Source organism: Musca vetustissima, unplaced genomic scaffold (assembly GCF_032173495.1).
Source record: "Musca vetustissima isolate MV318-11 ecotype Yass unplaced genomic scaffold, APGP_CSIRO_Mvet_v1 utg9944, whole genome shotgun sequence".
Taxonomy (NCBI): Eukaryota; Metazoa; Arthropoda; class Insecta; order Diptera; family Muscidae; genus Musca; species Musca vetustissima.
Window position 1 is genome coordinate 291,207 of NW_026883372.1, and position 72,089 is coordinate 363,295.

The 72,089-nt window shown below is 33.4% G+C and overlaps 2 protein-coding genes across 2 annotated transcripts; one reads left to right on the plus strand and one right to left on the minus strand.

Annotated features, from left to right (window-relative positions):
- Nucleotides 1-333: 333 nt before the first annotated feature.
- On the minus strand, nucleotides 334-47,619 carry LOC133330234 (adipose-secreted signaling protein-like). Its single transcript, XM_061538697.1, has 2 exons — nucleotides 47,586-47,619; nucleotides 334-841 (listed from the first exon to the last, which is right to left on the minus strand). The coding sequence occupies exons 1-2, from the start codon at nucleotides 47,617-47,619 to the stop codon at nucleotides 345-347; spliced, it is 531 nt and encodes a 176-aa protein (XP_061394681.1). The 3' UTR covers nucleotides 334-344.
- LOC133330240 (cyclin-dependent kinases regulatory subunit-like) lies at nucleotides 10,348-10,604 on the plus strand. Its single transcript, XM_061538704.1, has one exon. The coding sequence runs from the start codon at nucleotides 10,365-10,367 to the stop codon at nucleotides 10,587-10,589; it is 225 nt and encodes a 74-aa protein (XP_061394688.1). The 5' UTR covers nucleotides 10,348-10,364; the 3' UTR covers nucleotides 10,590-10,604.
- Nucleotides 47,620-72,089: the final 24,470 nt, after the last annotated feature.

Here is a 72,089-nt window from a genome sequence, read left to right on the forward strand (position 1 = left end):
CAATGGGAGTTAATAACAATACATTTGATAGAATACTAATTATATGGTTTCGTTTTGCGATTTGTTTCAGTAAAATGTTACAATAAACGTTTATGGGATTTTATTCGTTTTTTTTTTTTTGGGTTTTAGAACATAGGCACAATCGAGTTTAGTCAAAGAAATGCCACTCTTAAAAAGGATTACTTACAAACTAGGCAAAGAAAACAAAAATTAGTTATATGTATATATTTAAAAATTCAAATATTATTCAATAAAAATTAATTAATCAAAGCTTTTGCATTGTCTATGAATGCATCGGCAGACAAAAAATGGCCTCCTTCATCGTCTTCACAACACTTTGGCATTTATGAACCCTTGCTGAAACCTGGAAAATCAGAAGCCTCCGATTCTTCATCTTTCTCCACACCTATGCAGTGTATCCCAGTACGCAGCATCGGTGTTCCCTTCCCCTTGCCCAGTACCCGGGCGGCAATAACCAACTTCAGCACCTCCTTGTCATCATTGGAATTGACAATGTGCAGTGTTTCACGCATTAATTTCTCCTTGTACGCGAAGAATTCAATTTTCATTTCATAGAAGTCGTGTTCATCATGCTTGACGCCGGAAAATTCTGTTATCCGGCAATGTAGATTAGGAACTGTTGAAACATCCGGTTTAAATTGTGTACTGCTCACATCGCCAAATAAGTTGCAGGGTAATTTCAAGTCGATTGTATAGCGGTGATTGATCTGTAGAAAGCCCAGGCTGACAACAATTGTATCGCCGGCACGCTGATATGTAACACAGCTGTCATTTTCGAAATCATCTTTGAGATTTGTGACATCAAAGTGCACGTGATGATCTGAAAAGAGGAGAGAGGAGAAGTAAATTGATTTGTTGTTTGAAAAGAAGGGGACATATTACATTTTAAATACATATCATCCATGAATATTCTATCAAAATAAGTAAGAAGAAGTTCATATGCAACAACTCTTGAAGATATTGCAGACATTCCCACTGAGAACCAAAAAATATTTTTTCTCGCGTTATCCTACACCATCGTTACCTATTGAATAGTTCTACGACTTTTAAGGATACGAGGTACCGTTACATGAGAGCTACCATTTGGTAGAGAGATTCTCCGCCCATAAAAACCGCCCCCCCCCCCCCCCCCCCAAAAAAAAAAAACAGTAAGGAAAGTAGTAAAGTCGGACTGGGCCGACTATATGATACCCTTCACCACTATGGGTATATTCTACATATGTTTGTAATATATCTATATCTGAACCGATTTCAGGGAAACTTGCCAGAGACTAATTTATATTATTTCAGTACGTTGTTTCAATCGGCCTAGCTATGGATCTTTTCACGAAACTTAGCAACATCAATCTGGACTTAATTCAGTAACCTATACCAATTCGTAACCAAGTACCTAAAATCGGGCGAAAATATATACATGGGAGCTTTATCTAAATCTGAACCGATTTTTATGAAATTGAGGACAGAGTATTATAGACGCAATTCAGTAGGCTATGCAAAATTTCGTGCAAATTGAAAGATATATAGGGACTTTGGTACACAATTTACCTTAAATCGGACAAAGATATATACGGGGCTATATCTAAATCTGAACCGATTTTCACGAAACTTTGTACACATCATTCTAGTCTTATTTCAGTACACTATGCCAAATTTCGTGCAAATTGAAAGTTATATGGGGACTTTGGTACAATATTTACCTTAAATCTGACAGAATGACGGACATGCATAAATCGACTGATTCTATGCATATTCTCAAAAGGAACCATGCGTCTATCTCGATTATCTTTGCATGTGCACAAAGACATAATACCCTGTACCACAGTGTGGTGAAGGGTACAATTACAGCAAAATTGGTTAAAAGACTTGCCCATAATTTCCAAAATACTGAAATTTTTATTGTACCGTTTTTTGGGGGCTACACTGAAAAGTGGTTCAATATTGATAATTTTTGATACAGACATTTAATACGTAATGAGAACCCAAAATATCAACAGCCAATTCGGTTCAAAATGGAGAAAATTGGAGGTACCGTTATATGGCCTACACGTAGACTGATATAGCTCTGGCAGTTCTGGGCAAATTTTTCTGCAGATGCTGGAGTGATTACAACAGACTGATGGACATGGCTAATTCGTCTCAGAATCTTACACTGATCAAGAATAAATATACTTCTTGGGATCAGAAGCAATTGTTTTGAAAAAAGAAACATACAACGATGGAGGGTGTAAATATGGGTAAAAATATGCTGAAGCCAACAATTTTTTGGTCTATTGCTAATTTATGACTAAAATACACCATTTAGAGACTTGTGCTCAACGACTGAATTGAAGAACACCATATTGGCAATATAGTTGTAATGTATTTTTCGATATTGCCACCGCATTCAACTAAACCGGACATTTTGAAGCCGAAATGTCCCTGTTTTCGGACGAGCTAGTTGAAGCCCTGAATATTCTGCAAAGAAAATAGATTCTATAGCCAAAAGGCTTTGTAGAAATCATGTACGAATGTCTGTAGATAAATATCTGAAGGAGGTCAGTTAAACATGAAGTACCGAATTAAAAGTATAATATATCTTGATTTATGTATAGAAAATGTATCCTCTATAAAATCGTTGACAAAAAAATTCTCTATTTATTCCAAATTACCATCATGATAAAAGGCTTTGTAGAAATCATGTACGAATGTCTGTAGATAAATATCTGAAGGAGGTCAGTTAAACATGAATTTCCGAATTAAAAGTATAATATATCCCGATGATTTTTGTATAGATTTATGAATAGAAAATGTATCCTCTAGAAAATCGTTGGCTATAAAATTGACAAAAAAAATTATCCATTTATTCCATAATAATTACCATAATGATAACTTTTATGTGGTCTATTAGAAATCTTTTATAAACCATTCGATAGGTCTCATTTGGATATTGTCTTCAGAAAAAAAAAACATTTTATATTTTGAAGATTTTCAATTGATCTTCTTCATGAGATATTTTAGCGGTAATCTTTAGGTAGTCTTTAAGAGATAGAAGACCTTTCTTATGATTTCCAAGAGTTTTTTATATAGATTTTCTGATAATAATAGTTATGAGGCATACTAGTATATATAGATTTTATATAGAGGAAGACCACTGGATAGCCTTCCATAGACCATCGAGAAGTATCCAGTGCAAGGAAGATCTTCTAGAGGTCTCCTTAGTATTTAACTTTAGTATATTCATCATATTAAGGTATTGGAGTAGAAAAATGATATGGTGAATGGCTTCTTAATAGCCTTCCTTGGACCACTAAAATCTCTCAAAAATATGGAAGATACCCAAGAGGCCCTTTAATCAGAAGATCATCAGGTATATTAAATTGATTCGATTGCAACCCCATCGGAGTAAAAACATTATATATAGTGGAAGACCTCTAAATTGTCTTTCAGAGAATCAAAATGTCTCCAGGTACATTTCTAACCGATATTGACATATGTCTTCAGAATATCCGCCGACAACTATTCACAATGTAAGCAATCATTTGTACATATTAATATCATCAAACAATTCGATATGTAATATCAAACCAATTGCTTTGGACAATTTGATTCTTAATCAATTTTAATATACAATTCATATGCCCAATTGATGGAACCATACCATTCGGCACTTGCCTCCCCATAGCGTCTATAGTTCATCGACAATATGTTTGTATTTTATTTGCATTCATATTGATTAAATAAATGGCAATATTTCCATGTGAATTGTATCGCAGTAATGACAGACAGTCAGGGGAAGGGGGAGGCGGAGAGAAAGAGAGAGAGAGAGGTAAACAATTCCGACAACATTCTGTTTATTTGTGAAAATATTTCAATTCAATTTGTATCGGAAAATGAAAATGACCCACTTCCCTGCTGTTATGAATGAATTTAATCGCTCGGCGGTGGTAATTGTTGTTTACAACCTTAATGTAAATAAACAATGGAATAAAATAAACACATGAGAAGACAACAAATTGGAAGAGTACGGAAGTATGTACTTTTGAATGTTTTAAAAAGTTCTATTAAATCATTAAATGTAATGGTCTTCTGTGTGTAAAGAAAGTCATTCAATCGATTTCACGTAGGGGTATGTATAATAATTTTTTTTGTATATAATATTATGTATGCTATTTGGGTAATAGAAAAACTGTTTAAAGAGTTCTACAGAAGGGCCATAAAAGGTCACCACCGAGACCTTGGTATAAAGAGCTGCCAAAGACCCTTTTTATATAAAATACCCTTAAATAAATATAGCAATGGGAAGAGTTTGTTTTGGACCAGACTCGACATGTATATGGCCAATATTGTCAATTTTTTAATATTCCATTTTCAAAAAATCAGCTTTTTTGTTTTTGTGGTACATCAATGATTTTTGGTACACATATAGAGAATGTTCTGACTCCGAAACCGTTCGCGATCTAATTTTTGGTTGATGCTCGCAAAAGTTATCGAGGTTTTAATTTTGGGCATAAGAAAAAAATCTTAAAATTACGCCGTTTATCATATTGAACAAAATCTTTGATATATATATATATATCTTCCTTCGTAAAATATGAATATATTATAATAATCGCGAAAAAGTAGCACATATTCGCGAAATATGAGAAAAATAATAAAAATATAGGATTTTACGTCAATATTTTCATTATACTAATGACATGCATCCACCTAAAAATTAATTTAAAAAATTAAAAAAAAAAAAAAATAAAAAAAGCAAATGATATCGAAATCACACAAGTCTAAATTACAGCGACAACAAAACAAGATATTGAGGAAAAATATTTGTTTTGGGATCGAAAAAATAATGTCATTATATTTATTTTTTTTTAATTTTATACAAGAAATTTCAGAAAAAAATGTTGGGGTTATTCTGTTATTTTACACGAATTTCGCCGAAAATTTTTACATATATAAAAATAATCACTTTTTGTGTATATACCCATGCCCATCCGATAAATGTTGGAGTTCTATAAATAGGAATAAATCTTGAAATAAAATAATATTATGAAATATACTTTTTTAATTGCGTCTAAATCGCGTAATTCCCAAAATCATTTTAAGCGCATGCGGTTTTCAGGAAGCACTGAAGTTTATCTTCCAATCCATATATACTTTGCGAAATTTCATTTGACGGCCAGGATGTACTACATATTGCATTGATGTACCCAAAAACGCGTAAAACGCGAATAATTTCCTAAAACTCCATATGCCATTAACGCGCATCCGATTTCGGTGTGCACCCTAAAAAAATACATCGATCTATACCGATTTATTAAAAACCATGGATAACCCAGCACAATCTTTCGGCTCAAGATTTTAATGCTCTCTTTTCGCAAAAGTACAAAATCCGTAACAGGTCATTTATTGAAACGGAAATTATCCACAGAAAACGCAAATAAATCTGCCATATTTTGGAAGGCCAGTTCCCGTCGTTCTAGTAGATAGATTTTCACGAGGAAGATTTTATATCATCCGAAACGTAAAAAAACTTACTGATCGCGGGTACACATATCATTCAGTTGACAGATCTAAAAATTTGGCCCGAAAAATAGTTTTTTTAGAAATTTGATCGCACAAAATTTCCACCTTCGGATGAGTATTACACTGAAGCTGTGCATAATTCCCGAGTTATTAAGGGGAGAACCTCTGCTTCAGTTATGTTGAAAAATTGTCAATATTGCCCATATATAGGTCATTACCGAAGGTTATATATCTGACATCAACGCCGATTAGTTTAATTTAATATTGTAATACCAGCCTATTTTTCCAAAAAAAGTCATCAAAATGATTAAAACTACAAAGTAAAATTATGAAAACATGTGATATCACATAACAACATGTCATTAATATGAATTAATTAACTATGAAATGGTTTATTCTTGAAATAAAAAAGAAACGAGAGCTGAACTTAGCTTGAGCATCATTTGGTAATAAAGCCCCATTATAAATTCATATTGTGTATTCTACTTCCTCAAAAAGAAGACACAAGAAATCTCCTTCAGCTATATTAATTGAAGTGTGTGCACAATGGGTAAAAAATAATGTGTGTAGGAAAATAAAAAAAATTATTTAAATAAATATTTTAATATAATTGTTATATCGATCAGTATAACATAATTCGTTGAATATAAAATACTAATCCCTTTCGGACATTTATATTTATACCCTACACAACTATGTTGTCAGGGTATTATAGCTTTGTGCAGCCCCAAAAGTTTGTAACGCCGCGAAATATTGGTCCTAGACCCATCTTTAAGTATACCGATCGTCATATACGACTAGCTGAGTCGATCTAGACATGTGAGTCCGTCCGTCTGTCCATTATAATTTGTAAACACGATACAGGCCACAGTTATGGACCAATCTTCACGAAATTTTGCATGTAGGATGGGTCCTGGCCAATGAATAACCCTATTGTTTTTGAGAAAGATCGCTTAATATTTAGGGGATGAACTGGACCAAAAAATTTATTTTTGTCCGATTTTCTGGTCGCTCCAGAGGCCGCAATAATGGCCCGAACATCGTGAAATGTTGCATAGAAAAGGGGATCGGGCCAAAGAATAAACATGCCTGTTTTGATAAAGATCGGTCAATATTTAGCGGGTCAAAAGGACCCTGACATTTGTGTGAAAAATTACAAAATTTGTATTCTATAGCATATATATTTACCACTGAAGGACATAGACCCGAGAAGTTGATATTATATCCAAGAGGAGTGGTTGACCTTTAAATTAAGACCAATTATATTGTTGTATGTGCTCGGATGTGGGAGTTACACATAAATATTTACAGGTATCTCCGTTTTCGTATATTATGTATTATCACTCTATAGAGCGGAACTATAGCGCTGATCGCTTTGAAATGTTCCATGAGGTTGCAGGTATGGTCAAGGACAACGTCTATAATATTCGGTGATGATCAGATAATAATTTTGGAATAAAGTGGACCGAAAACTTAATTTTTTGTGTTATTTTCGAGTCGATCTATAGACCACAAATGAAAGCCTAACATCACAACACAACCCACGGTGAACGGAATCTGGACAATAGCTGTATTGAATACTCGTAATATTCGGAAAATATGTCAGTGTGAGGAAGAGGTGCTTTTTACCTCTAATCGGGCAAGAGGGTGCAAATATCACGAAATATTGCCCAAGCTCGGAATAAACATCCGCAGAAAATTTAAGTTCCGTGGTAGTTGTGTAGGGTATCGTATGGTCGGCCCGTCCGACTATACTGCTCCGCTCACTGGTTTTTCTGATTAATTTGCGAAAAAATTGAAAAAAAAGATTCACTTGTTCGATTTGTTCCCAGTTAATTTTTTAAATTAACAGAACCAAACGCATGTTTATACTACTTTCTCCTAAAAATTATGAGATATCTTATGCAATTTTCGTGAAGTACTCCCCATGACCTTTTCAATTGGATTTTCTATATCGCTCATAATTTTTTTTTTGAAGATCTCTAAATTTTGAATCAAAAAATGGTAACATAATTTCTTATAAAATAATTATCCCAATTTTTAAGCTTACACATTCCAAGCCATTGTGTTGATATGAAAATCCCATTAAGAAAATATTACATACTATAATGGCACGCTTCAAAGTTCTGCTCATCATACGCGAATATATTTACACAGACACACACGCACACACTCATCGTACATAATTTGTTGTACCGGTTAGCAGAATGTAGTATAGCGCTGCTGTTTATCACGTGTAAAAAAGTTCGCAACCAACTACAACAACTACGAACAACAGCACTCCAACAGATGTTCATTTTTCCGTACTGGCTTAGGAATGGATGGGTTGCTGATTTGTTCAACACACCATTCGTGTTAATTAATTTCGGTATTATTTATGTTTATACAGTCGCTTGAGAGGGAAAAAATGAAACATTCATTTGTTCAATTACACAAACTCAGATGAGCGTGTGTGTGTGTGTATGTAAAATAAATCAGAATTTGAGCGCCACGTACCATTGAAGAATGTTGTTGTTCGGTTGAAACAATTTGTAATGTAATATGGGGGACCAGAGGAATGTTTGTGTGAACAACAACGATCTTATATCGGATATAATAATTAACAGTGGAATAAAAAAAACACACACGCACGCAGATAACAGCAACAATAATTGCTGTTTACAATTTCAATAATCACAATTAAACATGTAAATAATAAATAATCTTGTTAATTTGTCAGAATCTTATTATTTGAGATATTTAAGTGGGCATAAAAATACAAATTTCAACAATAGCTGTGTTCCCTTATAAAGCATATAAATACAATATATTTACATATTGGAAATTATTTTATTATTTTTAGTTAAAATTAAATATTGCACGAGAATCAGTGTTGACATGACCCTCGGCAGATATTTTCGAATAATAAGAATATCAATATAATTGGGCCATTGGAAGAGTAAAAAATCTTGATCTAATTTTGTCAATGAAAACCAGTAAGGAAAGTAGACATCATTCTATACATAATTTTGTACGCTGTTCCAAACTTCGTGCAAATCGAAAGATATATAGGGACTTTGGTACACAATTAACCTTAAATCGGACGAAGATATATATGGGAGCTATATCTAAATCTGAACCTATTTTCACGAAACTTGGCAAACACCATTCTAGACCTTATTTATTACGCTGTGCCAAATTTCATGCAAGTCAAAAGATTTCCAAGGACTTTAGTTGACTATTTACCTAAAATCGGGCGAAGCTATATATGGGAGCTATATCTAAATCTGAACCGATTTTCACGAAACTTTGCACATATAATTCTAGACTTAATTTAGTACGTTGTGCCAAATTTCGTGCAAATCGAAAGATATATAGGGACTTTGGTGCACCATTTACCATAAATCGGACGAAGATATATATGGGAGCTATATCTAAATCTGAACCGATTTTCGCGCACACATCATTCGTGACCTCATTCATTACGCTGTGCCAAATTTCGTATAAATCGAAAGGTATATAGGGACTTTGCTGCACCATTTACCTTAAATCGGACGAAAATATATATGGGAGCTATATCTAAATCTGAACCGATTTTCTCCAATTTCAATAGGGTTCGTCCTTGGGGCAAACAAATGAGCTGTGCCAAATTTCATCCAATTGGGATCAAAAATGCGACCTGTACTTTGTTTACAATTTAACATGGACAGACAGACAGACGGACATGCATAAATCGACTTAGAAAATTATTCTATGCATATTCTCAAAATGAACCATGGGTCTATCTCGATTATTTTTGCCTGTTACAAACATATGCACTAAGACATAATACCCTGTACCACAGTGTGGTATAAAAAGTGTTAAAAATTAAAAATGAAATCTCATGTTACTTTCATACAATTTATATGAAAAAGTACTAAGAAATTTCTATGCACAAAACTTTAGATTTTTGTTTTAATTTGACGTCTACATATTTCAGTAACATAACTAAAATTTGTGGGAGAATATTTTTGTCTATAGTATCATGGTTTTAAAACGACATCTAGTAGGAAAATTTGTTACAAACGCAGAATAATATCGGTTTCCAACCTAAAATGAGGTTTTATATATTTAGAATTTCTGACTGTTTTTTGAGTTTAGGTATATTCCGAGACTTATAATCAGGGATGGTCCGTTAGCAACAGTGACATAAACCCACCCAAAACCATTAGGTTTTTGACAAAATAGCTATTACTATATTTGGAAATTACGTATACTTTATTCAAATCCATATTTAAAATTTTCTTCTCCAAAAAGTTTCGAAGTTTTTATTTGTTCTAGTAAGGAATAGTCAGATATATATATATATATTCTTGAAAATAACTGAATATGGTAATTATATTTAAATAAATGACGTTTAATACATTTATTAGTATCGTTTACACGTTTTCACCGTTTACAAAGAGTTTGTTATCATTTCTAGAAAAGTGGGTCGAAAATACCCCTTCAGAGAATCGATTGAGGGTTAACATATTACACGAAAATAATCCTCATATTTATGGCAAAAACCAGTAAAGAAAGTTCAAAAGTCGGACGGGGCCGACTTTATGATATCCTTCACCACTTTGGGTACCATTCTGAAATTTATGAACAATTTGAAATTTATGAACAATTTGTATTTTTCCTGTGAATTGATTTTGTTCCGTAGTTTTCGGAGTATTTGTGTTCTTAAGCAAAAGGAAACAATCTATTGCTGATTATAACAAGATTTGCTGGAATCAAAACTTAATAATCGCAGAGATTGAATTTCAGAGAATCTACACCCGTTTGGTATTCGCGTTACTGAAGCCGCAAACAAAAGAATCCTTTGTTTCTCATCTACAAACATGAGCAAGGAAATCTACTATTCCGATAAATATTACGATGAAAAGTACGAGTACAGGCATGTGGTGCTACCAAAGGAGCTGGTCAAATTGGTGCCCAAGACACACTTAATGTCGGAAGCGGAATGGCGTTCGATTGGAGTACAGCAGTCTCGTGGCTGGATACATTACATGATCCACAAACCTGAGCCGCATATTCTTTTGTTCCGACGACTTATACAGCAGTGAACATTCCAACGCATCACAAAGTCTTCGTATTGTATACAGCCTGCTCCATATATCGAATATAATTTGCCATTTGAGATTATCCTACCTGGAGGGACATCGAAATACATTTGTGCCATTGTGTACTCATCGTCTACCGATCGATATAATTTGTTACGCAAAAAATTGTCTTTGTAATTCAATCGTGTCATGACCATTCAATTACTACAGACCATTCAATAACTACAGTACTACAACAATTTGGAAAAATAAATTTGGACCTACTTCAGTACGCTGTGCAAAATTATGTGCCGATCGGCTTAAATTTGATTCTATGGTGCTCCATTTACATAAAATAGGACGAAACTGTATATAAATCTGAACCGTCTTCAACAAAACTTGGCATGTATCAATCTAGACCTAATTCAGTACTCTGTGCAAAATTTGGTCTCAATCGGACAAATATTGGGGGTTTTTGGTCCACCATTTACCTAAAATCTTATGAAACTATATATGGGAGCTATATCTAAATCTGAACCGATTTTCCCCAATTTCAATATGGTTCGTCATTTGGCCTAATAAGTGACATGTGCCTAGTTTCATTGAAATCTGATCATACATACGACCTCTATTTTGTTCACAAAAATACATGGAACTGACGGACATGCGTAAATCGACTCTGAAAATGGTTCTATGCATCGATTCCTTTTGCCTAATACAAACATATGCACAAAGACAAAATACCCTGTACCACAGTGTGGTGAAGGGTATAAATATTGCGAATGACACCAAATACCAAAAATGCAAGGATTTTGAGAAATCCTAATCCGAATATTTTCAAATGTTTTTAAAAGGGAGAATATTTTCCTCCTTTTTTGGTTGTTATGTTTATTTCCCCTTTAATTATCAAAAAAGTTGGAATTTGTTGTGCAGTGTAATTTAAATTGTAATTTAAAATGGGTTCGCAAATAAGGAGAATAGTCCATTTTAGAGTGAAAATGGACCATGAGGTTTATGAGGCATTATTGAATCGTACTACTTCTAAGTTTTGAATGGTGAGTATTGGAAGTGATTTAAGTGACTGCCAATATTGGACTAACGGGATGGACCATTTGAGGTGTAGTCGCGGTCAAAATTTGCAAGTTTGAATGGTGAGTATTGGAACTCTTAAGTCCGTTCCAATACTCACCATTCAAACTTGCAAATTTTGACCGCCAAAATTGGACTAACGGGATGGACCATTTGAGGTGTAGTCGTAATTCATGCATTTTTATTTTATTGAAAAAAAAAAACTCCCTATGACTCATACAAATCTCTCTTTATTAGCAATTTTATTTTTATGCCATAAACATATAGAGTAGCCCTCGTATATGTACTGAAGTAGATTGTATAAGATAATGTAGTCTAACGACAAATCCCCTATAAACATATAAAGCATGCTAATGGCAAAGAAAGTTATTGTTATTAAATTGATTTATTTGAAGAGCTTTCATGCCAATATCAGAAAAATAAAACCAATAGAAACTTTGAAAATCGCGTGACATTTTAATAAAACATAATTTGCCATTGTTGCGTGACATGTTCATAAAAGTTTTTTTTTTTTTGAAATTTAAATCGATTTTCAAAGGCCCTCCGTCACGCAAGCTGGCGGAGAGAACAACTGTTTGTGACAGTTTTGTTTCGAAAATGCCATTGGCTTTTATTGACCCATTCATTGAATTGAATTTGGTTTGTTGTCATGGATCTTGGTTTTTGTCGTGAGCCCTAATAGTGGTCGATTGTATTCAAAACTGTTTTATTTAATTGTTGCTTAAATTAGATAATAGACCATTTCAATTTCCATTTCACAGATAATAAACCAATAGCAAGGGAAGATTTGCAAAACAAATAAATAAATAACCTTGTTCAACATGTGGCTGTGGAATTTTGCAAAGAAAATGAAAACAAAACGAAAACATATCCGACCAAATTCATCAGTGTCAAAATTGATTTATTTATATAGAACAGACGGACACAGACGATGAGATATGTTTGAAGTGCTTTAGTTGAATTGGATTGTTGCCAAAAATAAAAAAAACAGTTTTGAACGCTTTAACAGCTGTTTATCACAACGTATTTTAACAAATCATTAAAGATATGGCAAAACAAAATACAATAACGTGGGAACAACAGGTTTTCTTTCTATAGGAAACCCTTTAAAGAGATACCTTAAGTATCGACGGGCTTTTCCATAGGTATACAATGTAGAAGAAAAATCTATCTACAGAGTTTCTCTTCATAGCACTATGCTACAAAATCGAGCTCATAAGGAGGATAAAAAAGACAGATTTTTGAATAATGGCGTGATGAATTTTTTGCAGGAAATTTTAAATTTCACGAGGAATATATATATATATATTATACTATTATACCCTCCATCACATATTGGAGTGTATATCAAATTATACACCTGAGACCCCATGAAGTGTATCTCGTTTCAGAAAAAACCAGAAAAAATTCTACTTCGATTTAGCAATGTCCGTTAGTCTGACGAAATCACCACAAAGTTCGCAATATTTAAGATAGCACATACATGAATACCACTCCAATAATGTTTGGAATTGAACATGGAATATACTGGTCCAGTTTTCACGGTATCCATCACGGTATCGGCATTTTGAAGCAACTTAATCAGGTGTAATTCGCTATTGTGGATTCTCAATGGGTAGAATATATTCCTACTAAGAATTATAGTATAAACCAGTGAGCGAAGCAGTATAGTCGGACGGGGCCGACCATACGATATCCTAAACAACTACCACGGAACTCTTACTTTCTGCGGTTGTTTATTTGAAGCCTGGGCAATATTTCATGATAGTTGCACCCTCTTGCCCGATTAGAGGTCAACAGCACCTATTCCTTACATTGATATATTTCCGAATATTCCCAATATTCATTACAACCCTGCTAATTACTTATCGAGATTCCATTTACCATTAAGTTTTCGGTCACTGAAAATTATAGGCATTGTTCTTGACCATAAGTGGAACCTCATGGAACATTTCAAAGCGACCAGTGCTATATGTCCTTCAGGAGTAAATATAAACGCTATTGAATACAAATTTTGTCATTTTTCACACAAAAGTCAGGGTCTATTTGACCCGCTAAATATTCACCGATCTTTATCAAAACCAGTGAGCGGATACCCTACACAACAACCACGAAAAGTAAACTTTCTGCGGTTCTGTATTCTGAGCCTGGGCAATATTTCGTGATATTTGCACACTTTTTGCCGATTATAGATCTTGAATATTGACCGACCATCATCTAAACAGCCGCTCTAAGTATTTGGTGAGATCCCCTTCACCGTGTAAACTATGTGATGTTCTGCATATAATAATTGCCTCTAGAGCGACTAGAAAATCTGACAAAAATTACAGTTTTCGGTTCATTGCACCCCCTGAATGAAATCTCAACTTTACCGCAAACTATAGGCGTCGTCCTTGACCATTATCGGAACTTTATGTACAATTTCAAAGCGATCAGTGCGGCAATTCCGTTCTCTAATGGGGTAATATTAATACTATGCACATAGTCACCTTGACCTAAATACGTATAACTTCCACATCAGAGTATATACAACCATATAATTGGTATCAATTTAAAGGTCAACAACTCCTCTTGGACATACGATCAACTTTTCAGGTATATGTTCTTCAGGAGCAAGTATATACGACCCAGAATAATTACAAATTATAATGGACAGACGGACGGACGGACACACATGTCTAGATCGACTCAGCTAGTCGAGATATGACAATATTTCGCGCCGTTTCAAACTCTTGGGCTGCACAAAGCTATAATACCCTGACAACATAGTTGTGTAGGGTATAAAAACTGGTTCTAACTCCTCTACAGGGAGAAAACACATTTAAGACAATCCTTATCGACATATTACTTCTTACAGTTCTTTTCTTGGTTGAACCACACGTTATCTAGAAATTTGTTTTTTTCTTTCTTTTCCTAGTCCTGCTTACAAAATTTTCGTTCAATTCCAATTAATATTGCAAACGAATGTTAATTTCCTCAAATGTGGTTTTCCCTTTTTGCAAAAGTTTCGCAACAAATTGCCTTACCTCTATCTTAGCTTTCGTACCGATATACTCTTATGACGGCCGCATAGGCATTTTTGACATTATACAAGGAAAGTAGGTTTTGTAATCATCATCGTTTTGTGGTGTAAAGAAACCAAAAAAGGTGTGCAATAGATATCTTTAAGGTGTTGTAGCGGCCAAGGTCACATCCATTTTCAAGGGGTCTACCAACCTTCACTTTTGGATTTGTATTTTTCAATTAAGTTTTTTTTTTTGTGGTTTTTCTGGCAACTAGATGTTAAAAGGCTTTAATTGCTTTCGTAACTAATAAAAGTGAAGAATTTTAATTTGGTATCTATGTGTGAGTGTGTTTGTTTACATTGCGGTTAGACAAATAATGCGGAATCGAGAAAATCCAAAGCCAATTAATTAAGGTTTTCTAATATTCTGTAAACAATAAACAATATTGCGGAAATAAGTATATACATGGAATTAGGTATGAAGAGGTGTTTAGAGGTGAAATTAAACATTTCGATAGTATTCTATGAATACAAGACTTTTTTTGTAGCTGAGAGGTTTCTACGTTTACAACACCTTCTACAAGTTTTCTATAGATAGAATAATGTCTTCTACAGGTTTTGAATGGATACATTATTATATATTAAACAATACCTGTAGTATTGTTTAATATATAGGACATATACTTTCTATAACTTTTCTATAGATAGATGGAAGATCTACATAGACCTTCTACAGGTAGAAAAAAGTTCTTCTATTGTGCTCAAAACCGCAAATATAATTATCCATTTCGTGATTTAAAATGCAATGTATATTTTTTCTATACAAATGCTGTCGTCAACGACAACATCGCATACCCTGTCGCCCAAGTTGTCTTGCATGAATACTGCGACACTTGTGTGAAAATTTCATCAAGGATCTTCAAGGAATTGCCTTGCACGATTCGTTTATGTTGTCTGCAAGACACTTTCTACTGGGTTGTTTCCATTACATATCTACATATCAATATTATTACATATCTACATACAATACTTCATTTATAAAACCTCCAGACTTGGAATGACAGTTAATTAAATCGTATGGACTGGTGAGTATAATGGTAGTGAAAATTATAAGTACAGTCGACTCCGCTTTACTGAAACGAAAAAAAAATCTGGATCTTTTTTCAGTTATCCGATGTTTTCTCTTAAGCGGAGTTCGGTTAACTGACAATTATTTCAGTTATCCGAACTTCTCATAAGGGAAAAATTTTCAAGTTTCAATAATTCATATTTTATATCGAATTCGTAGGTCTCGAATTTTATGAAAATATACGATAGAAATTGAAACTGGTTGACATGTTCACTGCTTAAAGGATTTTTATTATGAACAATATTTTTATGGTTAAGGTTTCATACTAGCCGATTTAAGTTTTTAAAATCTCAATTGCCTGTAAATAGGGTTGTAATAGTACGATTACATTTAACCAGATTTCGTTAACCCTGTGGGTTTCAATTGTCAATTCCTTGGCATATATGTCAAATAAATCCTCATAAAGTAGGTTAACCCGGTAAAAAGTTATAATGTACAAGCTGTTTAAATGAGTAACATTCTTCCTTGCAAATTTTAAATTTTCCAAATGGTTTTAAAAGTTTGGGCGAACGAACTTAACGTTCTTCGACGTCAAATTTATATATACTTGACACACACGTTCCATATGAAATCATTAATTGCAGAAAAATATAGGTTAGGGTGGGCTTTGAAGATGTATATTCCTCAATGCAAAATATTCTGTCATTATCCTTCATTCTCACAATTTTCAGTAATACGGAGTGATTTGAAAGGAAATTGGAATATTTGAATCCAAAAGCTATTTCAGTTATCCGATATTTTCAGTTATGCGAAGTTTCACCTATGCGGAGTAAATTTTGGGCGATTACCCTAAAATGTAATGGTGCAGGAAATCAATTTCACTTATCCGATATTTTTCAGTTATGCGGCTTACAGTAAAGCGTATTCGACTGTAATTATGAGATATAATCAAAAAACTTCGCTTATAAAACTTATAAATGTAATTTTTTCCAAAAAATTTCAGTTTCAGAACCTAGTGCCAGAGAATATTTTAATGGTTATAGCACCAATCGATGCCTTGATATGTTTTCTGTTCAGAATTTTGCGATGTCTACGACCGTTCATATATTGTCGATAATATAAAAATAATCGTTGAAATTTGCCTTTGAAACCTTAATAAGTTCGCTTCAGTAGCACGTATTCTTACCAAAAATTATCATTTTTGCTCCACTATCAGTGCTATATTTCAGCCCTCTAGTATGTTAATGGGTTACTAAATAATATCTGAATACGTAAGCACCTGTAAATATTTAAGTGTAACTCCCACATCCGAGTACATACGACAATATAGTTGGTATCAATTTAAAGGTCAACCACTTCTCTTGGATATACTATCAATTTCTCGGTTCTATGTCCTTCAGGAGTAAATATATACGGCATATAATACAAATTTTGTCATTTTTTTAAACAAAGGTCACGGTACATTTGACCCGCTAAATATTGACCGATCTTTATAAAAACAGGCATGAGTATTCTTTGGACCATCCCCTAAATATAACCCAATTTTTACCAAAAACAATAGGGGTCTTCATTGGTCAGAACCCATCCTACATGCAAAATTTCGTGAAGATTGGTCAATAACTGTGGCCTGTATCGTGTTTACAAATTATAATGGATAGACGGACGGACACACATGTCTAGATCGACTCAGCTAGTCGAGATATGACGATCGGCATACTTAAAGGTGGGTCTAGGACTAATATTTCGCGGCGTTACATACTCTTGGGGCTGCACAAAGCTATAATACCCTGGCAACATAGATGTGAAGGGTATATAAATCAAGGCCTTTTGTGTTTAAAAAAATGTTTTTAAATAAAATCTACGCCTATGATAGTCTTTAAAAACCCACGCCTTTTGTAAACTTTAAAAATCCACGCCTTTTGTAAACTTTAAAAATCCACGCCTTTTGCGAACTTTAAAAATCCACGCCTTTTGTGGACTTTTTTTAAATCCACTTTAAAAATCCGCGCCTTTTGTGGACTTTTTTTTAAATCCACGCCTTCTGTGGACATTTTTTAAAACTTCACGCCTTTTGTGGACTTTAAAAATCCACAACATTTGACAAACGGACACACATGTCTAGATCGACTCAGCTAGTCGATGTATGATGATCGGTATACTTAAACGTTACAAACTTTTGGGGCTGCACAAAGCTATAATACCCTGACAACATAGTTGTGTAGGGTATAAAAATGTTATTCCATGCTATTCGAATGTTAAACACTCCATTATATGTTGACGTTTTCTAGCAGAATCGTAATCAGCGTTCTCAAAACCCATATATGTGATATTAATTTATTTCATAAACCCAATGTTGCAATTATGACCAAAAATGGGATTTTTTAATTTAATTTAACCCTATAAGAATTCTTGAAGATATAGTCTATTTATTCTGTTAGCATCAAGGGATGCACTTACTTTTATGGCCCTTCGAAAGATAAAAGTCATATAGCTCTTCTAAATCTAACCTCTAATAAGTGATGAGAATCAAGAGCCGCCTTCCAGAAGTGTTTCGAGGATTGAAGGAAACGCTGGCATAAGTGTCCTAAATAACGGTTATTTTATCAGACTTTGTTTTGTCCAAATGCAATATCAAAAATATTTAAATATTTGTTGCAAGTGAATTCTACACAAAATTAAATTCCATTGAATGCATTCCAGATGGCCTTTAAATTGATGTCATAAAATAATGAATGACTACGTAGCGCCCGCATGACTTCAAAAAAATTATAGTCTCTCGACGCAAACGCTACTGAAGGTAGCAATAAAATAAAAAGAAATAAACGCTTGTATAATTAATTTGCAACAACTAACAAACAATTAAAAACATATTTAATTTAAATATTTTATTTAAAAAGGGACTAAAAGGGGGAGCGTATAAGTGGAAGGTGTAGATGTGGATAACAATTGTATGTCACGCTTTTGAATTCATTTATTTGCATTCGTGTGGTGTAGTTGATGGTATATTGACGTCGCCAACGAATAGATGGAATACTTGAATGAAGTGTATATAGAAAATAAACAAAAAAAACAAGAAACAACATTGCAATGTTTTAACAACACGTTTTTATTGTTTGCTGCATTCATACTTATTGTTCGTTTGCCTTTACTTTGGGCATCGTGCCGATCAATGTCTGATAAGGTAAATGGCAAGGGTATGCGCTTATTTTAAAATATAAAACAAATTCATTTGTTGTTTTTTTTTTTTTAAATTGTATTAATAGAATCTTCGAAATGTGCTGACAATAAAATGAATAATGGAATTGTTTTATCACCGAAGGATAGATTATAATATCGAAAACACAACCAAATAGTATAAGAAGCATCAGATATACCAATTGCAAAATATTTTTATTATATTATATTAACACTAGATTGCCGAAGGCAGTCATTTTGACCGTTTTTCAATTTCAAGTACAAAAACAATTGTGTAGAATATGACCCAGCTTTTTAAAATTTGGTGACTTTTTGTACCACATAGAACTACGTTTATTGATCATAGTAGCTGCTTCCTCCCCTCTTTCATTCCAAGTATTCACATGTGCTATACCTATATTGCCTAAAAGCGGTCAAAAAATTAGTTACAAAAAAGTTCTTTACACAATAAAAATTCTTTCAGAATGAGGTAATTTTGACCGATTTTAGGCAATATAGGTATATACAAAATTCCTGTCTTTCTAGTGTTAAATACATCATTCACTATTTTTTAGTTCAAAAGGCCTCAATGATTGAAAATTTCAAATCAATTTTAAATTTCAATTGTTTTTATTTATTATATGCGTGTGTGTTTTGGTGCGTATGATTAATAAGTGCATAGAATATTGTAGAGAAATCATACGCAGCCTGCATCTTAGGTGTGTTGGTACGGGCGGGCGCCATTGGTGCGTATGATACGTAATTACACAAAATATTGTGTAGGCAATTCATACGTCCCCATGAATGCATTGTGGAGAGATTTAAAATGTATTTTCGAGTAAAAACGAGTGTGGGATAGTTTTTTTATAACAGGAAATACTTCTATTGATACACTATATAAGAAAGTTTTTCATAGAAAATCTTCCTAAAATCCACTCCGGATAGAATATATTTTAAAAGTGTTATATGGGCATTTCCGGCAGAAATAAAAAATGCAAAATCAAGAATATCGCGGGAGTTACGTCGCGTGAATGACCGAGGAAAATACTTCGCAAATGAAAAATATGCTACATTTTGAAAGTGCAATAATAATGCTTGGTATCTCTTATTCATGAAAATAATATAAAAAGTTCAAAATATTCACACAATTCGCAGAGTTTTCCCATTATTAGCAATGATGTTTAAAGTCATATATATTTGAAATGGCGTGAGTGACCGCTCTTTTGTGGCTTTTATCTCGAAAAATAAAAGCCGGAGGCCCTCAATTTTTTTTTTTTTTTGCCACTGATAGTACTAATAAAGTTCTACAAAAAGCATTAAAAGAGAATTGTAAAAATTTTAATTTTTTGATTTATTTAACATTTTAAGTTTGATTTTGCCTCTAAAAGTCGTGTAAGTGACTGCGGAAGTGCCAATATATAAAATACATTCAAAAATCCTATATCAGACCTTAATCAAGTTATTAATCTAGAAATACGGGTATATACTCATAATTTTGAGAAATGAACTACAAGCGCCTTTAAAGTAGTCTACTAATACAATTCATTAGATTTTCTACTTTTTTTTTTGTAACACCCAAAAACAAACATCATCAGAATAAAATTTTATGTCGATTAGCCATGTCCGCTTGCCTATCTGTTGAAATCATAATATTTAAGATAGAGCTTTTGAAGTTCGCACATACATTGCTACTACACCTTGATTGGTTTTTTGCAAATTGACTATGTCGTTCCAAGCTCGGTATTTTGAGAGTTTTAATCCAATTTTCTGATTATAAGTTTATAAGTTTTTTTTAAGCTCCCATACAATTTTCGGTAAATTGTATTTCCAGTCGAAAAAGCTCAAATCTCGACAAAGACAGAATAGATCTAACAGTTCTTGGTATACTCCTGATAAACACTACATGCCTATAGCATCTTATTCAAGATACCTCGCGTTGCCTAGAGAAACGCATCGTACTTATTCGGAGCTGAAAAACGGAGTCCGAAAGTATTAGAAAGAAACCTACTAAATATGGTACCATTTTTATTTGGCGAACCGGAACGCGAATCAGGGATAAGAAGTAGGGTCGATATAAGGAGGTGATTTTGGAAGTGTGTACTCATGTATATGAAAAGTTCTAAAAAGTACTAAATTTGGTAGAATTTGAATTCGGAGAAGGTGGTTTTGTAAATTTGTAAATATGTGTACGAAATGGTGCAATTTGAACTTGGGTGGAGCGATATTGAAAGAATACTGAAATTTAGAAATATGATTACTACTGCATTTTAGAATTGAGATACATAGGTTGTTTGGAAATTCGTACTTATGTATACTAAATGAAACTAAATTTGGGACAATTTAAATTTTATGAGAACCGATAGAGCTGGAATTTTGAAATTTAGAGTTTTGATGACTGTAGGAAGTTTTAAAAATTTGTACTAATATTTACTAAATGTTACTAAATTTGGATTTGAATGACCGATAGGGCTGAAATCTTGAAATTAGGAATTAAGATTATTTTTGAAGTGTAGCATTAAGGTATGGATATACTTTTAGAAATTCGTACTAAATGGTAGTAAATTTGGATTTTGGTGAAAAGATCTGGCTAGAATCCTCAAATTGGGTTTTATGGTTTCTGTTGGATTGTTGAGGAAGTCATGGATAATTACATGAATGTGTACTATATGGTACTAAATTTGATACACTTTGGATTTGGATGAACCTATAGAGGTCGAATCATGAAGTTTGGAATTAGTCTTGAAAATAGGTACTACCAGAGTACAAAAGGTAATAAATGGTACCAAATATAGTATAATGCTAGATTTCTGTTGTTGACTTGTAGTGAAGTGTTAAGAAATGCTGTTTTCTATGAAAAAAATAATATGTTAAGACATGCTCTAATACTGGTATTCTATATTAATCTTAAATATAGATATTCTATAAGAAACTTTTATAGGTCTTCCTTATAATTCTATACGATTTTTTAGAAGAGAATCTTCTTAAGATAACATTTTCTAAAAAACATTCTATAAATATAATACATAATGCCTTCTACAAAAAATTTTAAAAAAGTTTTTATTTTACAAAAACAAACTGTCAATCAAAAATTACCAATATCACAGACAAAAATCGAAAATCAAGTACACGTAAAACACGAAACTGTTGACATAATGGTTATTTTTCTCAGACCCTAAGTTCTCTAATATGCCGAATTGTATAACAGAAATCGATATTAAATTGTTTGTGTAATTTTCGTTACACATTCGATTGTTTATAATGATGCTATCTTCGTTATCATTATAGCCATCATTCAATACCAATAAAATTTAATTATAATTAACCTTTTCTGTAAGTAAATAAAAACAAAATGCGAACCATTATAACAATGGCATGTATTGAACTATCATTAACATGAACCCTTATTAACTCATTGACCGATATTAACGTGCCTAAAAAAAACATTATAAAATTTCATTATGATATTTGAGATGTAGAAAAAAATTTAAAAAAATCACATACACAAAAGTAATTATTTTTATTAAATATAATAAAGTGATTAACAGACTATTATAATAAAAAATATTAAAACCAGTCGGAGGTTGAAAAAAATGAATCAACCCAATACTAAAATAAATAAAACATCCCCATACTATGTATATATATATATATATATGGATTTTGCAGTCATAGAGATTGACGTTTAATATTACAAAATTAAAAGAAACCCCTTGGCGGACAGTGTCATACGTTCCCCACTAATAAATAGTTGTTTTTATAACAACAACAAACTGGGATTATGCCTGTTTAAAAAAATAATAATAATGAATGTCCCCACAAAAATGCCCACTCAAATGTTTTTTTCAAAATGAATTTGTTGCCTTAAATGATGCTGCATCCAAGAACCCTCACATGGGAGGGTTGTCTACTTAATATTGTTTTTGTTGTCGTTGTTGCTATTATCACTTTGTAAACAGTAACGTAATAAAAATAGTAATGTAATTCGATACTGATAGTAAAAGTGACAACTTTTTTTCATTATTACATTGTAACGATGACGAACAAACGGGGCGAATAAGCGAACAAACGAAAATATCACAATTACATCAATGGGGTTGGACCATTAAATGATCCAGAGGTAAACATTGATGTACTATATCTAGTGATTACACTTTTGGAGGGTGAAAAAAAGTATTATATTCAGTAGGGATTTTGACAAGTTTGGACTGCCTATTTTATGTGATAATGAAATGAAAATATTATACACATAAAGAGAAGAATGGCGTAGAACTATCACATTCATGTGGGGTGGATGGAATTATTTTAGAGCTATATTCGCGCATTTCTAAAGAATATTTCTTCACGGGCTATCAGAATTATAAGCTTGGATTTTTAAAGAATATTTTTTCAATGACTATCAAACATATTAGCCTGGATTTCTAATGATATTTTTTCAAGGACTCTCAGACTTATAATCATGGATTTTCAGAGGATTTTTCTTCAATGACTATTAGATGTATAAAAGCGTATTTTAAATACTATTTTTTTCAAGAATTATCAAAGATATAAGCTTGGATGTGTAAAAAAGATTTCTTCAAGGATTGGATTACCGAGGATATTTCTTTAAGGACTATCAGATGCTTAAGAGTGCATTTTTAAAGAATATTTCTTCAGGGATTATCAGACATATAAGCGTAGATTAAAAAAATATTACTTAAAGAACTATCAAATCTATCAGCTCGTATTTCTAAAGATATTTCTTCAAGTACTATCAGACAATTAAGCGTAGATTTCTCATGAATAATTCTTCAAAGACTCTCAGACTTATCAGTCTGGATTTCAAAGGATATTTCTTCAAGGACTATCAGATAATTAAGCGTGGACTATACAGGAAAATTTCTAGAAGGGCTCTCAGACTTATAATCATATATTTTTAAATGATTTTTCTTCAATTACTATTACATTTATAAGCATGTATTTGTAAAGGCTATTTCTTCAATGACCTCGATTCCAAAGGATATTTCTTCAAGGATTATCAGAATATTAAGCGTAGATTTTCCAAGAATATTTATTGAAGGGCTCTCAGACTTATAATCATAGATATGCAAATAATGATCTATGAGAGTGTATTTTTAAAGACTATATTTTCAAGGACTATCGAACTTAGCAGTCTGAATTTTTATGGATATTTGTTCAGGGACTAAAGGCCTGCATTTTTAAAGAATATTTCTTTAAGGACTATTACATCTATAATTATTAATGAATATTTCTTTAATGTTCTTCAGCAAGGAATGCTCGCGAATGAATGAATCGACGACGCTTGCAGCGAAGTTTTATCATTCGGGAATTTTTCGTGCAATGCGAACATTCGCGAGAGGTTGCAAATGCTTGTTCATTCTTTGTAACTTTATCATTCGCGATAAATTGAAAACATTCGAATTCTCGTGCGTGAGCATTCGTGAGAAAGGGTGATTTTTAATCATTCTTCGCACCCTGCTCATATTTTAAAGTATATTTCTTCAAGTACTATTCGACTATTAAACGAGGATTTTTAGAGACTATTTTTTTCAAGGACTCAGCATGGATTTTTATTTGAAATCATTATATGACTATCATATTTTTGTCTCCTATGCCTGGGTGCAGAGATGCAACCATAAATTCTAACGTATATACAATAGCTGCAGACATACGATTACATATGTGTATAATTCAACAACATAAGTTCCTACACACATACACATAGATAGTAGTATGTACTGACATAACATCTGTCAATGACACACGTTATTGTTTATGCAATAAGTTTATTCTCATCACTTCAAAGGTCAGATGTTGTAACGTTGAACTCGCATGCATGGACGTGTTAGATATATAAAGCAACATTTGTTATTGGCAACAAAGGAGAATAGAATGCTGTCCTGTGGTGCAAAATAAAAGAGAAATAGTATTAAAAATTAATTTCTTTACATATTACATGTGTGTCAATTTCATTTTAATTGAAATATGTTTAAGAATTTTAAATAGGTTTTATTACAATGAATTTGAAATTTTATGTAAACATCAATGACTTCAGTGGTCAAGTATGAAGGGGTTAGATAGAATTTTTTAGTTAAGAGAATCTCTTAAAAATTTAAGAGAAGCCATTAAATTCCAAAACAGTCTTTGTTTTGTGCACTTTTTGGTCCGAAGTTGTGATTGAAGGTTACTTCTTCGCAGACGACAATGGAACGGCTGTCACCATTAGTTCGGAGCGTTATGGTCATATGATAACCGATATTTTTAGCCTGCAATTGAAGAATACAACTTGAAAAATATGTAGTTTCAACAAGACGATGTCACACAACTAAAGCGAATGAGGCTTTATCGCTAGAGACATTTCGTTGTCGTGTAATTTCTTATCATAACGTCTTTTTTGCTACGTTGAAACCCGTATCGCTTGGGGGACATTTGAAAGATGTAGTGTTTAACACATAACCCTTCAAATTTTACAATAAAAAATATATATCATGAAACCAGTGAGCGGAGCAGTATAGTCGGACGGGGCCGACCTTACGATACCCTACACAACTACCACAGAACTCTATCATTCTGCGGATTTTTATTCCGAGCCTGGGTAATATTTCGTGATAGTTGAGTGTAACTCCCACATCCGAGTATATACGACAATGTAATTGGTGTCAATTTAAAGGACAGCCACTCCTCTTGGATATACTATAACCTTGTCGGGTCTATGTCCTTCAGGAGTAAATATGTACGCTATAGAATACAAACTTTGTCATTTTTCACACAAAATTCTGGATCCATTTGACCCCCTAAACATTGACCGATCTTTATGAAAACAGGCACGCTTATTCTTTGGCCCAATCACCTTCTCCATGTAAAAATTCACGAAGATTGGGCCATAATTGCGGCCTCTGGAGCAACCAGAAAAACCGATAAAAAATTGGTATTTGGTCCATTTCATCCCCTAAACATTAACCGATCTTTACCAAAAATAATAGGGGTCTTCATTGGCCAGAAACCATCCTAAATGCAAAATTTCGTGAAGATTGGTCCAAAACTGTGGACCGACCCGGAGATCAGATCGACTCAGCTAGTGGAGATATGAATATCGGTACTTAAAGGTGGATCCAGGACCAATATTTCGCGGCGTTACAAACTCTTACATATTCATACAAAATATTAATGAAATTATATAGATAATTAATGTATAGTATACGATGTATAGTTTATTTATAGATATGGAAACTTTTTCCTTTTAGATTTCAAGATCTTCAAAAATTAGAATAAGTTTTCTACACAGGGGACATCAATTGAAATTAAATTGACTTACACACACGCCTTTTAAATGGTATTGTTGTTTTGTTGAAATGGACAACCAACACAAAAATGCACATTCGATTCTCTCTCTCTCTCTCTCTCTCTCTCTCTCTATATATATATATATATATATCAATCTCTCTTGTAGTCATTAACAAGTGTTTCCTTTCGTTTCTACAACGTTGAACTGGGTTCAATGATAGGACATTTTGACCTTTGAAAAGGTGAGAAAAAGTCTTATTGCATAAACACATCAATTTATGTTACCGACAGACATTTAAGATTGTAGCACGTGAGTGTGTGTGTAACTCATAAACAGAATTTATTTTTATATTTCATATACATGGCATGTGTTTTGCCATACAGTCTTAAAATAGACCAAACTAGTATATCAAGATCCAAAAATAAAACTCCGATATGATACACACCTACCACTGCTTTCAAGCTAGGTTTTCTTTTATGGTATACCTAATTCAGCATGCTCTATATTGCCAAAGTGTCCATATATAGAAAAAAAACAAATCTGATAAATTAACGCCTCAAATAAAACTAATTTTCCCGCTAGGTATTGAACTAAATAATCACGAACAATGGCCTTATATTACTTGAGGATCCATTGAAATCATAAGAAACAACAAAATCTTGAGTAACTTGTTATAATAAGATAAAAACCACACAATTGTTAAACCAATAAAAATAAATGTGTCGAGTGTATTTTCGTATTATATTTTAAAGAAAGTTCAGTAAACTTCCAGCTTTTCATTGTGGTTGTCACATTCACGAATAGACATGCTGAATAGAATATTTAAGGCACAGTGACAGTAAAACGAAATCATGTGAATAAATTGAGAGAAATAGCAATTGGAAATTAAGTATGGTTAATGGGTTAAAAATATTCTCAAAAACACTTATGGAATCGATTATATACTATGTGTTAAGCTTGTTCTTAGAAAAAATATTCTTAAAAAAAATCCAAACGAAATCACAAAAAATCCACGCTACATCCTGAAAAAATATTTCTAAGAAATAGATGCATCTAGATATAATATTTTTCAATAATTCTCACCTCTGATTTGTCTTGAAAAAATACTTTCTCAAAATAATCACCATCTACACTATCTTCAACAAATATAAAAAACTATGCCTCAACAAAAAATTAAATATTTAAAAAAACCCTGTCTTAAAAATTCAGACAACGAAAAAATATACTTTAAAAATTCCGCGCCTTTGAAAGAAAATTAAGAAAATATTGTTTAACAATCAATATTTCTAAAACAGGTTAAAAAATCCACGCCACTGAACGACCTTGAAATAGTATTCTTTAAAAATCCACAACTCCGAAAAACCTTAAAAAATATTCTCAAAACTACTACCTTTGAAATAAATATTTTCCAAAAAAATCTACACCGTTGAAAGTCCCTAAAAATGTCATTTTTTAAATCCTTGCTTCTCAAGGACTTTAACGAAGTTTTGTAAAAAATCCCAATTCTTTGCAAAAATATTCTTTAAAAATTCACGGGCCTGAAAGACCTTGAAATATTCTTTACAAATCCCCCTCACCTTAAAAAATACCTTATTAAAAAACTCAGTATCTAAAAGACAACCTTCTCAAAAAATCTACGTCTCAAAAAGGGATTTGAAAAGATATTTATAAAAAACCCTCGTCTCTAAAGGACATTTAAAAATATTCGTAAGGATCCACGCCCCTAAAAGAGCTTGAATAACTAATTTAATATACGAATACGTAAGCACCTGTAAATATTTAGAAAATCCCACATCCAAGTACATAGAACCACATAATTGGTACCAAATTAAAGGTCAACCACTCCTCTTGGACATACTGTCAACTTCTCGGGACTATGCCCTTCAGGAGTAAATATATATATTTATATTTTGTCATTTTTCACACAAAAGTCAGGGTCCATTTGACCCGCTAAATATTGACCCATCTTTATCAAAACTGGCATGTTTATTCTTTGGCCCGATCTCCTTCTTCATGTAAAAATTTACGATGTTTGGGCCATAATTGCGGCCTCTGGAGCGACCAGAAAAAAAAACGACAAAAATTAAGTATTTGGTCCATTTCATCCCCTAAATAATAACCGATCTTAACGATCCTACATGCAAAATTTCGTGAAGATTGGTCCATAACTGTGGCCTGTATCGTGTTTACAAATTATAAAAATATACTATATACCTTAAAACACATTGTTTTTTCTTAAAAAATCCTACCCGAGTCCCTGAAAAAATATTCTTTAACCCTTTGTGGCCCAATGTTGCCCACAGGCAACAAAATGTTTTAGAGCTTATATTTAATATACTGCTAGTATATATATATATATATATATATATCAAAAGACAAATCTGAAAAAATCAATTTTTTGATAAAGTCATGAGCTTTTCAATATAGAGAAGAGGGCCAAAATGTGTACAGTACTAATTGGTGTATACAGTCCAAATTATTTAAATCGCTTCGTATTCGAATTGTACGAATTCTGCCTTCAGAATAATTTTTGATTCATTTAAAAGATATTAAAAGAGATTTTTCGTCGATTTTGCATGTGGTTTTCTTGATATTGGACTTTTATTTTTCAGTAATAAAATTTACTATATCTCCGGAATGCAAGGATGTGGCGATGTTAAATTTTGTTCATATCCTATTTAGGATAGTGCATTAAATCTGTGAACAGAAAATTGTTCTATGATTACGGAAACAAATTCGGGCCACAAAGGATAAAAAATGCAAGCCCCTTAAATATCTGGAAATTCTTTATAAATACACACCTCTGATAGACCTTGAAAGTATTGTTCTCATAGAAAATCTACGTTTATAAAAATCCGTTTCCAATGGACATTTAAAATCTTGTTAAATAATGCACGACCCTGAAAAACAATATTTTCAAAAGGAAGCTAATATTCACAAAATAATCAAAGGTTGTGAAAGACAAACCCATTTTTAATTCACAGAAAGAATGTTTTTAAAAACATTGAAAATTTTTTTAAACAAAATTCTCAAAAATATACGCAATTGAAAAGTGTCTAAAATTTGTTATTATCTTAAATTAAACTTAAGTTAAATTAAATTAAAAATATGTATATATATAATATGTAAAAACGTCGTTATTGTCGGCCGGAACAAATTTACAATTTAAAAAATCGGGACATTTATATGGAAATTTTTGTAGGAAGATTTTACATTTAAGCCCAAATTTATAATTTGTGGTAGGGATACTTCCTAACACATGAAAATTCAGAGCAATTTTTTTGCTCCAAAAAAGTTCCCAAACAACCCCAAAATACCGTAATTTGGGAGTTACCGTTATATATGGGGGCTACCCAATAGAAAATTAAAATACCAATACGTTCCAAACGTGACAAAAGAACACCAACATCCGAGAAGTAATGTGACTAAAAAATGGCGAAAATGGGGCGTGATCATTGTATGGAGGCTCTGTCAAAAAATTACCCCATATATCACATTTACAATACCAAACATTCTAGGAGATTAGCAGTGAATTTTTATAATTAAATTGACATAGCATTTTTTATCTGATTATCTAGAATATTACACTGTGCGACAAATTTCAATTTTTGAATTTTCAATTTGTTTGATAATTACAGGAAATTTCCAACAGATTTTGAAAGAGGGGCTAAAAAAGAAGACATATCGGGGGGAACCTAAAAAAGAATTTTTATAATTTTCGAATTATGATTTCTTGAAATCCTTGCATTTTAGGTATATAGTGTCTTCGGCAATATTACTGATAAAATATCGAGGAATATTTTGGTATACAACTTTAACCCTCAACCGACTCGTTGAAGGGGTATTTCCGGTCCCCTTTTCCAGAAGTGATTGAAAATTAATTCAAAACGGGATTAAATGTTCTCAGAATATTATACAGAAATGTTCGGCATAATGTTTTACTATAAGTCTCAGAATAGACTAAAACTTAAAAATCAGTGTAAACGTCAAAAATCTTAAAAAAAAACTAAAAATCATTTTAGGGTTAAAATCGTACTTATTACTAGTTTTTACCCATTTCTCCCACAAGATGTCGTTTTAGAAGGATGGTATAAGGAACAAAAATATTCTCCATTAATTTTTAGCACAAGAATAATCTGTTGATATTATGTATATACCGAATATATAGTCATACATTTTTAACAAAAAATTCGAAATGGTCTTGAATTTTTTTCAAAGATATTTCCCAGTATTTTTTTTTCGACTAAACGCATTAAAGTGACATGAAACTTAATTTTAGGTTTATAATGTCAAAAAATAAAATATTCTACTTCAAATTCCACTGCAATTACCGAAACAAACTATATATATATATATAAATTACGTGTATGTTAGTGATCGCTAAACTTAAAAACTATTGCACCGATTTTGACCAAGTTGTATGTACAGGCACTATGGGGCGTGTGGAGTGTTTCTGTGTAGCTTGAAGTTCATCCGACAGATGGCGCAATATTTATTTATTTGTTTTCTGGTAACGTATCTCAAGAACTACTGCACCGATTTTGCCCAAATTTTATGTATTTGCTCTATGGGGCGTGAGAAGTGTTTCTGTCTAATTTTAAGTTCGTAAATTTAAGTTCGTAGTTTCTTAGCGTTTTCCCGATTAGAGATTTGGTGCTAAATTGGTGCAATTCTGATAGGGCAAAACAACGTTTGCCGGGTCTGCTAGTTGAATATAAATATATAGTTTGTTTCGGTAATTATTTTTTGTGTTGCACAGTGTTATTAAGGGGTCTTCGACGGATATGTTGATGTTTAATATAAAGTTCACCTTATGGTGAAGAAATAATCATCTCCTACAATAGGTATATCGAAATTACATAGAAAAATTTAAAAAAAAGCTTATGCCTCTAAAAGACATACAAATAATAAATAATAAATTTTTAAAATTACGTATCTGAAAGTTGTTGAAAAATATTCTTTAAAAATCGACTTTGGTTAAAGATTTTGAAAAATATGCTTTAAAATTTCTCCCACCTAAGGACATTGAAAGAATACTGTTTAAAAAACCACGTTGAAAAAAATTTAATAATTTACGCAGCTGGAAGATTGTACCAAATACTCTATCCCAAATAATCTAAGCATCTAGGTGTTAATTAAATATTATTAAGAGACGTACCGAATTCTGAATAGCCTATAATTTTGATTTACACATTTTTGGGAAAATCATCTGAGGCTTTGTTATTTAGTCCAGCAGAATTGTGTCCTTATGATTCGGCAAAATTACCATTATTTATGGATGTTCGGAACACAAAATCCAATTTACTTTATCACTGTGCTTGCTCGGCCAAGACATGAATGACAGCATTCGTGTTGACGGGGTGGTGTAATGCTATTCATAATTTTGCTGCATCAAAGATGCAAGAACCAGAAGTGAATGCAATTTTTTTGTTTGTTTTTCAATTGCACTTGAAAGCGTATACGTATTCACTTGCTCGTCTGTTCACTCATTCGCTAACTCATGTATTCATTGACATGAATAGCTTGTTGTTTTAGTAGCTGCAGTAACCACACACACAAAGGGATTCACTTTATCTCCAAACCATGAAATACGTGATGACTTGACTCTGGGGGGAATTTCATGGATGCACGTTTTACTGGAACAATGAAGGTAACAACATCACGGTCCCCACTTCCCAAACCCAACCAACCCCCTCCATTTTAGACAAATACGAGTAAATCATTTTCCATTAAAATACAAATTGATGGTGAATAATTTCACTGCATGTCATTAAGTACAACTTGAAAGGATTTTTTTAGAAGAAAATAAAAATAATAATGATCATAACAAAATACTAATTAGAATTTTAAATTTTTAGTTTAAAAAAAGTTAGTGAGATTTCTGGGATTTACACATTGAAATAATTATAAAACAATGTGGGCAAATTCTGATAACCAGTTCTGAGAATTTGGAAAATATATAATTGAATATTCTAACAACTATATTATATATTTATACCCTTCACCACACTGTGGTACAGGGTATTATGTCTTTGTGCATATGTTTGTAACAGGCAAAAGGAAACGAGATAGACACATGGTTCCTTTTGAGAATATGCATAGAATCATTTTCTAAGTCGATTTACGCATTTTTGTGAACAAAGTACACATCGCATTTATGATCCGATTTCGATGAATTGAATGAAAATGGCATAGGTCACTTATTTGGCCCAAGGACGAACCCTATTGAAATTTGGAAAAATCGGTTCAGATTGAGATATAGCTCCCATATATATTTTCGCCTGATTTAATGTAAATGGTGCACCAAAATCCCTATATAGCTTTCTATTTGCACGAAATTTGGCACATCGTAATGAAATAGGTCTAGAATGATGTGTGTTAAGTTTCCTGAAAATCGGTTCAGATTTAGACATAGCTCTCATATATATTTTAATCCGATTTAATGTAAATGGTGCACCAAAATCTCTATATAGCTTTCGATTTGCATGAAATTTGGCACAGCGTAATGAATTAGGTCTAGAATGATGTGTGTTAAGTTTCCTGAAAATCGGTTCAGATTTAGATATAGTTCCCATATATATTTTCATCCGATTTTAGTTAAATGTTGCACCAGAGTCCCTATATATATTTCGATTTGCATGAAATTTGGCACAGCGTAATGAATTAGGTCTAGAATGATGTGGGTTAAGTTTCCTGAAAATCGGTTCAGATTTAGATATAGCTCCCATATATATTTTAATCCGATTTAATGTAAATGGCGCACCAAAGTCCCTATATATCTTTTGATTTGCCCGAAATTTGGCATAGCATAATTAATTAAGTCTAGAACGATGTGTGTTAAATTTCGTGAATATCGGTTCAGATTTACATATAGCTCCCATATATATTTTCGTCCGATTTAAGGTAAAAGGTGCACCAAAGTCCCTTAATATCTTTCGGTTTGCACCAAATTTGGCACAGCGTAATGAATTAGTTCTAGAATGATGTGGGTTAAGTTTCCTGAAAATCGGTTCAGATTTAGATATAGCTCCCATATGTATTTTCGTCGGATTTAAGGTAAATGGTGTACCAAAATCCCTATATATCTCTCGATTTGCACGAAATTTGGCACAACGTAATGAATTAGGTCTAGAATGATGTGTGTTAAGTTTCCTGAAATCGGTTCAGATTTAGATATAGCTTCTATATCTGACCAAATGAAAATTTTAGTATCGGTTGCAGAATGACATGTTTATGGATCCAATTTCATTTTACTGGTCCTTTAAAAATGCGACGTCTGTTAGGATTCATCTGTTAAATATAGCCAAAGTGGTGAAGGGTATCATATAGTCGGCCCGTCCATCATTACTACTTTCCTTACTGGTTACTTTTAATTTTAAGCAATTAACCAACTAAATCGTTTTAAATTTTTAACTTGGAAAATATTTTCGGATTTTCGACTGACGGGGCTATCTACAAAAGAGCTGTTCGACTGCAGGAGTAGTCGTTTAGCACACTTTATTTGAAAAAATGGAGCAAGCAATTTGACGACAAACACATTGAGAAAATATCAGGCCGAGATCCACCAGAATGACTGTAGAGGAATTAAGTTGGTTCAATAGTAATGTTTTTTCCGCGAAAGATTTCGAATCAACCAGTGTTATGAGCCTGTGAGTAAAGATATGCGAGACGGTAGACTTGCGGTAACAAGAATAATATGTCCGTGAAAATAAATGATATGAGCTTGTAAAAAAATCATAACCTTAATACGCATATACATACATGTAGTACATCCTCACACATTGAATAGTTTGCACTATCTGACTGGCCTCTGCTAACCGCTGATATTTGCAAGTGATGGGTCTATTGAACAAAAATCTCAATAAAGCACAAAAACAACAAACCGATATGATGGGACAAATACGAGGCGGAATAAAAACAACTACGAGGTATCTGCAAATTTCAATAAAAACACCATCGACCGAATAAACGATAGACCCGAGTCATGTATGGTTTAATTGAATCCACTTGTTGCTGTGAGCACGAGTATGTCATCAGCACATGTCCATTGGTGTGGGTGGGCGTGTTTTTCTGTGTGACCATGACGTTGGTGAATTAAATGTTTTTTTTCGCAAAATATTGTTGTGACACCTTGATGTGAAATCAAATCATGATATTGAATTTCAATTGCCAGAGGAGGTAAATATTTACATTTACAAACATGAACATAGTGAATATGAATATTTTTACAGAGAAATAAGACAAACGCACACACACACACAAAATCTGCTTTATTAAATGAAAATGTTATGGGATGTAGATCTGAGATAGTAACAACACAAAATATGCTACAGATTATTAAAAATAGTATACAACAGTTTTGATAACATTCTCATTATCTTGTCTTCAATACCGAAGAGCTTCAATAGGCAAAAAGATTTCAGTTTTCCATTTTTTTTTTTTTTTTTGTGCAGAAGTTTAAAGTCTTCCATTGTTTTGTCATGACATCAAAATTAAATGGAATCTAAATTGTAATTAAAACACGTTCACTTAAGGGGACTTCTCCCATTGTCGATTTTAAATTTTCAAAATTTTCATTGGGCTGGTAAATGAATACCAATGCATGTTATGTTTTGCAACTCTACACATATAAAATTGAAGATTTAAAAGAGAAGAGAAATAATTTCTAAAATTTGGTTGTTGTTTTTGGTGATTAAATAAAAGTCCTTATTTTTGATGGCGGACATGATAACTCCTCACTGGAACATCGGAATCCGGAAATTCGAAGGGTGTTGGAAAGAGTACATGTCTGGGTCCCGTATGAACTAGGATTATTGACTTCGCACATAAATTAACCAAAAGGCGGACCTGTGAAAAGTTTTTTTGGAAATTCGCCTGTTTTTGACCACAAACTAAGTTAAAAAATAAGGACCTTCTTCATCGATTGGCTTTATCCTAGTTCATACGATAGCTACACACTCCCTGAGAAACTTGTAAAAATTTTGAACCGATTGTATTATTAGTTATTGAGTTATTGTGCCCGCCATTCGTAAAACACTGTTATAAAGTTTGAGAATCACTCTTACCGTCACTTGATACTGATAAAATAAATCGGCTATATCTTCAGCAGTTTTTGAGATTTTGACTTGAAATTTTGTAGGGACATTCTAGAATTATAGTAGATTTGAATTAAATCGAAAAATTTTTTGACACTGAGAATGGGGTGGTCGCTCCGTGCCACCTGGGGAGCTATTTTCATCACCCGATGAAATAGTGAGCTAATATGTGCCGCGAGTTCACCCATAAGAACTATAAAAAAATGGGTTGAGGCGTCGGGTTAGTTGCCCACTCTCGGAAAACCCAACCTACTATGAAAAAGCAAAGAAAAAGAAAACCAAACCCCCCTAATGTTGACGACCCCCACAAACGTATAAAGGACCACGATCTGCAAAACTGCACTTGGAATGTGCGCACGTTGTACAGAACAGGCGCAGTGTTCGCTTTGGCGCACGTACTCAAGAAGTACAAAGCCGATATTATTGCCTTACAGGAAATACGATGGAAAGGGACAGGCGTAAGTAAATCAGACGATTACGCCCTGTATTATAGCAGACATTAAACGAGACATGAATTTGGCTGCGGATTTATGGTTAACAGGAGAATAAAATACCTCGTCTCCAAATTCACTCCAGTAGATGAGCGAATTGCTATAATCCGTATAAAAGCGAAATTATTCTACATTTGTCTCATTTCTGCCCATGCTCCGACCGAAGATAAAGATGAACATACCAAAGACATATTTTACGAGCGCCTTGAAACAGCATATGTCCGTTGCCCTGGCCATGACATTAAAATTTTGCTAGGAGATTTTAATGCAAAAATCGGAAGTGAAAATATCTTTTGTCCCACCGTCGGAAAATTCAGCCTTCATGAAGAAACATCCGACAACGGCATGAGGTTGATTCAAGCATCTCGAAATACACAAGGCCACCTGGATATCTCCTGATCAAGCATCGAGAAATCCAAGTGATCATGATTGAGAAGGATTCTGCCAAAGTGCGTCTGGCAGTAAACGACGAGAAGACCAAGCTGATGGTATCAACGCGCAAGACGTCCGAGTCTACTGGACCAACTTTGGAACTTGAGATCTACAGCTTCGAGGTAGTATATACCTTGGTACCGCCATAAATAAAACGAATGACATCAGTTTTGAAATTCGGAGAAGGATTGTGATGGCCAACAGATGCTACTATGGTCTAAGTTAGCATTTAAAAACAAGGCAACTTCCCGCCAAACTAAACTCAAACTTTACCAGATGCTGATACTACCCGTGCTATTATATGGATCTGAAGCATGGGTACTTGCGCAAGCAGATGAGGCAGCTCTTGGAATGTTTGAAAGAAAAATTCTCCGAAAGATCTACGGGCCAATCTGCGTCGACGGTAAATATCGGCGTAGATGAACCATGAATTTTACAATTTATACGCGGACATCGACAGTCAGTCGTATTGAGCTGCAGCGACTACGGTGGCTAGGCCATGTTGTGCGAATGAATGAGAATGCCCCAGCTCAAAAGGCATTTAAAAACGAGCCTATTGATGGTTCCCGTAGAAGGCGAAGGCAACGAATTAGATTGAAAGACCAAGTAGAAAACAACATCTTGGAACGTGGTCTTCCAAATTGGTGGACGCGCTTGGAAATAGTTTTTAAGCTCGGCTTATAGAACAACCATTCTGTAACAAGCCAGCTAAGTAAGTAATTTTAAAGATCAAACACTCGTCTTAAATCTTCTCGGATCTATGTCCTTCAGGAGTAAATATATAGGCCATAGAATACAAATTTGATCATTTTTCACACAAAAATCAGCGTCCTTTTAACCCTCTAACATTGACCAATCTTCAACAAAACAGGCATGCTTATTCTTCGGTCCGAATCCCCTCTCCATGTAAAATTTCGGTGTTCGGGCCATAATTGCGGTAACTGGAGCGACAAGTATTTGATCCATTTCATCCCCTAATTATTAACTGATCTTTATGAAAAACAATAGGGGTCTTCGTTAACCAGAACCCATCCTACACGAAAAATTTCGTGAAGTTTGGTCCATAAATGTTACCTATATCGTGTTTACAAATGATAATGGATAGACGGGAGGACGGACGCAGACACATGTCTAGATCGACTCAAGGTGGGTCTAGGATCAATATTTCGCGGCGTTACAAACTCTAGAGGCTGCACATACATACTATACATTCACAGAGGAATGTGTCAAAATTTGGAATCGATTGGATTATTATCATAAAAATACTGTTCCGAAAAAACGCGTTTAAAGTTGAGAATCTGTGACTGGAATTCGACTTCTGTAAACTCGAAATATTGATCGTAGACCCACCCTTAAATATACCGATCGTCATATCTCGACTAGCTGGATCGATCTAGTTATATGTGTGTCCGTCCGTCCGTGTGTCCATTATAATTTGCAAACACTATATAGGCCACAGTTGTGGACCAATCTTCACGAAATTTTGCATGTAGGATGGGTTCTGACTATACTGCTCCGCTAACAGGTTTTAAGGTGGCTTTATGTGGGTATTCGGTGGATATATTATGGATAAAATACCTTATTTGTTTCTCCAAGAAATAAATAAATATAAAATCATGTTTGGGACATCTAAAAATAAAAAAACCACCTTTGGTTGTTCCATAAATATAGAAAACCTTCCCATTCTTCTTTATAGTTCGTATTTATTTATTCTTTCTTATATTTATGTTTCACCTGCATGAATATCTAGAAAAGTTTTTTTTTATTATTTTGTATAACTCATAATATCTATACCATAAATCAAGTCCCCGGTACAGTTTAGACAGATATAAAAAATCGCATTTATATATTTCTATTGTTCCATTTCAATGAATTTATAATTTCAAATATTCGATTAAATATTTCCATTTACCAATATTGCTGATAATCTTATCTAATCTAAATTCGTGATTTTCATGTCGACACATTCATTAATTGTGTGCTGTTATTGGTGTCAGTTTTCTGCTTCACTAATGCATTTCTGGAAAAAAAATTGAAATAATGGAATGGGAATAACAACAAATTACGAATAGATAAATATTTTTTCAACTCGAACGAAACACCACTTGTAGAAAATAAGCGCACGTGATACAAAACCACATACCTTGAATATCTATTTTTATCCGAATCGAGTGTTGGAATATAAAACGTCTCCCGCCCCCATGTTTCATGTGTTTCCTGCTCCCGCTGAGTTAAATCCCTTGACAATGACATCGAATGCATATTGTGAACTTGTAGCCAAAGCACCGATACTCGTTGTTGATCACCCAACTGTTCCCAACTGTCGCAAACAGTTATATGTTGCAAATTAATCGTTAGACTGTCTGTTGTTTTGACAGGTGGAAAAAAAGAAGTTGAATATTATTACTATTTTAATAGACCGGTGTATTCGTATCCCCCACCTATCATGGGTAAACAATTAATTTTTGTATTTCTTAATTATTCATTATTTTTTTTTGGAACAACAACATTTCATGTTATGATTATGTATTAAGGGGACCCCCCCACATTCTCGGGGTCAAAAATTTTGTTGATATAATTCCAATCTACACTAATTAATAAATGTCCCTACAAAATTTCAAGTGAAAATCTCGAGAACTCTTGAAGATATAGCCGATTTATTGTGTCAGCATCAGGTGACGGCTGAAGGGCTTCTTAAACTTTAAACGCGTTTTTCTCTAAACATTTTTTTGTGAGGGCACGATAACTCAAAAACTAATAACCCAATCGATTTCAAATTTTTACACGTTTCTCTGTGAGTGTATAGCTATCGTACGAACTAGGATAAAGCCAATCGGCGAAGATGTTCCTTATTTTTTAACTTGGTTTTTGGTAAAAAATCGGCGATTTTCCACAAATATTTTTTCAAAGGTCCACCATTTTGTTAATTTTAGAGCGAAGTCAATAATCCTAGTTCATACGAGAGCCTGACATGTACTATTTCTAACACCGTTGGAATTTTCGGAATCCGATGTTGCAATGAGGAGTTATCATGCCCGCCATCAAAAATAAGGACTTTGCTTTAATTATAAAAAACAACAACAAAACAATAACAAACATTTTTTTTTAATTATTTTTCTTCTCTTTTAAATCTTCAATTTTATATGTGCAAAGTTACAAACCTTAACAAGCATTGGTATTGATTTACCAGCCCATTGAAAATCTTGAAAAATTAAAATCGAGAATGGGGGGGTTCCCTTAAGTGATAAAAAATAGATAACAGTACTCATTTCACACCGTCCTATTAACATTTTTAAAAACAATTCTACCCCGAACCCCAAACATAAAATGTGTGACGTCTCAACTGATTATTGTCTCACTTCTACGTAAATACAGTAGTTATCTATGTTAGTATTCTATGCTGACGACGACATCAATATGTATTACGATTAGCAATGCACCACAATTAATTAGTTGATGAGTTTATTTTAATATAACGATAATCACAATTGTCTTGAAATTTAAAGAATTTTTTTCTACTGATAAGATAAATAAAATTTGAACATACTGGCGCATTCGAGCAACATACATTTTTGTTGGATTTCTGAGGTTATCTCTACAAGAGTTAAGGACCACACATATACAAAACAAATCGTTTCAGGTTCCAGATACGAAAATTGTGTAGTACAGTAACTGTTGACAATTGTAAAACATATAAGAAGAAATATTGACGACATCGTTGTTCATAGAAGACCAACAGTAGTTAAAGTGCTTATAGCGGAACTAGCAAATTGCCCGCTACTTCGTATGCGGAAAGGGAATACAAAAAAAAATAAATAGTATTTTATATGGAAATCACTAATTTTCGAAATATCTTTTGTATTTTCATTATACAGATTCAATATGGATCAGAATTCTAAAAATATATTTTCCGCATTTAGTTCCATTCAGCTCTTTTCGAACATACATCTAATTTCACTAAATTTAGTACCAGTTAGTACTAAAAACTCTTTGGTACTTCTTTTTAACCTTCCAAGTATTAATTTTGAAAACTAACTCAAAATTATTCCAAATTTTAGGTTTCCAGCTCAAATTTTTCAAAATTTAGTGCATTTAGTACTATTTTTTTACAATTACAAATATATTTTTTACAAATTTTTGTTCCCATAAGTACGAGTTTCCAAAACTACGTCCCAATTTAGATTAGGCGAGTTTACTTGCGGCAAGTCTTTGTTTGTAGGAGAGAGGGGCAAGGGGAATAGAAATGAAAAAAAAGTTGCTCGTACCGACAATTTTCTGGCAATTCGTTTTGTGTATTTCGCATTTGTTGACATTTTATATATTTTAAATATGAAAAAACAACAAATAAAAAAATATTTTGGAAACCGAATTGCTTTGTATAGCCGCATGAAGCAAGTTCAAAAGAGAACGATAAAAATTGCCGAAAGTAAACTTCACCCAACGAGATTTTAAAGCGTAGATACCTGTCTTAAAGAGCGGACGAACTAGCTAGACGAGGATCTCAATCCACCGATCTAGAAACTGATGACTCAATCAAACCATCCATATGTCTATAGGAACTTTGAGGCATTCTTTGACGAAACAGACGAAACTTGTCAAGATCAATTTGGCCGACTCTGTCTACCAAAAGAACGCACTCACATTGAACCTGAGCAAAGCTGAAATTAGAGTGATGGCGGGAATCATCACTGGTCACTGCAACATCAGGGCTTTTACTAGTAAATGAGATCTTGATGCAACTGATTACTGTAGACTCTGTGTTGACGAGGAGGAGACGGAGACAATTGAGCATCTCCTGTGTCACTGCCCAGCCCTGGCTTACAAGCGACACAGACTAATGGGTTCTCATTTTCTATCGAATCTCAGCTTCTTCTCAACAACCGAACCTGCTCTAATCTACAGCATAATTAGAAACATAAAGTAGTTAGGAGCATACAACCTTGGCACGTAACGCTTTTTCTTTCTGACTCATAGGGCCATCGACCTTCATTCATTCTTCACTCCTTTAATTTACTAATCTTCTCTCCCCTACAGATCTGTCTTTGGTCTCTTCTCTTTTCTGTATCTCTTCTTATGGATGATCACAACGGACGTAACCGGTCTCAGAGTGTTGTAGTCACACATGTGACTGCACATCCCCAAACCGAAACTAACCTGCCTGTCTTAAAAACAATTTGGTCTTTAGAATTAATAAACTCTGATATCGAGTTTTTTAGACTGTCTTCATTTTCATAGTGTTTGCCCCCTAAAAACAGCTTGAAAACATGCTTGAAAAAATGAAAATCTATCAACGAGCGATCCGGTTAATATGGTGAATGCTGCAAAACTTCATATTCCAGTTCGTTCAGTTTCGCAATTGTGCGATGTATGTGGCCGAGCGTTGTCATGGAGCAGTAGCGGGCCATGCAGATTTACAAGCGATGGACGTACAATTTTTAACTTATCGTGCATCTCATCAATGTACTGTTAGTACTTTCATCCTGATATCAAGTTCCCCCGTGGATACGGCTGGATCCGCTTCCACTAGAGCTTTCAGGTCATCATTCTTCACAGACGTTATAGGCCTTCCGCAGTGACAAATCGCCAGTTCGAAAATTTTCGAACAAACGCTGCATTTCCGATCGTTAACCGTATTCTCCCCAAAGGCTTGGTTTTTGTTGGATGCAGCTTTTGCAATGGAAATGACGCGAATATCGGCAGAATTCATATAGGCAAAAAACCCTAAAGAAATAACAAAAAAGGGAAGACCTTCGAGAAAACCTATTTTGCTGAAATGAGTCTCTGGCAATGGACAATACGTCTATGAATGAGTATAATGAAAACAGGGAGACAAACGTCCGCATTTGAAGAGAATCCGACATTTCATACGCACCAACCTAATATTATGTCTATATTTAAGCATTCCAACTTTTCGTATATAAGTATGATCTCTCAAAACTTCCTCAATATACTCCTACACTACGACGATCATTTTAATTATAAATTTCACGATCCCAGCCCAATCGGTTCATCTACATCCAACTTGTACGAAATTTAGTACAATTTAGTACTTTTCTTACACATAAGAACGATTTTTTAAAGCTAACACAATCCTGCACTTCGCTAGTAATCCTAGTACGAATTTCTGAAACCATTTCCATACATAAACACCACATTCCAACTTGTATGTATATATAAAATTTCAAGATTCTACCTCTACATATGCTCAAAATATATACAATTAGAACAAAATTTAGTAAACTTTAGTACTTTTCGTACATTTATCAGACGAATTTCCAAAAACCCTATTGTACACATTTTTAATTGTGCATCAGTAACCAACGTCCCAAATTTCAGAATTCTAGCTCTTCCCGTTTGCTTAATGCAAAGGGTACCATATTTTCGTAGGATCTAGGATTATTGGCTTCGCTCAAAAATTAACAAAATGGCGGACTTTTGAACATGTTTTGTTTTTACCACAAACTAAGTTAAAAATAAGTAAGTTGTTCGCCGATCGGCTTTATCCTAGTTCATACGAAAGCTATACACTCCTAGAGAAACGTGTCAAAATTTGGAAACGAAACGATTGGATTATTATTTTTTTAGTTATCGCGCCCGCAATTCGTAAAAATACTCTTCGAGAAAAATGCAACAAATCGCCTATATCAAAAATATTCCTGAATTCGAAATATGTTAATTATTGTTTGTATCATAGAAAATAATGTTCGTAAAAATAACAAAGTAAACTGAAATAACCCAAGCAATCACTCCCACACGCCACGTTGAACTGTTGGTAATACAATGTTCAAAAGCTCAACAATAAATTGAATACTGGCCGGATGTTTAAAAAAACGTATTCTAAATCTGATTAAAGCAAACGACCTGGTAAAAGGAAACCCTGCAAAGAAGAAGAACACCTGTTTTCTATAGGTGTTGGCGCTGTAATAAAAAGTCGATACGGAAGTTGAAAACATATACAAGACGAAATGCATTTCCCTGTTGTAACGTGTCTAAGGACTGTTAATGACAGCCGCAACGATAACAGAGTGGTTTTGTTGTTAAACATCGATGTGCCCCGAAGCGGCACACTATTAGTAGTTAAGGGACTCCTTTTCATGTTTATGGGCTATTTGTTGCATAGCTTGCTTGTGGTTCGCTCGGAATGTTGGTGGCCGTGCTTAATTGTTGTAATTAAAATAACTTGTTGGAATAGGATGGCAATAACCCTGTGGCCTCGTAATAATTACCCATTACCTGAGGACAAGTACACGAGCCAACTGGAGTGATTGATGTCGTAGTATAAGTTCGTCTTCTTTATACAATTTATGGTAAATAACTTAAAATAAACGCTACAGTAATGGGGAACGGCTCATACAATACCTGAAAATGCTGATGAATGTCTATTCAAAGGTACCCGAAAGTACTCAATTGAGAACAACTTAATATGCATATCCTCCTGAAAGTTTCAACAAAAAATCAAAATGCCATAAATCATATTCAGTGTCAAATATGAATATAACCTCAATGAAATTTGGATTTACACAAGCTATTCAAAGGTGTTACCCCTACCTGATTAAATTAATTTATAAGTTCAGCAGAAGTTTACCTGCATACGTAAGTACTACAGGAAGTCTAATGTCTATAAAAGGTCTTCAAAAGTTCTAAGAAAGCCATCTGCCTATACAAAATTTGAACAATATTTAATTTTTATAAAAAAAATCTACGACTGACTACAGAAGACCTATACCAGGTGTTGTAGAAGTCCTGCAGATTAGTTCTGTCTTCTTTTATTTATTAAGGCCCTACAGAAGATAGTTTTTTCACTGATGCTCGTATATCTATAAAAGACATACATAAAATATTTTGCCCATTTCAACAAATATATGATATTCTGTCCATTAAAATCCTACAGCAGAGTTCATCTGTCTGTAGAGATTCTGCATAATGTTATATTTCTACATAAGTCATATACCTGCAGTATATCGTTTGTCTATCTATTGATAGAATACTAATATTTGAAGAAAATTTTGGAAGTGGAAATCCCGTAGAGTTAAACAAGTAGTTCACCAAAATGTGGTGATTTCTGTGGAATGTATGCGTGTTCCAATATTGATGACATATCGCTAATTTGCTACAAGATCGACAAAAATCAAAAAAAGATAAGCGATTTTGCAGAAAATATATTTTTAAGTTTTCAATTTTCACACAACTTCTTCAGCTTCTCAAAAGAGATATTCACCAAAATTCTGCAACATTAAAAAAAATTAAGATTTTTCATTTGTGTCGGTCTTGCAGCAAATGAGCCATTTAACGCAATTTTCGACAGATAACAGTTTCCGATCATCAATTACCCCCAAGATATTGGGTGTAAGGTTGAACAGATTGTTTAAGTTGTCCGCTCAAGCGATTTGTATTTGTGATAATCTGAGAATTACAAACAATGTCCTCAAGCCACTGACAGACAGAACTTGGAGTGCTGACAAGAACAACTTTTTAACCTCCTATATAACGGATCATCGCCTTGAGTAGGAGAAAGTTATTCCTGTTCATCGACACAACCAATGTGGTATATACCAGTTTCGGTGGTATCTTCGGTTACACCCCAGTCATTGCTTTATAGGCTGTATTTGCTTAATGATCTCCCTGTAGATCAACAGACGAATCAGGCAGTTCCGAATAGCATTCATAAAATTAATATTAACACTCGGAAACCATCCTCAATCCATAGCAGCAGCAGAGGGGATACAAACACGAGCGGTCCCAGAACTTTTGAGATCAGCATAGCGCAACTACATATTCGATTCTTTTTTTAATTCGATATGAATTCTTTATTAATTCAATATGAATTGAGAATTAATATTGAATTAAAAAAGAATAGCATTTTTCCAAAAAAAAGGTCTACTCTCACAGTAGGTATTTGCAATTCACCTTGTATCAATCAAGCACTCCCAGATCTAAAATAAAAACGCTGTGTATAACGAATGGCTTTTTGTCACAATAAAAACTTACACGCATTTATAAATGTTTGTGTAAATTCTTTAAGGTGTTTGATAATATAAGTTTGATAATATAAATTTCCTTGTTATCCTTTAGATATTAAGTTTCAGTATAATATAAAATAGAACTATAATGGAGAATGCTCTCCAGCCCATTATACTGCAACAACGATATGACACGATTGAAGCAAAACAAATTTTCCACTCAACTTAACTGCCATATAGATGTGCGGACAGGCAAAACATTTGAACAAATAAACGATTTTGAATATCTCTTATAAAGTTATATTGGCACACACAAACACACCGACATTCAACTCGGAATATATTTTTCTAGACTTTAATATTGTAGTTGGAATCTTAACATTTCGCCAAGTCAATTAGTTGGTGGATGACATTCTCGTTTCTCGTTTTTCTATTTTGTTTGCACACACTTTCCTGCATACTGGGACAAGCAATTATAAGTGCTGGGGCTACACACAGGCACACACACACAAAATTACCAACAACCTGACAAAATAACCAACCGCTGTTGACCTTTTAAGAATAAACACTTTGTGCCATCGTCAACATCGTGGTCTAACGCCATTATATTGGAAAATATTTTCATGACAAGCTGGAAAAAACAACCAATGGAGGAGAAACAAAACAAAAATGTTGCAGCAATGCCAACGGCAAGAACCACAACGGAATATGTGCATGACCTTGTTTGAGGAAGGAAATGCAATGCTTAAACTTGACCATGAGTGGTGATTTAATAACCATAATAGGGTGGTATGTTACATAGGGACTTACACACACACAAAGTATTTAAAATACATCACATATTCTAATTATAGATAATATTGATATTTTAGGAAAACATTACGAAAAACACTAGGCGGACTGATTTTGAAATGTTCGAAAATCAATTTCTTATTTAAAGGAAGAGTGGATGCCGTTGAATCTCTTGAAGCCTTTTATACTGATAATGTCAATATTTGTTAGATCGTCAACAAAATCTCGACATTGAACATGCATCATGTTGTTGGATTTATTGTAATAAATGTTATTACGAGGCCCAACAAATTGTTAACCCTATTTGACTCCACAAATGTAGAACATGAAATTTTAACTTTACTCCTGATAATGTTGTTTGGCTAACATTTGGTTATAATAAATATCAATAACAAATGTAGAAGCTCGATCCTATGATGAAATTCAGTGGATTTATTACAACCGCAATTTGGTAAAAAATTTGAACGAATTGTCGAAAGTGGGGTCAATAAATGGGGTAATAAATATCAGTTTTCTGATCAGCATTGCTCTTTTAGATTTTTAGATTATAGAGGCTGGGAATATGAAAATTTCGTAAATATTAACACTGCACACGTGAAGTGCGTACATTTCTAAGAAGGATATTTTCATTAAAATTTTGAAAACTGAATGTTGTCAAATGTAAAATTAAGAAAAAATTGAAATCATATGTCTGCATTAGACTACCTTGTATAATTATGTCATGGTCCTTCTGTCGGGGATTTTAATTTGGCTACACGGTTTTCGTCCGGGGATTTAAAACTTTCTCCTATGAAGAAATGGAAAATTCTGCTACGCCATCGAAAATTTCCTATTACCATAACATCTTCCCCATATCTCGGGAAGTATAGACTTCATCCATTAAAGTCATATATTTTCATTATTAGGGAGACGAGATCTATCTGTGGCAATAATTTCAGAAATAAATTTCAACTTAAGCCTTAAAGAACCCGAACCCTAACTGCAACCACTTCTTTAGGAAAATATCAAAATGGTTGGGGTACAATTAAATGGAAACTAAATCCAAAATGCCGAATTAAACCATCGGCAGTAGGAAAATATCCCTAGGAAAAATTTTATTTTTTAGTATGAAAAAAAAAAAAAATAATTCTTTTTTGGGTCCACCTGGCTTTTGTATACGTTCCAGTACAGAGATATGAACCTTGGAAAAGCCCCTTTCCATATTTCCTCATGCTTATAAAAATCAATGCCCACTTTGATTTTAAAAAGCATTAGTAAATATGGAAAGGTGCTCTTTGAAATGCAGGAAATGAGAAAACTTCTTTCAGCTGTTAATACCAGACATATACCGACAGACTTTTACATAGATAGACCACACTCCAATTTGTTTCACAATATCCACACATAACATTCAACTGGCGACATTTCGACTAATTTCTCATTCCTACATTCACGTCTACAAAGCTATGCAAATAAAATGCCTCAATGGTTATGAAGTTAATTCCCCAACATTTATTTATTTGTTCGGACGTTTGTTTATTTTGTGATCAATGTTTCGAGAATGGCGTCACGTGAAATCAATAACCCACCAACTACACTAAATATAAATAATGTCACGTAAAATAAAAAATAGTTCTCTTGTTAGACACTTACCTCCGGCCTGATCCAAAGTTGCACCTTGTGACATTATTTCTGGTTGTTGCTATCTCCTCTGCTTTAGCGCTTTTCAAAATTAATTCCAAATGTTAAATTCAATAAGACCACCGCCTCGTGCCTTGGGATTTAGTTTTAGTGTTGAGAATTTAATTCTGTTGTTTGTTTTGTTAATTAAAAAAAAAAAACAGTTGTTATAGAATTTTTTATTTGTTTATGAATTATTGTAAACCCGAAATGGCAACAACAACAATGAACTGCCGCCAGACAAATTGTTTAAGCAAATTGAAGAAGCACACGCACACACGTACACGTTAATAATCAACTGAAATAAGTGGAGTATGTACTACTTGGTGGAACCAGCCAACCGGCAATAGATTTTTGTGTGGAGTGTGTATTATTTGCTTATATCTTCTCTCTAAAAGCGTCCTTGATAAAGGTTCCCACACAAACACAAACTCTTTTCAACAACCGTGATGACACAATCTTCAAGATATAACCAAACTCTTTTCTTCTTCTTTTGAGTTGTATGCTTTATTTTTAGCAATCACTTCCCATATATTATTTTTCAATTTCCCCAAATTGTGGAGCCAACGCGAAGTTCAAGGTCGTTGCACTTTATCGTCGTTTGCCTTTTTTGTATTATATTGTTGTAGTTGTTGTCTTATTCAAAAAGAAACTGTTATTGCAAATTTGTATGCAATGTTTCTTTATATTTTTTAATTGCGAAAAATTCACTTCATAAACATAGTTGATTTATTCAACCTTGAGAAAATTTGTATTCTTTTGTTATTTGATTATTATTTATCAAAAAATTTTAAATGTCACTAAATTGGGCGACCAAACCAAAACAGAAACAACAACGCATTTAAACACCTGCAATGTATGATATCCAATAAGAGACTAGAGAGAGAAGGTGACCACTAGGCATCTAAAAATCGATAGTGAGCTTAGTAGTTGCAATTCAATGAGAAATGATAACACAGCGACGACAAAGATATGTCAACGGCTTTGCGTTTGCATTCATTTATCGATATTAGGTTAGGTTAGGGATGTACGGCTGTTGTAACAACCGTCCACTCGGAAACTATGTCCATTGTGATCATCCTTTATGTATAGGTGTACCTATAAAGAGAAAGAAGAAAAGATAGTGGAAGAGTAGAGAGAGAGGTAGTCAGAATGGGTGGGAGCGGAAGAGACATTATTTTAGCCAAGTCAATTTTTTGACAAAGCCTAGAATTAGGTTAGGGTCTATTTTGGAGAAGAAGACTAGATTATCAATTTCATAACATCCAAACTGTTTATGTCTTCTGCTGATCAGCGATGGACATTTGCAAAGGATGTGCTCAATCGATATTACTGATATCGATTAATTTCTGATAAATAATTGTGTGTCACCCTGTGTACAGGAATATATGCATTCATCCCTGTAATAAGATAAACCAATTCAAATAATAAAAATGTTGTTTATTTAAATTAAAAAAGAAATAATACGGCGTTTACATTTTAAATATTTACCGGGTTAACCTACTCTATGAAGATTTATTTGACATAAAGACAATGGAATTGATAATTTAAACCCACTGGGTTAACGAAATCCGGTTAAATGTAAACGCCGTATAAAACGCATTTAGACTACGCCTTCCAAATTGACAATATTTCAAAATCTAAATACTAGTTGTTTAGAGTAGCATTAAGATGACATAAATATGACAATCAACTGTTAAGCGGTTTACACAATATCACTTTTGATTGTCAGTTCTTTTATCGATTAGTGACTCTCCAACAATCATAATTATTTTCGTGGTTGTCTGATAAAAAAGTGCTAGTGTGTACACTGCATATGGAGACACACTAAAGGGTTAAGCAGAATGCTCGCGTTGAGCCATCCGTCGCGTTATATTTTATCGAAAATACAACAACCACAAGGAAACGATGACACTAAAGGGCTAAGCAGAATGTTCGCGTTGAGCCATCCGTCCCGTTATATGTTATCGAAAATACAACAACCACAAGGAAACGATAACACAAACGCATATCGTTTCCTTGTGGTTGTTGTATTTTCGATGACAAATTACGCTACGGACGGCTCAACGCGAGCATTCTGCTTAGCCCTTAACGATCATCGTTTCTATGTGATTGTTGTATTTTCGATAACATATAATGCGACGGATGGCTCAACGCGAGCATTCTGCTTAGCCCTTAACATAAAGGAAAATTCGTTATCGTAGTAAAAAGTAGGAAATGCTTGCAGTATTTTAAATGTCAAAATTAGAGAAAACACTTCAAAGTCAATACAACAGCCGAGGTGTATTTAATAAGGTGTAAGTGACAATCATATGGTTTCAAACTTTTTTCTTTATTGTTTGTAAAGCAAATTGTCAAAAATATTTTCAATATTACGATTCGATTTCAAAAATGGTCTATAAATTTAGGCTTTTTAATAATAAAAATTCAAGAAAAATACATTCATAGAGGCGGACGGAAAGAAAACCTTGGCTTAAATCAGTTATAACCGATTGGTCCACATATTTAATGTTATGTGTGGAAATCTGTCCATAAATCCCAGCTATTCATAAAATCGAGGAGATTATGTTATCCTATATTGGAATCGGCGTCTTGGTGCTTGTCACAATTCTCGGCGGAGGTTAAATACGACTATGGAAAGATTTTATACGGTCAATACAATTTCCATGATTTAGTTTTGGACGGGGATTTATGTTCTTCAATTTTTTTAGGAAGGCAAGATTTGAAGCCACTCTATAGAAAGAATAGATTGTAATTCACAATATAAAAAACATCACAAGGAGCCATGGGCTGCATGTGGGAAAATTAAAATTAATCGCGGCCAGGTCTTAAACTTTATTTTTCACTGGCCTATTTAGATGTTGGTATTCATGTGTTGCGATTGTGTAAAGGGCTGTGCACAGTGATCGCGGTACGGTTTCTTTCATATCACGTTAACGCATGCAAAAAGTAAAGTTATTTAGTTATTTATATATCCGCAAAAAGTAAAATATATTTTTTCAGTACGGGAACAGACCACTTGATTTATCATATAAATTTAAATAATACTGGGACAGTTTTTATTTTAAATCATGATACAAATGATATATAACGCAGTCTTTATACGAAAAATTACAAATCTCTCTCAATGTACCAAAATTTGCAATTTATCCAAATACAAAAATTAAGAACAAAAGGAATTTGTATGTTTTTGAGTGATTTTTTACTTTCCACACCATGGAACAATTATTCAAGATAGGCCATAAAACTTATAAGTTGCAATTTTTTCATACTGTGGCTTGTTATGCCAAAGTCATGTTCAACATGTGTGGATGTGTGTGTAATGTTTTGAAAAATATATTCGAAAATCGATTTGTTTGAAGATGAATTTTACAACATTTATAAAAATAAATGTATGATTTGTGAATGAATCAACATGTATATCCTATCCCCAACTCGATTTTGAAAATAAAACCTGACATTCCATTAATTTTTTTCGTTTTTGGTAAAAGGTTAAAAATATGTGAAATGAACAGAACGACTTGTTGCATTTGTTTTCATTTATACTGACATTATTACCCATAAGGTAGGGGTGTATTTTCTCCTTTTTGACAAAAGCTACCCTATCTTGTATAATTGTACAATATTCCAAACGATCACAGCCTTACAAAAACATTTAGACTAATGTAACTTTTCATTGTTAAATTATGAAAAAATATATTTGGCGCAAATTTATAATTTTCTTTGTATACTAACGAACATTAGCTGATCGAGCTCATGATTAAAGGTTTGTGTAAACAATTAGGGCGAAATCCAGAAATTCGTTAAACGAGTCGATTTAAAATCTTATATGTAAATGTACTTTAATAACCAAAACTATTCGGTAATAGTACATTTACATTGTACTAGATTTCGTTAACCCATTCATTTCATTTCATTGCTTAAAAGTGAAATAATCCTCATAATCCGGTAAAAAAAACTTATATTGAACAATTATATTAAATGTTGATTAAATTTAATTTACCATTAAAACGTTTATATTTTTTAATCGAATGTTGCTAAATAAACGCCGAACTTGTTATCGAGAAAACGATTACATTTTGATAAATGTTTGTACAGATACCAACGTTATCGATTACCAAAGAGTAGCTACACTACTAAAATTTGCAACCGTGTATAATACAAAATGGTTGCCAGTTTTTTCGTGCGCGGAGAAAAAATTTAGCTCTTTTGGGAAAAATAATTTGGCAAATTTTGTGTTTAAATATTATAAATTATTTATACAAAAACAATAAGCAGACAAGTGCCAAGTGTTGAAAATTATAAAATACCCAAAAATATGTGCAAGACGTAACAAGAAATAACAAGGCAAACGAGTGAAGTGAAACACGGTATAGATTGCAAAGGAAAAAATCATCTTACACAAAAAGTCATTAAATAAAAAAGAATGAGAGTATAGAAGCAGAAAAAGCCAAGAAAAATATATATGCAAAGAAAAAGAAATAAAGTGATGAAGTGAAAACTAAACAGCAGTGCTACAATAAAATAAAATGTACAAAAAGTGTGAAGTGTGTGTGTGTTTGCTAGTGCAAAACTAATACATTTTTGGCAAATAAAGAAAAATGCTTTGGTAGTGGAGTCGGTGGCAAAACAAAAGTTTTTTTTTGGCATTGTTGGATACTTTTTGTGCTTTAATTAGAGAAACAAAAGACACAACAAGGAATAAAAACAAAATTAGCAAAGAGGTGAGATGAGAATTGATTAAAAGGCGCTTAAAATTAAGCTAATTTATAATAAAGAAGAAGAAAGAAAGAAAAAAAACGCACGTACCCCGAGCCTCTTCTGTCGCATTTAACCACAATCCACGCACACACATGCACACAAATACATATTTGCATGAACTTCATCATTTTCGTTTTGTACAAACAAACGAGTGAGCGAACGAACGCACGGACGCACACCATCAAAAGAAACGTCATGGCTAAAGCGGAGAGGAGGTTGTTGGTTGTGTGATGTGGGAACATTGTTGGTGGAGTGCGGCGTAACACCGAGTGCTTTGTTCTATTTTGCCTGATTGATAATTTATTATTCTAATTTAATATATCTATAGTGAGTAGTGAACAAATTGATTTGATTGATTGATAAACGATGCCATGGAATGAAGCAAGAGAGTGAGAGAGAAGAAGAATCATATCTCATTTGAATGGGAAATGAAAACTAAAATTGTGAAAATTCTTATTTTCTTTTGATGTGAAAAACATAAACTTTGCTATTTTGTAAGCAGCCAGCGTCAGTCAGTTCAGTGAATAAATGAAAAAAGTTGATATTTCCCCCTTTGGGATTGGCAGCACTGGTCGTGTATAAAACTAAAGAAAACAGTGTAGGGTATTATGTATGGAAGACGCGGTGATGGTGGATGGATGGTGATGAAAACATATGTATTTGGAAATGGATGAATTGATGTATGTTCAAATAATTTTTAAGTGCTTAAACCATAAAAATACAATATAACTACAACAACAACGACGACGACCACAAATGCTATAACTATAACAAACCAGAAAAACAACAACAATGAGGGCTGCAGGAATAGCAGCCACTTGAATACAAAAAATTTCGTATGTTTTTCCCTCGTCGGTTGGTCGGTCGGTTGCTTGGTTTATTGTCTTTCGTTGTTGCTTGGATCAGTCAGTCAGTCAATGGTCTGTCGGCCATTGTCGGTTGTTTGTTTGTTGTAAGTGAAAAATCCGGAAAAATACAAAACTTCATCATCTTCATCCATTCTCTTTTTTTCCTTTTTAGAATGTTGGCAATATTGCCGTTGTTGCTGCTGCTTCTTCTCCTTCATGTTGTAACAGAAACAAACAAAAAAGAAGAAGATGGGACGTAGAAAAAGAAGCAGTACATCTCTGTTAACGACGATGAAATCTGTTTTTTAACAAGAAAATTCATCAAAACAACTACAACAAAAACTATAGCTAGCCGGGAGGAAGTAAAATAACTACCATAGAGAGAGAAAGAGAGCTATTTGTTTTCTTTTGTTGTTGTTGTTGGCTGTTCTCCACCAATGTTTTGTGTGCCATCCAACAAGACCGACCGACCGACCCAACCATAGTCATCGTCCTCCATACAAAATTTTCGTCTTCGTTAGTTGGGTATTTTTTGTTTTTTGTTTTTTTTTTTTTAAGAGTGTGTGATGAATGTACACTCGTGTGTGTGTGTATGCTCGCCTGCCTCTGCGAGTGAAGTGTATTAAGAGAGAAAGCCAAAGAACAAAAGAAAAACAATTTCTTTTACTGCTTATTTCGTTGTTGTTTTTGCTGTTTTTTTCGTTAATAACAATGAAGGCGAAAAAATATGATGATGTAAATGAATCCTGTTTTTGTAGATGAAATGATGTGCACTGCTTTTAGTGAGTGCAGCCAACAGCAGCAGCTCATCACTGCTTTTATCATCAGGAACATTGATAGTCAAAGCTCTACTATGCTATAGTTTTTAGTCCTTACTCAACTACCAACCACCACCCTCTTCCAGTGTAGCCATGGCGGTTGATGTTGTTGTTTGTATTTTTCTTTTTAGATTTTCAGCTGTGGTGGTGGTGGCATTATTATTGTTGGGGTGAATCCACAGCCGAAGCGATCAACTACAAAAACGATAGACTTACCATGCGACCGTTCGAAACGACCGAACGACCAACCGTCATCTGTACAGGAGGCACAATACTCTACATAGCGTACGTCACACGCTCGTCTCGTTCTACACTTACTTTAGCCACGCTAATGATTATGATGATGACGACGATGGCTGAAGTTGATGAATGAAATGCCATAAAACCCATAAAAAAGATTCTCATATTAATTTGTTAAACAGCAAATTGTAATGTTCTTTGTAGCTGCCCCCTTCCTACATTTTTCTTTAATTTTTTTCGAACACGTTTCTTGTTGTTGTTGTTCAACATAAAATACGCTGCCTATGGGGTAGTGGTATAGTATGAATAATGGTTTTGTTGTTGCTGTAAGGATAGAGGGTGTGCGGAAAGTGTATAAAGGGGGAAAACAATTGTCTTGTATTTTGGGCTATACTTTTTAAGAAGACCAATTAGAAAACATTTTCCTGTGTTTCTATTGTTGTTTTATTTGTTCCATATTTAATTTTAAATGTTTTCTATTTGCTTGTTTAAATTTCCATACTCATAATTTGGTAGCCAACATGGTTTAATATTTAAAAGAGGAATTCAGATATTTTTACTAAATTATGAAATTATAGGGGGTCCATGGTAAATTCCACGGCTTAACTCTAGTTTAGTAAAAACGATCAGATTTTTCTGAAATTTTTTCCAGAGGTAGGTATTTTTGCTGTAATTATGGGGATATATTTTTTTCTTGGCGGACGTACCCGGTTACGGATCCGGTTCCACCGATCCGGTTGATATGAAATGTGTATCATTTTAAAGGTTAAAAAATACCTTTACATTGAGTGATATGATGGGGTTATTTCATTCTGTATATGATGGGGTTATCTCAAAAAATTCTGTCGCGTAGCCGGTGTTGGTATCTGTCCATAGGGGAAAGTAATAAATTCCCGGCCGAAGGCCGGCTATGAAAAAAATATTCTATTTAGAATGAGTTTCTGTCGCGTAGCCGGTGTTGGCATCTGTACATAGGAGAAAGTCTTAAATCCCCGGCCCAAGGCCGGTCACACAAAAAACTTTTCTATTTAACAAGAGATTCTGTCGCATAGCCGATGTTGGTATCTGTTCATAGGAGAAAGCCTCAAATCCCCGGCCGAAGGCCCACTACACAAAAACATATTCTATTTAGAAGGAGTTCCTGTCGCGTAGCCGGTGTTGGTATCTGTCCATAGAAGAGAGTCTCAAATCCTCGGCCAAGAAACACCATGCTATTTAAAAGGAGATTCTGTCATGTAGAAAGATTTTTCTTGCTTTTATAGGGTTCTATGGCCCATATCTTTTGAACCACAACAGATACAGCCACATATCGCATCATTTTGGAAAGGGCAAATTGTGGTCTGTCAAGTTCGACTTTTAGGGAGTTTAAAAAAAATTGGGGACCAAACCCAGTTTTTTTACTGTATCTCAAAACGGTTTGAGATATTACCACTGAATGAAAAGGTCTTTTTATAAATGATTTAAAATGATACACATTTCATATTAACGAATCCGTGGAACCGGATATAACCGGGTACACGTCAAATGACAGGCACGTCCGCCAAGAAAAAAGAGATATCCCCATAATTAGGTTAAAAATACCTACCTCTGGAAAAAAATTTCAGAAAAATCGTTTCTACTAAACTAGAGTTGCTCGGTGTTAAACGTCTGAACCCAACTTGATCCTATGATTATGATTCATTTAAGGCTTAATGAACATTCCAGAAGCGATATAATATTGCTGTCCGGCATTGTATCAAACATTCAGAAAATTTGCGGGTTCAGTATACTTTAAGTACCGGTCGCCTCATAAAAGTTCCAACTGCCATAGGAAAAATTTTTTAATGTAGATTCACCTTTAAACTAATTCTTTATATATGGGTCCTGGCCGATTTTAGGTATATTGCGAAATTGATAAGTAATCTATTGATCCGAACGTACTTTTCGAAATTGGTAGCAAACTTTAGGTTTGGACTTTGTTACGTCTTTAAAAGCTCTAATGGCTGCGTCTCAGGGGTTGAACTGTCATTAAAGAATGATGCTTGGTAATATGTCCTCAGGTCAAAATGTCCTAAAGAGATATCCAGATTAGAGAAACATGGAAGAGGCAAAGAATGGCATGTAAAGTCCCAGTTATAATTCTCGTGTTCAAGAATGCTGTGGTCATCTATATTATCACCAGTGGTGGATTCTATGCCTATGTTTTTGAGTCTTCCTTTTAGCCGTATCGCTCCTATTTATGCCTTTTGTGTTTTTGAAACTAATTTCCTATATCTACACCAAAAATAAATCAACTATTCAATTCTCCTATAATGGTTCCTACAATTGCACCATGAAATTTGGCATAAAATAGATCTCACATTTCATATCTCAAATATTGAATGTCTCACGCTACTAGAATCTCTATTTTATAGCTAAAAAGAAAACATTTTCTCATTGGAGATTTCATATTTAGTTACTTAAGGGGACCCTCCCATTCTCGGTGTCAAAAATGTTTTTTTATTTAATTCGAATCGACACTAATTCAAGAATGTCTCTACAAAATTTCAAGTGAAAATCTTAAGAACTCTTGAAGATATAGTCGATTTATGACTTTAAACGCGTTTTTCTCCAAACATTGGTTTCGCGATGGCGGGCACGATAACTCAAAAACTAATAACCCAATCGATTCCAAATTTTTACACGTTGCTCTGTGAGTGTATAGCTATCGTATGAGCTAGGATAAAGCCAATCTGTGAAGATTTTCCTTATTTTTTAACTTGGTTTTTGGTAGAAAATCTGCGATTTTTGAAAAATATATTTGTCAAAGGTCCGCCATTTGATTAATTTTAGAGCGAAGTCAATAATCCTAGTTCATACGAGAGCCAGACATGTACTCTTTCTAACACCGTTGGAATTTTGGGATTCCGACGTTCCAGTGAGGAGTTATGATGCCCGCCATCAAAAATAATGACTTTTCTTTTATTGCAAAAAACAACAACAAAAATAAAGCAAAACTTAAGTACCAATTAAATTCCATGAACATTTGTTGATAATTTTTGTAGTTGCTTGATAACAACAAATTTAACAAATAATATTTCAAATATTTTAAAATACCCTGCTTCTTCATTTATTATATTTATTTCATTGTGTTTAACCGCGATAAAAAAATGTTGCGTGCCATGAATACAAATATTCGAATTAACACTTCTTCAACCCCAGTTTACAAATTTACCCTTGACATCACACAACACAGCTGCTCGTTCTATTGTTCCGAAGAATTATTATTTCTCATGAGTTACATAGTTTTCTTACGCTTGTCAATGGTGGTGAAATATTTGAGTTTTAAAACGGATATGAACTAGAAGTTGTAATATTTTTAAGGGAATTATCTTGAAATGAAAGTATCCAATTTTATTCCATATTTTTCTATGTAGTATCTCTATATTTCAATTAATGAAATGTCTATCAATATTTAGAAAAAAATCAATATATCTTACTTTTAATTTCCAATTAATGGCTTTTCAATATTATCATCGACTTTATTATCGTTTCATTTACTAAAATCGTTTGTTTTTCGTCTTCTGTTTGACATTATTATTAATAGGCCTTTAAATATTATTACATTTAATTATATACCGAACATTCTTGTAAGCCATAAATGTTTAAATAAATACCTTTTCCATCTGCCTCTGCGACTACAAACTATGCTTCATATCAACCGGATATTCCATTAAAGTTTTAATTTCTCGTTTGATTTAATTAATAATGGCACAAATAATTAATTAATTTCATGTCTTCCTTTCACTTTCTTCTAGATTCTACATTAAAGCACAACAAACCGAGGAATCATTAACAAAGCCCTGCAAAGAAATAAAGAATTTCATGAAAATGGAGTCGCGATAATTATGGATAACAGTGAATATAAAATTAGGATTTTACAATTACCACCTACAACGTATTCGTCGCCCCCTCCTCATCATCTCCGCAATACGGCTGATGTCATTTGTTTAACAGCTCATCAACAAACCATACGCATCTCCCCCCCAATGTTAAATAACTGACCGGATTAGTAGTATATTGTCAGAGTGTGTACATTGTTTTATCATTGGCAACTTTATATCGCCATCAAAATTATCATCATAAACGACGACGACGACATCATTACAATTACTCGACACATTTTCCTCTTTTCCGGAATTGATTTTCTTTAATCGTAAAACTTAATCGTCAACAATCTTAGCAGCTGCTTGCCTGGCAACTTTTGCATCGAAAAAGAAAAACAAACCATTGGATTTACCAGTTGACTTGAATCCTCTTCAAATTGGATATCCTTTGGTGGTGGGTGTTCATGATAGCTATCGAGTAAAACGACGAGTGAACGACCCTCGTCCGACAGATCCGTCGTGTTTCCTTCTTTTTAAAAAGACAACAAAAACAGTTTGCCCGAACATAAAGGAGGTCCATTAAATAAGCATCAGTATCAACGTTTCGCAACGCTTTGGTATTTCCTTTTTCCACTCTTTGTTATATGGTAAGTTGAGTTTCCTTTTCTTTTCGTTTTTATTTTGTTTCTTTTTTTGCTTTGTGTTCTTCCTTCGCTGCTGTATTTCAAGGAATTTCATAATATGCTTTTCTGTATAAAGTTTAACAACATCTTTCCCAGAAAGCCAAAAAAAAGGGAGTTGAAATTTGGTGGCAGGGCGGGCAATAAAAGTCTTTGCCAGTAAATTTTTGTTTGCCTTCAGTGAGGGTGGAGGCGGCGGTGGTAGAAAGCATTTTAATTCACAAAGTTTTACTTTGATTCAATTCACTTGTGCTGTGTCACAGTGTGTGTGTGGGTGTCTGTTTGCTTGTATTTTTACCTCCTCCACATCCTATTTTTTTTTCTTCTTCCTTTCATCCGTTTAATATGTTTCAAGTGGTGGCCTTTTAACATTCTATAATCTTTTAATTAGTGTTTTATTTTATGGACATTATTTTATTATAACATAAAAATACGCACACACACACAAAGACAGGCATCACTTAATTATAGTTTTTATGTATGTATATTTATTATTATATAATTTTATTATATATATTTACATGAAGTTTTATTTTTCGCCAACCGTCCCCCTAGCCGTTTAACATATACATTGTTGATTATAGTATCTTGTAGGTGCCACCTCCATGGGGTACTTGGTCAACAAAAGTTACACATAATGAATGTATAACCCACAATCAACTAAAGTTGTTCATGCACATAATTTGCCTTACCGAACACTGTTTGAATTCCCTTGAATTTTTTAATGAAATATGAAAAATGTGAAAGTTATTGTGTTTAAAAATTGTTGCCAGTTTTATTTGCAATTAAAAACATATAACAAATATGAAGCAAAATTGCAAAATTGGTTATTCTTTTTAAAATCTCAAAAAGGCAGACTTATTTTCTTAATCTTTATAGAAGTCTTTACACTATACATAAGTCCTTGAAAACGCCACATATAGATGTTAAAGAAGATTTCATTTAGGGGAGTAATCTTTGTGTTATATAGGAAAACACTATGCTATGATAAATATGTGGATAACTTTTTATAGAAGACCAATGGGTTTTCTTGTATAAGACCAAAGTTTCTTTTATAGTAGAAGAAGAAGACCAATGGGTGCTCAAAAAGAAAACCAATTACTCCTCATATAGGAACCTTATTTGTCTTTATATGGAAGACTAATTCGGATTCTTAAATAAGTCATCGAATCTTATTAGAGAAGACCAAGGATCTCATATTGATTACTGATGGGTAGATTACAAATAGAAAACAAAGTGGAACCAATGGACATTTTTCCTAGAACCAAGAGCTCCTATTCAAACCACGAAGACAAATTAGTAATATTAAAAAACTTTTTAAACGTTTCAAGATGTCCAAATCTTTTCCCGATATTGATTCATCTGTTTCGAAATTTTCTTACTCCCCGATGGAATACAAATTTGTTAATTAAGCTCTAAAGTAGATTTAAAAAAATTATATCTGTTGGAATGAAATTTTCTCTGGTCATTAGGAAAAAAACATTCCCTTTCAATTTTCTTTCATTTTTTATACCCTCAGCCTCATGGCTAATGTGTGGTTTAAGATCCCTTATTTACTTGGATCAAATCAGTTTCAGAAAATTTGGAGTCTGTCTGGCCGGCTGGTGCACACGAAAACTCTCGAAGGGAGTAACCGATTTCATCCAAACTTTGCACATTTTAATATTTCTTCCAAACTTAGTTTAAGCTTTCATTTTTACCAAGCTTAGATCAAGTCCGAAATTTAGTCAAAAAGGGCCAATATTATGTAATCTTGTAAATTTAACCGATTTCATCAACATTAAATCTGAAACATTTTTAATAAAAACATATACCTTATATAAAAGAACCCGTAAATCTGTCGGCAAACCAAGAACCAAGAGCTCTTATGCAAACCACGAAGACAAATTAGTAATATTATAGAATTCGAAGATGGCCAAACCGGACTTCTGTCTCTTTCCGATGTCGAAATTGAAGACAGGCAATCCGAAGCTCTCGTATTTCTCTGGTCATTTGAAAAAAAAAACATTCCCTTTCAATTTTCTTTTATTTTTTATACCCTCAGCATCATGTCTAATGTGTGGTTTAAGATCCCTTATTTCTTTGGATCAAATCAGTTGCAGAAAATTTGGAGTCTGCCTGGCCGGCTGGTTCATACGATAACTCTCGAAGGGAGTAACCGATTTCATCCAAACTTTACACATTTTAATATTTCTTCTAAACTTAAGCTTTAGTTTAAGCTCGTGAATGGAGAATATCGATCCACTCCTTCTGGTTACTCCCAAAAATGGTCAAAATTGTGAAAAAAAATAAATTTATAATATTATGCAAAATGACCAAACTTTGCTCATCTTTACCAAGCCTACATCAAGTTTGAAGATGGGACCCATTGGTTTACTGCTTCTGGTACTTCCCTCAATTCGGAGAAGGAATGTGATGGCCAACAGATGCTACTATGGTCTAAGTAAGCAGTTTAGAAACAAGGCCACCTCCCGGCAGACCAAACACACACTTTACAAGACGCTGATACTACCTGTGCTATTATATGGATCAGAAGCATGGGTACTTGCGCAAGCAGATGAGGCAGCTCTTGGGGTGTTTGAGAGAAAAATTCTCCGAAAGATCTACGGGCCGATCTGCGTCGACGGTGAATATCGGCGTCGAATGAACCACGAGCTTTACAATTTATACGCGGACATCGACATAGTCATTCGTATTGAGCTGCAGCGACTACAGTGGCTAGGCCATGTTGTGCGGATGAATGAAGATGCCCCAGCTCAAAAGGCATATAAAAATGAGCCTACTGATGGTTCCCGTAGAAGGGGAAGGCCACGAATTAGATGGAAAGACCAAGTAGAAAACAACATCTTGGAACGTGGTCTTCTAAATTGGTGGACTTGCGCACAAGACCGACGCGCTTGGAAATCTTTTTTAAGCTCGGCTTATGGAACAACCGTTCTGTAACAAGCCAGCTAAGAATAAGGAAGAAATTTTATTAAATCCGAAAATTTTTTGATAAAAACATATACCTTATATAAAACGAAACCGTAGGGTGAGAGTATATATATCTGGCTGACACTTGCTTTAAGAAAAATATCTCCGTTGTTAATTTTTTGTTCTTCGAGAGATATTGATAGTCTGGGAAAAACATATTATGAATGTAGAGTGTTCTTCTAAATATAAACAATATTGTATTCATTTAAAAAATACTACTTCCGTTATGTATGCAATTTTTAAGTTAATTTCATTGTAGTTTTAAACAATTTGACACAATGTAGTTGTCACTTTTAAAAACAGTCTGTCCACTTTTTATGAACATGAACTTGGACTGGATATACATGCATATATCTATGCATGTTGGTTTTGTTAATTAAATTTTAATCGTAATTAATTGCACATAAACGTACATTTACTACAACAACAACAACAACGTGAGTGTAAATACATGGTTAAACTAAACGACAGATAATGACATGACAGTGGCAAATTGCATTATTATAAATTTACATAGCTATAACTACCACAATCGAATGACTATCCAATAATCGAATTTATAGAAAAAACAAACAGCAGCAGCGACAGAATTAAGCCATGTAATTCAATATCACTATTTGTATTTTATACATACATATGTATGGTGGCGCTTCTTCTACACTTAGTCGGTTAATTTGAAACATATTTATATTGGTCAAACAGCAGTCTGTCAATTGTCGTCGACACGGGTGTTGTCATGTGCACAAAAGTGATTAGCGGTATGCTTATGTGTGTTCGTGTTCTGTTCACCTACACCTAAATACCGTAAATGTGTACAGTGGGATTATGTTGTAGAAATTTCGAATTGGAGTCACAGAGTCTACAATGTAGAATCTTGAAATTTGTGGTATATACGGTTAGGAAATGTACTAAATGGTCCTAAAATAGGTACATGTTGTATGAACTGCATGTTGTATAGGTATATGGACTACAAATCTGGAAAATTGTCAGATTTCCATAATATATTTTAGAAGTCATCAACTATTTGATAGTTCATTTATAGAAAGTGAAATATTTGAAAACCTTCTGCGGGCATTGTTAAGTTATAAGATCTTATGGTACGTTTTCTATTTTGCTGTGATCTGTTATGATATTTACATACAGAGGACTCTTGGGATATCAAAGAGTTAAATCTGCATCTGGACTCAAGTAATCCCTGATTTTTCGCTTTGCATCATACTAACATACCAAATGTGGTTTAAATGACTCCTCAATCTGTTAATTTGAAACATATTTATATTGGTCAAACAGCAGTCTGTCAATTGTCGTCGACACGGGTGTTGTCATGTGCACAAAAGTGATTAGCGGTATGCTTATGTGTGTTCGTGTTCTGTTCACCTACACCTAAATACCGTAAATGTGTACAGTGGGATTATGTTGTAGAAATTTCGAATTGGAGTCACAGAGTCTCCAATGTAGAATCTTGAAATTTGTGGTATATACGGTTAGGAAATGTACTAAATGGTCCTAAAATAGGTACATGTTGTATGAACTGCATGTTGTATAGGTATATGGACTACAAATCTGGAAAATTGTCAGATTTCCATAATATATTTTAGAAGTCGTCAACTATTTGATAGTTCATTTATAGAAAGTGAAATATTTGAAAACCTTCTGCGGGCATTGTTAAGTTATAAGATCTTATGGTACGTTTTCTATTTTGCTGTGATCTGTTATGATATTTACATACAGAAGACTCTTGGGATATCATAGAGTTAAATCTGCATCTGGACTCAAGTAATCCCTGATTTTTCGCTTTGCATCATACTAACATACCAAATGTGGTTTAAATGACTCCTCAATCTGATGAGCTGTCGACTGTGTGAAACAATCTATATGTAGACAACCTTCAGAAGGTATTTTATAAACAGAAGACGTGTTTATAAAATGTTTGTGGATGCATCCTATGGGAAGTTTCTATAAATATAATTAGCTTCTGAATATTTACCATAGAGGGAAACCTAACATATTGTGGATATTAGGTCTACAGATATGACCTTTGAGAGCTATTCTGCAGTTAATATCTCCCATAAAACGTATAGAAGAAATTGAAAAAATTTTGAAAATGTTTATACATATTTTTGGTTGAGAAACTTTTAGCAAAATGCGATTATTTCTACACGGTGCGAGAGATCATCAACAACTTGCCCACCCCTCCTCAGTGTATATAATATATATATGTATATTATTGACAGCATTTACATTTGTTGTTGTTGTTGCTGCTGGCTTTGCTAATGTTATTTTTGCATCACTTTACACAGTTTATTAATTCAAAGTGTGTTTTTTTACTTTGTTTTGTTTGCGATTCGTTTGATGTCTGTCTCATGGCCTGGTCTGGTTGTAGTATCATGTTTGTTGTTATTTCTTTACACACATGACTTCGTTGTTGTTGGTCGTTCGTATAGTGTGTGTGTGTGTGTTTTTTTTTCAATGGGCGTGAAAAAAGTAATAACATAAATGGATTATAAAATAAATAAAGCGTAGCCAGCCACAACACGATAGTGGTGGGGTTTTTACCCACTGAATATTTGAATTTTTGTTTTTTTTTTTCAAAACGTTATTAGTTTGACGGCACTCAAAGAAGACTGAATAAATTCGTTTTTAGATTTGAAATATTGTAGACACATATATATTTATATAGTTTTTTGACTTATTTGGATTATCACACGTTTATGAATTCATGTTGAGATTTTTATACGCTCAGCATTATGGCTAATAAGGGATATACACAATTGAAACGGCAAAAATGTGCCTCATTGAAATATTGATTTTAGACCTCATGTTTGTTTGGACCAAATCTGTTTCTTGACAACTTGGAGTCGATTTACAAATGTCGATCCGTGTGTCTGTGCGCACCATAACTCTTGAAGGGAGTAACCGATTTTATCCAAACTTTTGCCGTTTCAATTGTGTATATAATATTTCCTCCAAACTTAGTTCAAGTTCTAAGATGGGATATTTTCCCAAGCCTAAATAAAATTCTAAAATGGGGAACATCGACTGACACTTTTTTACTTGTTGATCTTTGAATTTTGGTATTTTTACTGACTAATGCAAACGATTTTCGACATCAATCGCAAAGTCCCCTAAAGGGCTGATATATCCGACAGTTGGTAGAATTTGTTTTTATACCCTACACAACTATGTTGTCGGGGTATTATAGCTTTGTGCAGCCCCAAGAATTTATAACGCCGCGAAATATTGGTCCTAGACCCACCTTTAACCCTTTGAGCCCCGAATTTTTTACCTCAATCTTAGAACGAATTTCTGTTCACAGTTATAATGCTATTATCCTAAATAGGATATGTACAAAATTTGACATCGATATATCCTTGCATTCGGGAGATACAGTACATTCTTTCAGAAAAATTAAAGTCCAATATCAAGAAATCCAAATGCAAAATCGTCAGAAAAATCATTTTAAATTATTCTCTATATTCAATTTTACAAGAATCGAAAATAATTCTGAGGGTAGAATTTATACAATTTGAATACGAAGCGATTTAAATAATTTGGACTGTGTACACAATTTAGTACTGTACACAAATTTACCCTCTTCTCTATATTGAAAAGCTCATAACTTTACCAAAATTTTAAATTTGTTTGAGTTTTCTATTGATATGTGTCGTCCATAATCAGGTCTTGACATATGAAATCCAAATAATACATATCTACTAGCTGCATATAAAATATAAGCTCTAAAACATTTTGTTGCCTGTGGGCAGTGTTGCCAAAACTTTGTTGAGGAAAAATGCTAGATTTTGTTGAAAAAAATGCTAGAAAGTGCTAAAAAATTTAAAAAAGTGCCAGAAAAAAGTGCTAAACATTTCTAGAACAAAATTATTAATATTTAATAATGAAATATTAATCAGAAACCCCATTTATTCTTAACGGTCGATTGAGGTCGCAATATTTAAGACAGAGCTTTGGAATATTTGATATTTTAAGCTTTTAGGCACATTTTTCAACCTAAATTGCTGTATATTTGTATATTGTGTTCTACTTGGATACGGGCAATATATCCAATTTTTTAATATTCCATTTTCAAAAAATCGGCTTTTTTGATTTCGTGGTACATCAATGATTTTTGGTACACATATAGAGAAAAGTTGCCTAATTCCGAATCCATTCGCGATCAAATTTTTGGTTGATGCGCGCAAAAGTTTTCGAGGTTTTAATTTTGGGCATAAAAAAAATCTTAAAATTACGCGGTTTATAATATTGATCAAAAACGTTGATATATATCTTCCTTTGGAAAATAAGAATATGAATATATAATAATCATCGCGAAAAAGTTGCACATCTTCGCGAAATATGAGAAAAATAATAAAAATATAGGAGATTACGTTAATATTTTCATTATATTAATCACGCGTATCATCCTAAAAATTAATTTAAAAATATCTACATAATCTAAATACCACCATGAATCAAATGATATCAAAATCACACAAGTCTGTGTAGCGGTTTGTAAATTACAGCGACAAAAAAACAAGATATTGAGGGAAATTAATTTCCGAAAACTTCATATGCCATTAACGTGCATCCGATTTTGTTGTGTACGCTAAAAAATTTCAATGCGGTCCATTAAGAACCATGGACGACCCAGCTCACACTATTTTTGAGATACATTGGGTACATCTCTCGGCTAAAGTTTTTAAAGTTCTGTATCAGATCATTTATTGAAGCGGAAAATGCAATTAAATCCGCGATATTTTCAAAAACATTTTTTGCCAAATTTCGTGTTTTTGGAAGGCCAGTTCCCGCCGTTCTAGTAGATGGATTTTCACGAAGAAGATTTTATATCATCCGAAACGTAAAAAATCTTACTGATCGCGGGTACCCATATCATTCAGTTGACAGATCTAAACATTTGGCCCGTAAAATGGGGTTTTTAGAAATTTGATCGCTCAAAATGTTCACCTTCGGATGAGCATTACTCTGAAGCTGTGCAAACTACATACACAAAATATATATCAAAATACTAATCTTATAATCGATTTTTAGAAATTCCTGTTTGCGTATTAAAGCTGGAAGTAAAATTAAAAAAAAATGCCAAAATCGAGCTTCAAAATGTCTGCATCATTTAAAGTTAGATGCAGTTAAAATCTTAAAAAATGATACATAAGAGACGTAGTGCCCATTTTGTTGGCTGCTAGACCGTGAAATGAGTAGCTTAATCACAAATCGATAGAAAACATAAATAAAACTGGTTTGCCTCAACCTGTTTTTACACATTTTTTTACATTAAAGTAGACACAGCTTCCACACAAATAAAGTTTGGAGGTCAATATCGTGACAGATCAATTATAGCAAAACTATTCACTTTTTTCACATACTTTAGTAATTCCCGAGTTATAAAGGGGTGATCCTCGGCTTCAGCTATGTTAAAAAATTGGCAACATTGCTCATATATAGTATTTTTACTAGAACTTATCAATATTGGTCCACCTTTAAGGGTAGCCCTCATCAATTGCATTGGTTTTAATTTGATTGTTTAAATTTTGTTTAGTAAAAAATCTCCTTATTAAAAATTATGAATATGGGTCCAAATTTAGGGGTAGCCCCCAGAGAGCGGTACCCTCCCCATTATTCGACATTTTGGGGACGTCGGACATGCAACCGAATTGATTAAATTTTTTCTATTTTTTGTTTTGATGGGGTTAGAAATCTTCCTACAAAAATATAAATACTAATAATGTCCAAATTTGGTTATAGCATTGGTGGATAGCATTGGAAAATCAAATTCATCGCGAAAATTCAATGCGTCAATATGAAATCGAAAAACGGGATTTTTTGGATTAAAACCAAAATTTTGTAAAAAAAATTCCTAAGAAATTAAAAAATGCTAAAAAAAGTGCTAGGTGCTATATCAATTTTTTTGGTGCTAAACGAGTTCGAAAAGTGCTAAATCTAGCACTAAAAGTGCTAAATTGGCAACACTGCCTGTGGGCAACATTGGGCCACAAAGGGTTAAGTGTACCAATCATCATATCTGGACTAGCTGAGCCGATCTAGACATGCGTATCGTCCGTTTGTCTGTCCATTATAATTTGTAAACACGATACAGGCCACAGTTATAAGCCAATCTTCACGAAATTTTGCATGTAGGATGGGTTCTGCCCAATGAAGACTCCTATTGTTTTTTGTAAAGATCGGTTAATATACCTTATATTAATATACCCAATACCTTATATTTGTCGGGTTTTCTGGTCGCTTTAGATGCTGCAATTATGGACTAAACATCGCGAATGCTTACAAGGAGAAGGGGATCGGTCCAAAGAATAAGCATGTCTGTTTTGATAAAGATCGGTCAATATTTAGCGGGTCAAATGGACCCTGACTTTTGTGTGAAAAATTGCAAAATTTGTATTCTATATCCTATATATTTACTTCTGAAGGACATAGATCCGAGAAGTTGATGGAATATCCAAGAGGGTCAACCATTCCTCTTGATGTGTTTTATTTAAATGATGTGTGGAGTTACACGTAAACATTTACGGTTATCACACCAGAGGACGGAAATATAGCGCTGATCACTTTGAAATTTTCCACGAAGTTCCAGTTATGGTCAAAGATAAAGCCCGTAATTTTAATGATCAGGTAGTAATGATCAGGTAATAATTTTGGGATGAAATGGACCGAAAACTTAATTTTTTGTGTTTTCTTTCGAGTCGACCTATAGGTCACAATTATAAGCCGAACATCACAACAAACCCACGGTGAAGGATATTTGGGCAAGTAATTAGAAGGACTGTACTGAATTTTAATAGTATTTGTTTACCTCTAGACTGGTGCAAATATCCCGAAATATTGCCTATGCTCAGAAAATAGAACCACAAAAAGTTAGATTTTCGTGGAAGTTGTGTAAGGTATCATATGGTCGCCCCGTACGACTATACTGCTCCGCTCATTGATTTTTAATGTACTTTATTGACTACTGATAAATAATAAATAATTTCTAACCATTTGTCATCAACAAAAATATATTTTTTAGATTTAATTTCAAAAGAATGTCGTTTGCAATAACGAAACGGATCATACCATTTTTACAAAAAATGAATATACCTCCAGTTTAAAGTTAAAATGCTGATTGAAACTCCTTCGTGTGTCTTAATGAAATGGGTCATAAATTTTCCAGCAGACGATTTTTTTAATCCACAACTCATTGATGAACAGCTGAAGAATAAAAAAGAAACACTTATCACAACAAGTCATTTAATGAATTATGAATTTTGATTGTAAAAAAAAACTTGAATATCGACAGCAGTATTAATTGTTTATCAATCAAGTGGTTGGGCGTCATCCGACAAGCCGACACACAACAACAACAGCAGCAACATCAACACAATATATAATATTAATTTCAATTTAACTCCTCATTGCTGTTATAAAAATTGTCATAAAATATCATAATAATTAAAATGTTTCTTTTTTTAAAACAACGAAATATTCACAATTGTTTGTAGAGAGAGTTATAAAATGTTATTCTCTAATACTTTGGCTATCAAACAGTGGCATTTGACAAATAAATATTATCCGATACATTTCTACTAAATACACATTTGAAAAAAGGTTTTATTTTTTTGACAACATTTCAAGATAATTTATTTTTTTTTTTTGGTACTGCTGCCATTTGGCTATGGAAAATTATTTTGTTTGTACAAATAAAATATTGTTTATTTATTATATCATTAAAGATGAGTTATAAAATTTGGAGATATATGAATTGTGGAAATATGGTATAATCTTATTTTAAAGGAATTTTCTTGTGGAATTTTATTTCGTTTTGAATACAATTAAAAATAAAATATCTACTATTATTGTGAATATTAATTTTATTGTGAATTCTCCCCTTCCACTCTTGGCTATTCTCAAATAATATTACTTTTTAATAAATAAATTTCTCAAACACCACCACATCCTTTGTGGTCATAAATAATAAAGCACGAGTAAATCCCGATAACGCCATTTAACAGTATTAACAGCTCCGGGCTATGTTGTCATCCGTTCAATAATAGCAACAACATAAATGCACGTAATTGTGGGTATTTATAACAAATTATAGCTTAGTAATTAATACTTGGCTATTTGATTATGAAAGCAGCTTTTAGTAAATCAAATCCAATCAATATGTTTGTCGGGGGATTATTGAATTATGCAAAAAAAAAAAAACATCAATATGTCAATGCTGTTTGTGTATAGGAGAAACATTGCCAATAAGCTCAAATGGGGAGATAGGAAAGGAAAGACGGCTGAAAATGGAAATTACATGTACAGGGGTATCCATTTTGTGCCTCCAAATAACAATAACAAAATAGTTTGTTCATAATATATATTTGCATACCCTAGGTCACACAGTGTCACAACCGCGGCCAAAAATGGTCAAAACCAAGTACCACGGAGGACAACATTTTTGATAAGGATTGATAGAAAACACTCCAATTAAAAAAATATGAAGTTTTATATCGATATGTATCTACAACAGTTCAAATCTGATAATTATTTATAAACTGTTTTTGTGATAGTCAAATATTTGAATCAGGGTTACCGTTGTGCGACTAAAGTCGCAATTTGCAACCTTTTTGATGTCCTGTAACTGTGTTTGAAATTTTTTAAGCTTTTTTTCTTTGTTTATTTTTAAAGTTGAATTTTACTTTTTATGTGTTAATTCAAACTAAAGTGGGCCACACACCTCAAACATGTGCGTTCGATCGGTGTGAAGCTCCTAGCCCACACACGTCAAACGGATCCATTAAACTTCATTTCATATTTATTTTTGAAGCGTGAAGATGGACCGCGATGGTGATGACGGAAAAAAGATGAAATATTTTTATTTAATATAAATGTATTAAATACTTTTATTTTTTTTTTTTGGAAAAAACATTTTTATTTGCCACACAGTAGAATATGTGTAAAAACATCAAAAATTCTTCCAAATACATATGTATTGCATTTGTCCGCTGATCCGCACTACACGAAATTTCTCAACAAATGAGAAAATATCCACACACCAGGCCACAGACGTCAAACATGTGCGCGTCGCACAACGAAAAATTAAAAATCTTTAATTTCTTTCGATCGGTGTGCGCACCGGCAAATCGGTGTGAACACCGTACCACACACGTCAAACATTGCTTCGATTCACACCGATCGAACGCACATGTTTGACGTGTGTGGGCCACTTAATTTAGATTTTTCTACATCGTTTTTGAGTTCCAAGGTATCTGACATATTCTCGGACCAGTTTTATTGACAAATTTATTTTTCTGTGCGACCTTTTTTCAAGGGAACGACTTTTTGTGAAACTTTTTTAAAATTGCCAGCGGTAACACTGATTTGAATATTCATAAAAGTGTTATTATAAAAGTGTTTATTTTGGTTGCTGTGGATGTAAAAACTAGGATTCGCTTTAGTTTGTATGCATATAGATACAGTCGTCCACACTTGTAGTACTTAGTTCATCAAATTTGTAAAACAAATTTTGAAATTAGTGGAGCAGAAAAAAAGTGTAAAAAAGTTTAGCTCTATTTTTTTATTTGAGTGGTCTTATTTAAGGAATAAAAAAATTAGCTGCGAAGACCTGCGGTCCTAAGAGTTATTTAACTTTTTTGGTGAAGACCTTATGAAAAATTGTGGAATATTCATGAAATGGTTAGAAGCGAATGGTCCAATAGGTTATGTATACAATTAAATAAGTTATTGAGGGTCAAATAGGAAGAAGAAGATGGATTCAGACATAGTAATAATACAATATTTTACATAAAATATGCGGAGATATGAGAGAATTGGTTTTAAAATATAGCGTTTAAATAAATTTTCAGTCAGTTTGAAGATTATACTTATTTATCAGATCATTTGAAACCTTTGTGGAATGTTCATACAGAAAAATATTAGTTCATGGCATGGGATATGCAAAGTGCAGTACAATATCTTTTGAGCGACTTTCACAAGATGCTAACAAGTCATGCCAATAAATAATTAGTAGCAGCCCGAACTTTTGTTAAAGCCGAGTTAAATAAGGATTTTATTTAGCATTTTATATTAAAATTCGACCTTGTAATATCCTTAAACAGCCATAAAGGAAAGGCCCGAGATTATAACGTGGATGATACTAAATCGTACATTTGGGAAGACGATAATATAGTACAGAATGTTTCATTTTTAGGGACTTTTGGTATGGTAGGTACCTGAAATATGGACCAACAACTAAATTACAACACCTATTACTGTTATCGCCCAAATTTGATGTAATTTGGATGAAGACATGAAA

What these genes read in the sequence shown, in the direction of transcription:
- LOC133330234 (XM_061538697.1), bottom strand. Translation starts at nt 47,619, where the DNA reads ATGTCACAAGGTGCAACTTTGGATCAGGCCGGAG. An exon ending in AACTTTGGATCAGGCCGGAG is followed by an intron (nt 842 to 47,585) that starts GTAAGTGTCTAA and finishes TCCTCTTTTCAG; the next exon opens with ATCATCACGTGCACTTTGAT.
- LOC133330240 (XM_061538704.1), top strand. Translation starts at nt 10,365, where the DNA reads ATGAGCAAGGAAATCTACTATTCCGATAAATATTACGATGAAAAGTAC.